We start from the raw sequence: 72,089 nt of genomic DNA, 5'->3' as shown, positions 1-72,089 counted from the left end.
CAGGTAAGGGTCTGTTTTTCGGTTTGCCTCCTTTTTTTAAATCGTTCATTTGTTTTGTTTTCAATTCCACATGTGAGTGAAATCATATGGTATTTGTCTTTCCCTGACTTATTTCAGCTGGCATTATATTCTCTAGATCCATCCATGTTGCTGCAAGTGGCAAGACTTCATTCCTTTTTATGGCTGAGTAACGTGTGTATATGTGCAGTGTATATGTGGACATATACCCACATCTTCTTTATCCATTCATCTCTTGGTAGACACTTGAGCTGCTTCCTTATTTTGGAGGAACGCATTTTACTTTCATACACACCTTCTGCAAGTACGATTTTATTTGACACCTGTATGTTTTGAGGTTACTGCATGGAATGAACCTGTTTTGGTTCCGAAACATATAGGAAATATGTAAGAAATCCTTGGTCCTACCCATCCTGTCTTTGCGAAATAGTAACATGTTGCTGATACGGTCTCGTGTTTCTTTTAAAAACACGGTCTTGAATTTCATGTTTATCCTTCTCAAAGTGGATTTTAAAATTTTACAACGTGTTATAAATCCTTAAGGAATACACAATTTTAGTTTGCATGTTGTAAGTTTTATATAAATGCTGTTATACGGTATACAGCACTCTGGAACTTTTATTTTTTGGGCTCAGCGTAGCATGTGGGATTTCTTCACGTTGGTATATGTAGCTCCATTTTCTTAACTTTGCACAGCTCCATGGCTCTCTATTCTAAGAATACTCTGGGAGGCCTGGGGGACTCAGTTGGTTGAGCATCCGACTTTAGCACAGGTCATGATCTCACGGCTCATGAGTTTGAGTCCCGCATCAGGCTCTATGCTGACAGCTGAGAGCCTAGAACTTGCTTCAGATTCTGTGTCTCCCTCTCTCTCTCTGCCCCTCCCTGACTCATGGTCTGTCTGTCTGTCTCTCTCTCAAAAATAAATAAACATTAAAAAATATTATAAGAACATTCTACAACTTAGGGCTGGCTCTCAGGATAGTATTAAAGCTCTATCTGCTGTTTGGGTAATACAACTTTGCAACAAGCATTTTTCTCTCTGTTTCTGTGGGCACAAGTGGGAGAGTCCCTCTTGTTCCCCTGCTGTGGTCCACACAGCAGCTGTATTAGTGTCATTTGGGAGCTTTTCTAGTACAAAAAAAAAAAAAAAAAAGCTTTTCTTTTTTTTTTAACGTTTATTTTTGAGACAGAGAGAGGCAGAGCATGAACGGGGGAGGGGCAGAGAGAGAGGGAGACACAGAATCCGAAGCAGGCTCCAGGCTCTGAGCCATCAACACAGAGCCCGATGCGGGGCTTGAACTCACAGACCACGAGATCATGACCTGAGCCGAAGCCGGACGCTTCACCGTCTGAGCCACCCAGGCACCCCAAAGCTTTTCATTTTTGATGACTTTTTTTTTCAAAAAGTTTTCGATGCTCTCATTTATTTTTGAGACAGAGAGAAAACACGAGCTGGGGAGGGGCAGAGAGAGAGGCAGTCAGGAACAGAAGCGGGCTCTGCACTGACACCAGAGAGCCCGAGGTGGGGCTCAAACTCACAAGCCGCGAGGTCGTGACCTGAGCCAAAGTCAGACGCTTAGCCGACTGAGCCACCCAGGCACCCCAACTTTTGATGTGACCATTTCCTTAGAACATACACAACATTTAATACGGTCTTAAAAGAATATTACCTTATAGAAAGATTATCGTACAATACACACAAAAATACTCGGAACAAATGAATGTGGGCAGTGGGATCACAGACCTAAATTTTTTTTCTAGACCTAAATTTGAAACCTAAAATTATAAAGCTTCTAGAAGGAACTGGAGGAAAACAAACAAACAAACAAAAGTAAATCTTTATGATCTTGGGTGAGCAGAGACTCTTTTAGGTAAGACATGGGAAGCACAATCTAGAAAGGAAAACATTGATCCATTTGACTTTATAAAAATTTAAACCTTGTTCTTCAGAAGATACTGTTGATAAAAAGGAAGGTGACCGATGAGAAAGTATTTGTCAAACGAATCTACTCGAGGACTTGTATCTGGGACACAGGTGGGCTAGGTACAACCCCCTGTTTGTGCGAGTCAAGTTTTATTCTGTGGCTTCTTTTAGGCTGAAACGTCAGAGAGAAGTAATTGCCATCCGGACCTGACGGTCCACAAGCATAAAGCATTTACTGTCCGGCCATCTAAGACAAAGCTCGCCAACGCCTGAGAGACAATATTTAAAGACAAACAATCCCATTTTATAAGTGCATGAAAGATTTGATGAGCCGCTCCACCAAAAAACAAAAAATAAAATGCGTTAAAAAACAAAAAACTGTCTTCATTAGAATAGCTGTATAACATGTTTCGATACCTCTTTTGGGCAAACGTTCCCACCTGGTCCTGGTTTCTCAGAACGGCCAGGCTCTCCTTGGCCCACACGCATTTGAGAATCACTTTGTCAACTTTCATTATAAACACCTTTATGATTATGATTTGGTTACACTGACTTTATGTACTCATTTGGGTGCACTGACATCTTCCAATGAGTTTTGCCACTCATGGACATGAGACACTTCAAGTTCGGTTTTCTTTGATGACTTTTAATTCACCATTTTATAGGGCTTTTTGTTCTGTTATGGTTCTTATGCATCCCTAGTTAGAGCTATTAACTAGAGTATTAACTTTCTAGTTTATGGAATCTTTAAAAATTATTATTATTGTTTGCACTGGGTTTTGGGCCTCTGTATAGGATGGTAATTGAGTTTTGAACATCGATCTTATATTCAGAAAGCTTATCAAGCCTGTATTACCGCTTATCGTGTGGACATTCTTTTATGAGTACCTCTTATCGATCTACTCACCTAGATTAGATTTTACCTTTATTAAAGTTACATATGCACGTGGTTTAAGAGGCAAAGAGTTTGGTATGTTCTACATATTAAAACCAGAATCTCCCTACCTTCCACTATTTTCCACCCGTCAGAAGCAACCATTTTCCACTCTTTTAATTGATTATCTTTAACTGATTATTCTAGATGTCATAGCCAGATCTCATATAGCATGCTTACACTGTCACTTCTAGACATCTCCCCCGTAGGCATTGTTCACTGACATCCCACTATGAATGATGGGGATACAATGCTCTGGTATTCCGGACCCCACACCCTGCGTGCATGTTTCTAGCCCATCATCTTAATATGTTAATTTTAGATAACGTCATAGTGGGTGTCCACCTTAGAATGACAACGACACTGTGTTTTATAGCTCAGTCTTGTAACATTCCCAGCTTTTGTTTGCGTCTTTCCGCTCGTGTGTATTTGATGTAAACACCACCACATTCAGGGTACAGAACAACTCCATGGCCGCAAAGTTTCCGTCGTGCTGGCTTTTCAGAGTGCCCACCCGCCCCACCACACCAAACCTCTGGCACATGCCCATCTGTTCTCTACAACTTCGACAATGTTGTGTAAGCGGATTCCCACAGTACGTGGCGTTTTGAGATTGATTTTGTTCACTCAACATAATGCCTTCGGAAACTTACAAGTTGTGCACATGTAAATAATTTATTCCTTCTTACTGCTGAGTAGTAGTTCCTGCTATGAATGCACTATCGTTCGTTCAAGCCTTCCCTTATTACTGGACGTTTGGGATGTTTCCAGCTTTTTGTCATTACAGAATGTTGTAAACATTCCCACATGGGTTTTTGTGAGGTCCTGGTTTTCATTTCACTCAGATAAATGCCTGGGAGTGTGATGATTTCTGGGACCTATAACCCACTGCCTCTCCTGAAAGAGGAGAGAAGATGATGTAAGCACATACAACTGCTTTTTTTTATTCTAAGATATTTTTTTTTAGGTAATCTGCACAGGTGTGGCCCAAACCCACAGTCCCCAAATCAAGAGTCACATGTTCTGCAGACTGCACCAGCCAGGTGCCCCAAGCACAGACAACTTCAGAGGTCCACACTGTACTATGCCTTTGGGTGAAATTTTACCAGTTGCAACATACAGGGTTGGAATGGGGAGTCATTTCTGGAATAGACCTCGTTCAATCACAAAGTTGGACAGGCTCTGGTGAACCACTTTTCTTCCTGCTGCGTAACTCCAAAGCATGGAGTTACTTCACTTCTAGACATCTCCCCTGTCGTTTGGCAGGCTGGTGGAGCCTGAGGCCACAAGCCAGCCACCCCTAAGTGTTCTGGGCTCAGGAGCTTGGGACACAGCCCCCAACTGCAGATCCACCTTGGTCTGGGGCTCCCAAGTGGGGAATCACCATGAAGACCTCAAGATGGGGGGAGGGCCCACTGGAGGGGGCAGAGACCCCATGCAGGCAGGAAGCATTATCTCTCCTGGGCCTCTCCACTCTCTGAAAAAGAGAAGAGGACCCCTCACCAAGTGAGGTCTTCTCTGCCTGACTTCTCTTTCACAATCTAGAAGCAGACTGTTGCCCCACAGCCATGTCACCCCATCATAGGCACTTCCCCTAATGACAGGAGAAGGAAGGCTTTTCCTCTGTACAGAACAGAGGCCCATTCTACCCAGCATACACATTTGCACAGAGCAGGGTCCCCAGGCCTCCGCAATGTTGGCCCCTGCCTCCGGGCCCCACCTGCCTCCTTACCTGCTGCTGGCTCTGCTGTTGGAACTCACAGGTAAGCACTGCCTTGGGGTACAATCCCCTCTTCCTGATCCCACAACACCTCCCATGTCCCTGGACATCAAGGGCTTCCAGGTAACCAGAGGTGTGCTACCCAGGGCTGCCACAGAAGACCAAGGACTGGGTGTCATCTGAGAGCAGGAAGTCGGGGATCTGAGCATTTCCTCTATGCATCCATCACCTACAGCTTGTTACCAGAGGCATCCAGACAGTGGAGGCTTCCATCTGTCACAAGGACAAGTTTGTAGGTATTAAATGATCTAATTCTCCCAACACCCCTGCCTGATAGCTAGGACTGTACTGCTGATCAGCAGATGGGGAAATTCAGGCAGAGAGAGTTAATGGCCCAATGTCAGCTACCTAAGTCAGTGCATCTGCCGGGATTCACGTCCAGGCCACCCAGCTCCACGGTTCATTCTTTCCACCGTGTTATGCTGCTCGGCTTCTCGGTGGAGGCTAACTAAACAAACATCAGAAAATACAGAGAGGGAAACAAAAGAAGAGGCATCACTTAGCACACTCCGAGGTCTCCAGAGTTCCAGTTCTGCTGTGTGTCCTCCCAAACTTTGGTTAACGATGTGTTGGGTGATTCCTATGCGCCGAATCTTTTACTCGGCTTTTAACATGTATGACAATTTCATGGAATCCTCAAAGTGATCTGTATGCTAGCATGCTGGGCCACACTTCATGTATACTCAGGAATGCATTTGTGTATGTGTGTGTGTACATGTTTGGGCATGAGGAAGGGTGCACATGTGGGTATGGGATATCTGAAAACGCTTTCTTATCGATTTCCTCACGCCACGTCCACTCTACGTGAAATGCACAGTGAACAGATGTTTGGTTCCCTGTCTCTCAGCTCCTCACCCACTTTTTCTACTTCTCTAAAGTACTGCTCACTATCCACCAAGCTCTTAAGACAAGCAAACTTCTCTCTGGGTAGAAGGAGTAGAACTTTGTGCGTTACTACCTTGGAGGTCCTCCATGCTGGACCGGAGTGGGGAGGAAAAAAGGGGGTACAAGATACCGAGGATCCTGCCTGTATGATCTGCACCTGTAATCATATCCTGATCCCAACCATCTAGTGTCAGCTGATGCCTCCAGGCCTCAGGAAATCTCATGTGTAATCACTTTCCAATTTCCTGAGCACTCACCATGTGCTACACCCACTTGGAAATGTATGTGTCTGTTATGTCCTGTGATCTTTGTACCCAAAGTAGACATTTCTGTCCCCCTACCTTACAGATAAGCAAAGAAGGCACAGAAAAGCCCAAGGTCACTCAGTGGTGAAGGCACAGCTAAGATTTGAACTCAGGCGGTTTGATTCTAGATCTCACGGGTCTAACCATTGCTCTTCTCGAACCCTATGGCCCCACATCCATCCCATGAGATTTCTGCAGATCTGCCAGTGGGTGGAGGGAAGGGTAGGGTAGGGGGGAAGAGCATTTGTGGTTTGTTTCTTTTGGGCTCTTCCGTTTTCTGAGTATATGCAAGTAGTTTTTTCCCCCACAGTCATCTTCATGGGAAATTCAGCTTCTCATTATATTTTCCTGAGAAATTCTCCACTGAGAATAGAGGGCAGGGTCTCAGACAGGGATCACACTGGGCAATTCACACATTACACCAATATTTACTGGGTAACTACTAGGTGCCAAGAACTGTTATGTGAGCTTTGGGCATACTGGTTATTAAAAGAGAAAAAGTAGATGCCCTCGTGGAAGTTATATCGTAGTGGAGAAAAGGAAAAGAAACAACAGACATACCAAATAAGGAAATAACATAGTATGTTAGAAAGTGATGAGTGTTATGTTTTCACTCTTAGGTGGATTCTAAGAAACTTAACAGAAACCCATGGGGGAGGGGAAGGAGAGAAAAAAAAAAGAGGTTAGAGTGGGAGAAAGCCAAAGCATAAGAGACTCTAAAAAACTGAGAACACGGGGCGCCTGGGTGGCGCAGTCGGTTAAGCGTCCGACTTCAGCCAGGTCACGATCTCGCGGTCCGTGAGTTCGAGCCCCGCGTCGGGCTCTGGGCTGATGGCTCAGAGCCTGGAGCCTGTTTCCGATTCTGTGTCTTTCTCTCTCTCTGCCCCTCGACCGTTCATGCTCTGTCTCTCTCTGTCCCAAAAATAAATAAATGTTGAAAAAAAAAATTTAAAAAAAAAAAAACTGAGAACAAACTGAGGGTTGATGGGGGGTGGGAGGGAGGGGAGGATGGGTGATGGGTATAGAGAAGGGCACCTTTTGGGATGAGCACTGGGTGTTGTATGGAAACCAATTTGACAATAAATTTCATATATTGAAAAAAAAATTTAGAAAGTGATGAGTGTTAAGGAAAAACATGACAGTACAGCTGGAGAAGACAATGAGAGACTCTTCAGGGTGGGATGTATTTAAAGAGGTAGCCTGGGTGGGCATCACTGAACAGGGAGATTAGAGCAAAGACTACAAGAAGTTGGGGTGTGAGCCATGTGATCTTCTGGGGAAAGAGCCTTCCCGAACAGCACGGGAACAGCAGGAGAGTAGAATCCTCCTGTTCTGTTCAAGGGTTTGGGCTATCACTCTGAGTAAAATGGTTGCCCTTGCAAGGTTCTGAAGACAGAAATGACATGATCCACCATGAGTTTTAACTTATGCTAGCATTTGGTTGAGATTAGACACCATAGGGCACAGACAGAAGCGACTAGAGCATTCAAGAGTTCGTCGTGTTGATGCAAACAAGGAAAAGCATTTTGCACCCAGACAGCAGCCAGGAGAGGAAGGGGAAAGAGGTCGGATTGTGGGTGCATACAGAAGGGGAGACAACAGGATCTCCTGATACATAGGATTTGGAGTGGAAAGAGAGGTTCCCAAGGGCTTGGACCTGAGCATCTCAGAGAATAAAGGTGCCTCATCTGAGATGTACAAGGATGTGGGGGAAACTGAGGAGTTCAGTTGGGGACAGTGTGAACAGTGAGAGGTTTGCTTCTATCTATGCAAATTGTTGAGTGGCTCATTGCACATACAACTCCAGAGTTCAGAGACGAGGCCTGGGCCAGAGATGGAAATCTATGAGGAATATAGATTCACAGATGGCAGAGTTTACACCTTTCCCTGGTTCTTGTTGTTTGTTTGTTTGAAGTATTTATTTTTGAGAGAGAGAGAGAGAGAGAGTGTAAGCAGGAGAGGGGCAGGGAGAAAGAGAGATGGAGACACAGAATCGGAAGCAGGCTCCAGGCTCTGAGCCATCAGCCCAGAGCCCAACGCACGGCTCAGACTCACAAACCGTGAGATCATGACCTGAGCTAAAGTCCGACGCTTAACCGACTGAGCCACCCAGGCGCCCCACCCTGGTTCCTCTTGATGCTCTGATCCCTCTTACCTCCTCCCTCTCCTGGTCCCTCCATGTCTTCCTCCGAAAATGCATTCCTGTTTCTTCCCATTTTTGTCTTAGCAGCTCAGTTTCCTCACCCCAGTCTCCTCGTCCAAACTCATAAACCAAACCACTTGATGTTCTTGGCACACCCAAGACCTGGCTGTGGTAACACGTGCCCTCCTGAGGAGACATGCTCGGTCGCAAATCGTGCTAAGTGCATGGGTTTTACCAGCTCACACTCTGCAAGAGTGAGCCACAAATTTTCTCCCCGAGGAGTAGCTGAGCAATAGAAAAGAACACAGGTGTGTGTGTGGTGCCAGAACAGCCCGTTTCTCTGATTTATATCCCTGCCTCGTTTTTAGGACACTTCCAGTAATAAGGAATAATTTTGTATTTCTCTGTGTCTTCAGAGACTGGCTAGTCACTGAGGCAGTGAAATCCACCTGCAAAGTCTGGCACACGCAGTTCAACGATTGCTCCAAAGGCGGCTCGCGTCTTTTCAATGCATAACTCAATGTTCAGCCATAGGCAACGTCCCACAACTCTTTGCAGAACATGAACAATTTTGTAGCCTACTATTTCCCCTGCTTAGACATTCCCATGGTTCTATCTCCCCCTTCGGGGGCAGATTTCTCAAATGCATGAGCCCCTGGAACGATACATTTTCTTTCTCCTTGAGCCATTTAGTCCAATTGAAAGGCTCTACATGGGGGGGGATCACCTTGTTTGAGTAGATATTTCTTATGTGCTAAAATATACATAACACGAAATCTACTATTTCAGCCATTTTTCAGGATACAATTCAGTGGCATTAAGTACGTTCACATAGTTGTGAAGCTGGTACCACCGCACATTTCAGGATTTTTTTCAACATCCTAAGCAGACACTGTACCCGTTAAGCAAGAATTCTCCATTCCTTCCACCCCCATAGCAACTACTTTTTAGTATCTATGAATCTGTCTTTGCTAGGTACTTCATATGCATGGAACCATATATCTGTCCTTTTGTATCTGGCATATGTCACCCTAGAATGATACTTTTGAGGTTCATCCAGATTACAGTACATATCAGATTATCACTGCTCTTGGTTGTTGTCGCTGCTGTTATTGTTGTTTGTTTATTTTTGAGAAAGAGAGTGTGAGCTGGGGAGGGACACAGAAAGAGAGGCGCAGAGGATCCGAGGCAGGTTCTTTGCTGACAACAGTGAGACCAATGCGGGGCTCGAACTCACAAACCGTGAGATCATGACTGAGCCAAAGTCAGACGCACAACCATCTGAGCCACCCAGGCACCCCAAGACTATCATTGCTTATTAATGCTTATTAAGGCCGAATAAAATTCCATATATATACATATATATGTGTGTGTGTGTGTGTGTGTGTGTGTGTGTATATATATATATACATATATATATCACATACATACCTACAGCAACATTTTGTTTATCCATTCATCTATGGATAGAAATGAATTTTTTCTGCTACCTTTCAGTTATCATGAATAATGCTGCTATGAACAAGGATGTACAAGTATTTGAGTACTTACCTGTAATTTGGGGGATATTTACCTAAGAGTGGAATTGTTGGATCATACGGCAAATTCTACATTTAAATTTTAATGATAACACAACTGTTTCCACAACGGCCACACCATTTTATATTTCTACCATCGACATACAAGAGTTTCAGTTTCTCCACAGCTTACTCAATCCTTATTTTCTGATTTTTAATTTTCTTGTATTTTGGTTTTGCTTTCTTTTGTTTTTGATAAAAGCCATTCTCAGGGATGAAAGCGTATCTCATTGTGGTTTTGATTTTCATTTTTCTAATGACTAGTGATGTTCAATATCTTGTGCTGACTCACCATTTGAGTATCTTCTTTGTAGACATGTCTATTCTAGTCTTTGGTCCATTTTTTAACAGGGCTATTTGACATTTTTTTGTTGAATTGTAGGAATTCTTTATATATGCCGGTTATTCTTTCTGAGACATATGCTTTGCAAATATTTTCTCCCATTCTGTGAGTTCTTTCACTTTTTTTTGTAAGTTTGTTTATTTTGAGAGAGACAGAGAGAGTGCAAGTGGAGGAGGGGCAGAGAGAGAGAGAGAGAGAGAGAGAGAGAGAGAGAATCCCAAGCAGGCTCCGCACTGTTAGCACAGAGCCCAACCTGGGGCTTGAACTCATGAACTGTGAGATCATGACCTGAGCTGAAATCAAGAGTTGGATGTCTAACCGACTGAGCGACCAAGGCGTCCCTCTTTCACTTTTAATATTGTCCCCTGCTATGCAAAAGTTTTTAATTTTGATGAAGTCCAATTTACATATATTTTAATTTTATTATGTGTTCCTTTGGTTTCTTATCCAAGAAATCATTGTCAAATCCAATATCATGAGTTTTGCCTATGGTTTTTTCTCTGAATTTTATACATTTAGCTCTTACATTTAGGTCCCTTCATCCAATGAGCTCATTTTTCTATATAGAGTAAAATGAGGGTTCAAATTCTTTTTTTGCATGTAGATATCCCGTTTTCCCAGCATCTCATGTTGAAAAGAGTACTCTTTCCCTCACTGAATGGTCTTGGCACTCTTGTTGAAAATCTTTTGACCATATATGTGAGGGTTTATTTCTAGGCTTTCTATTCAATTTCATTGCTCTATCCCTCTATTCTTTTCAGTACTATAGTACTCTAATTATTATACTATGTAGTAGGTTTTTAAATCAAGAAGTATGAGTTTCCCAACTATTTTCTTTTCTAGGATTGTTTGGTGATCTAGGTCCCTGGAAACTGCATATGAATTCTAGAATGGGCTTTTCCATTTCTGCAAAAAAAAAAAAAATGCCATGGGGGTTTTGATAACAATTGTATTGAATCTGTAGATCGCTTTAGGTAGTATTGACATCTTAACAATATGAAGTCTTCCAATGCACGAACAGAGGAAGTTTTTCCATTTATTTATGTCTGTTGGGATGAGCGCTGGGTGCTGTATGGAAACCAATTTGACAATAAATTATATTTAACAAAATAAATTCAAGTTAGTTAACATATAGTGTAGTATTGGTTTCAGGAATAGAATTTAATAATTCATTGCTTACATATAACACCCAGTGCTCATCACGACAATTCTGCTTCTTAATGCCCATCACTCAATTAGCCCATCCCCCCACCCACTTCCCCTCCAGAAACCCACAGTGTTCTCTATAGCTAAAAAGTCTCTTGTGGTTCGCTCCTTTTCTATTTCTATCCTATTTTACTTTTCCTTCCCCTCCCCTCTGTTCATCTGTTTTGTTTCTTAAACTCCGCCTATCACTGAAATCATTCAGTATCTTTTTTCCAACTGACCTATTTCCCTTCGCATAACACACTCTGGTTCCATTCACGTCATTGCTATTGGCAATATTGCATTCCTTTGGATGGCTGAGAAAACGTACAAACGACTGACAGATACATGAAGAAACATGGTCAATACCACTCATCGCCAGGGAAATACAAAACAAAACTACAATTAGATACCGCTCACACTTGTCAGAATGGCCAAAAGTAACGCCTTAGGAAACAACGGATGTTGGCCAGGATACGGACAGAGGGAAACCTTCTCAAACTGTTGGTGGGAATGTAACCTGGTGCAACCACTCTAGAAAGCAGTATGGAGGTTCCTCAGAAAGTTAGAGACAGAGCTACCCCATTAGCCAGCAATTGCACTACTGGGTATTTCTCCAAAGTATACAAAAACACAGATTAGAGGACACATGCACCCCAGTGTTTATAGCAGCACTATCAACAATAGTATGGAAAGAGCCCAAATGTCCATTATTGATGAATGGATAAAGAAAATGTGATATATGTATCACTGAATCTCTCTGTGTTTTCTTTTCCTCGTCTGTAACAGGGTCCCATGTCACAGGCTCATCGCGAGGGCTACATGCCATGTACATGCAGCGGGCTGGGCTCACGGTGTGCACTCAGTGAAAGCTGTTGTGGATAAACACTTGAGCGGACGGACAGGATCGCACAAGGATGCTAAATACCTGCTTTGTTCTCCCTCCAGGTGTGGCAGGTGAGGCGGAGCTGCAGGTGATCCAGCCTGAGAAGCTGGTGTCTGTCACAGCTGGAGAGACAGCCACTCTGCGCTGCACCCTGACCTCCCTGGTCCCCGTTGGGAAAATCAGGTGGTTCAGGGGGACAGGGCCAGACCGGGAGTTAATCTTCAGTTTCGGAGGAGGCCACTTTCCCCGCGTAACAAATGTTTCAGACGCCACAAGAAGAAACAACATGGACTTTTCCATCCGCATCAGTAACATCACCCCAGCAGACGCTGGAACCTACTACTGTGTGAAGTTCCAGAAAGGGGCCCATGAGGTGGAGTTTAAGTCTGGACCAGGCACCCAGGTCACCGTGAGCGGTGAGTATCGCTCCGTCCCCTGGTTGTGACAACAAGTCAATAAGAATGTCCTCCATCGCTTGAGCAACAGATAAGGATCAGGTGTTGTTATGGGTGCCCCTGAATCAGCCCCTTCCATGGATCAGGGACGTTGAGGCCTAGAGAGGTTGTGCTATTTGCTCAAGGCCCCATGGCTGGTAATTGGTGGAAAATCTGGAACCTCCGCCTGCAGGCTCCCAGCTCTTCCCTTTTCCAATCCTGACCAGCCCTCTGGTTCCAGTGATGAGGGACCGAAAGTCTGAGTGACTTTCCCAGTTACAAGGCCTCACCTCACCCCTGCCTCTGGAGAGACCTCTGCTTCATGTGGCCAGCACTCCCTTTACTCAGCACTTACTCAGCACCTGCTGGGTGCATTCTGGGCTCTGGGTGCTGTGGAAGTCGCAGGGAACAAAACAGGCAACGGCTTTTGTCTCATGAAGCTTATGTTCCCCTCCCTTCCGGTGAGGACAAGCGCACCCAGGGAAGGGATGCAGGACAACGTCTTTCTTTCACCTTCAGAAAAGTCACAGTGAGAAGCATCCCAGGCTCCCTGTTTCTACAGACAGTCCAGCTTGGAGGAGAGGCCAGAGGTTGGGTATTGGCTGTGGGTCTGTCCAGAAAACCCTCGTGCGATTCAGGCGCTAACTCACATAACAGCAACTGAGTCTTTGCACATCCCTTGGCCATAGGCAGGGAAGGTGGCTTTTCTGATGGTGCAGGTATTACGGAAGGTCCCAGGGGTACATCCTTTGTCTCAGCAGCACAGCTAGTACCTGGCTCCACCACCAGGAAGACCTGTGCCTCTAGCAGATTGCTTCTTCCTCTTCCCCAAGCTTCCCATTCAGGTGAGAACCGATGAAGGAGGACCCTGGGGGGCACCAGGCCAGATACTGTATCTTCATCATGAAAGCTACTCCGTATCACCAGAGCTACAGGGAGGGGCCTCGTCTTCCCTGTTCATAGATGGGGACACCGAGGCTCAGGGGATCTGACCCGAGCAGGAAAACAAGGAGCCAAGGTTAAATGCCAAGCAGCCTGAGGCACAGCCCTGCTCTCTCTGCACACTCACTGTCCTGGTCACAGCGGAAGAAAGCTCCAACCGTCTTCTTGATACTCTGGCACGGTTCTCTTAAAACGTCCCTGCCTCCCTGTTTCAGGTTCCTATGGCTGCAGTAGTAATTAGCACACTCTCAGTGGCTTAAAATGACACACATTCCTTTCTTCCATTTCCAGAGGCAGAAAGTCTGAAATGAGTTGTCAGGAAGCGTTCCTTCTGGCCGCCCCGGGGTAGTCGGTGTCCTTGCTGTTCCAGCGCCTACGGTCCCATTCCTGACCTATTTCTGCTGCGGTCAATATACCTCCTGCTCCCACTCTCCTGTCTCCCTCCTTCACTTGTAAAGGTCTTTGTGATTAAGTTGGCTCCACTCTGATAATCCAAGATAACGACCCACTCAAAACCCTACCTAATGACCACACAAGTCTCTCTTGCCATGGAAGGTACCCTATTCACAGACTCTGAGGGATCTTGGCCAAGTCAGGCATACTTTGAAACAGTTTCCTATAATCTATGTCCTGATGTGCGGGACGTATTTCAATATTTTCTAATTTAAGTTGGATTTAATATTGGCAGTGGGATTTCTAAATAACTTTCAGGCTCCTTGGCCCCTTCACCTGCCCTTTCCTTTGGCTGGTGAGGGTGGGAGGGCAGCAGTGTAAGTGACTGAGCTTTTGGATTTGGTGAATTTTCTCTTTTGTCTCCCAGAGATTTTGAAGGTTGGGCATTGTCTTCAAGGACTACTGAGAACCAGATTTCCATAGAATTTACTGTCCTTTTATTCTTTTTCCTTTGGGTTTAGAAGTTCTATTCGGAGATGAGTAACTAAGGTGCTGCCTTGTCCTCAGCAGACACAAGTGCCCTGAGGGCTTTGAATGCCCTGTCTCCAAAGTCCCTATCCCACATCTCAGTATCTGTCTCCCATCATTCCCCATCACAGCCCTGTTCTGGCAAAGCAGGTGCACTGAATCTGAGAATCCAGTCTTCTCTGTAGCGCCGATGTTCTTATGGTGATGGTGGACCCAATTATGTCCTTAGCTTTTTTCTTCCCTCCGGCTCTAGGAGGTGTGAGTCTGCAATGTTGCCCGGATGTCCTCTTTCACACTTGACCTTTCAGGTGTGATTCACTGGTCTTAGTTTGCATCGTCTTTCTCTGAAAGGCATCAGCCCAGCAACACCCATCCAATCCCATAGTTCCTGTAATTCCCAACTCATTTCCAGATTGCCAGGGTACTCCCATCCTCTCTGCTCACATCATCCCAGGTCACCACTGTGAGGTTTTAGCAGTGACAGTAGCAGGGACAGCTGGGCCCTACCCCTGCCCCGCCACCCACCAGGCTGGCGACCTCTTGGCCAGTCAGCTGACTGAGACCCGGGTCTGTCTCTGCACCTTAGAGCTGGGTTTCCAGACCCCTCCCAGACAAACTCCGCAGGTCACCTGCCTTGGGAAGCAGCCTCTAAGATATACGAGAAGGGGGATAGCTCACTGTGGAGTGCTGCCCGATTCACATGCATGTGAGACAGGGAAGGAGGCAAGACTGGCAAAGGGAGATAGTGAACACAAGGCAGCACAGAAGAGTCATACTTGGACGAGCCAGATGCTATTATTGACTTTTTAAAATGGAGCGAAGGGGTGAAACCTCTGTACCCGCTCTTCCTCCAGGCCTCTGCTGCAGGCTGCCCTCTAGAAGCAGGTGCAAACATGGGCAATGCACCTGTTTCAACTGAGTATAAGTGCAGAAGGCCACCTAGCTGGGACCCACCATCTGCCAACATGCCAGGGGTAAAAATGGGGTCTCTGCCTCTTCCTCAAAGATTATTCCGTATATTTCAAAAACTTACTGGGACTTCTTGATGTAAATCTAAGAGCAAAAAGCAATCATTATAAAATGGCAAAGAATCTGAAGCTATGCATCCAGAACAGTGATCTATGTGCAACAGAAAGATGTTCCCTGATGTTGGCACCAGGGTCTGTGTGGGCTGGATGGTGTTTGAAGCCCCATTTCTTACCTCTCTAGGGTGTTGTCCAGGCAGCAGGTCTTGTGAGGTCAGGTCACCCTGAGGGCTCCTTCAACACGTGAGAACACGGGGTCATCAAGGCCCATGCGTGGAAGAAAGCAGGACAGCCTTGCACCTCATTCACCATGACATTGTTCTCAATGTACTCGAGGCTGGGCTGATATTCATTGCTATGACCCTGAAAGGCTGGACATGTCCTCGTCCAAAGACAAGGTCACAGATTCACCCTACAGGACAGCAGTGAGTGATTTCCCACTTATCTTGTGACCCTCTGTAAACTATGAGCCTGTTCCCTCCTCAGAAGGAGAGTGTCAGACCTGCCCCATGGGGTGTGGGGAACAAGTCAGTAAAGCTCACTTGCATGTTGTTGAGTTCTCATTGTCCCCATGTCTTCCCTCAGGAAGGAGAGCTGGCAGCCTGAGAAAAGGTGAGTGAAAGGAAGTACTTCTTACCCTGAATTCTGCCTCGAGGCTCTCACAGGGGAAATTCATGAGCTTCAGACCATTGATGGGCCCAGGTTCCCTCGGTTGGGGTAAGTGGAGGCCCCTGGGAGTGGACTCCTGGATCCCTCTCTGATGCTGCCTCCTGTCCCTTCATTTTCAGACCTAGAACTCTCTCCTTCACTCTTGGTGGCTCTCTCCCTGGGCCCCAAGCTGCTGCTACTCGTCTTTGTCTCTGCCATCTATGGCCACAGGAAGCGATGGATTGACTGTGAGTCATGGACAAGGAGGACAGAGCCAGGTCAGTCCTAGAAGGAGCCAGGTCAGTGGAAGGGGCAGCCCACAGGTCATACAGGGTCAGCGCCCACCTGGAGTAAAGAGCAGGTGACGCATCTCCGTCCACACCCTCTGGAGCCTCAGGGATTGTTCCGAGAGGTTCCCAACTCCCAAGAAGACTGTGGGGGTCCTGCAGGAAGTAGGTGGGGTCAAGGGCTGTCAAAGGATGTGCACAGAGTCCTAGGGCTTCTTGGAAGGAAGTGGGTAGAGGGGCTGGATGGTGGGAAACCCCGTGGAGACCATCTCTAGATTATTTGGGCGCAAGGTGTCCACATTTAGAGGAATGTGACAGGTGTCCGCTGGCTGCTCTGAGGACGACTCCCGCTCTGACCCTCCATGGGACAGACTGGAGAGGATGGGGAAGGGCAATCAGGACCTAAGGAGGAAGGCTGAGGAGGCACATTCCATGTCAGGGACCGCCTGTCCTCTCACTACAGGTGACCCAGGAGGAAAATAGCACCGAGGACATAGGAGACACGTGGAGAACATTTCTGGAATGATGAGCAGATAATGAAATGTGAACATGGGTCCACGGCTCCTTCCTTCCTCCCCTGCTACATGCCATCCTCGGTCTCTGCTGCCTCCTTCCTTCCCTGAGGGGCCCAGCCTAAGACAAGGAACAACTAGAAGCTTCCACAACCCTGCTCCAGATGCCTGCTTCCCCAGAGACCCACCTGCCCACAGTTCCTGCTGCTCCTCTCCCAGTCCTTGCTGCCCCCAGAGCTGGTCTTCATACCTGGTCCTGAGCAGGGGCCATGGGAACGTGCTCTGGAAACTGACAGACGGGTATCTTCCTAGAATGTGAGAAACAAGTCACGTGTACGTGTACCAGGCTATCTCTCATCCATTTCCTGGGGACCGTGGCCATTAAGTACACACTCAAGGCCGTGCTCTCGTGGGCCATTCCTCCCAACCCCCGGACTCGCCAGCCTCAGTGAGGTTCTCCAATGCCTCCTGAATGCAAATGAATCCCATCCTGGGTGGAAGAAGAGAAATGATTCTCCTTCCTCTTTGCCTACATGTCCTTCTACTCAAAGTAGAGAGGTTTCCTTCCTCTCCCTGTGACGGGGACACCAGCTCCCCGTTCAGCTTCATCTTTCCTGATCCCCCCGCTCGTGTATAGGTGCTGGCAGTCCAGAAACCTGGACCCTTCCCTGATTTCCTTCTTTATACCCCGTGTTCAATTCTGCCTTCATAATGCTATGTCCAGTGGTGACATGGTAAATGTTCAACAATCCACTTCTCAGGAGGAAAAAGAAGCCCGATTTGTAGTGCTTGTCCACTTCTGCGGCGTCTACACTTCCAATGCGGCCAATTTCAAGCTGCCAACAGTGGAACAACTAGCTTGCAAAATTCCTGGAAAGCTCTCAGGAGCGAGGGCAAGCCTCCTCCCGCCCACCAGGGAGCTCCACCCAGTACCTGCACACTGCTCGCTCCCGGGCTGCCCCCTGGTCCCGGCCACCAGCATCCCTTCCTGGGCTATTGCCACGTGCCTAACAGACTCTCCGGGTTCCGCCACAGTGACCCTTTGGAAATGGAGGTCAAATTGTCTCCCTTCTGTGCTTCTTCCCCCTACAGATGTGCACGGCTTGGTCTCTCCCCCTTTCAAGCTCTGCTGACCAGTCACTTTATGAAAAGCACCTTCCTCAAACCACCCACATAAAATACCAATTCCTGTCTCTCACTGTGTGTTTTCACAGCTCAAATCCAAACTGAGTTGTTTCCCTAGAACTTAAGATCAGCTGACACGATAAATGGAGACAGTGGTCACTTTGCACAGTGACGCAGGACTTAGGCAATGACAGCGCCACTGAAAGCAAGCGAAGTGATCTCAATAATCAGAGGGGAAAAGTAACAATTTTTCTGTGACCTTTAAAAACTTCTTTCAACACATTAGAAGCCCTCCAACTATCAGTTAGGAATGTATAAGGACATGAAAAAAGAAAAGTAAAGCTGTTATTCATTTGGTATGGGTCATTGCAAACATTAGAAATGTTGAAAAGGGAAGTGTTTTATCTTTTGTAAAGACTTATCAAGAGTAGTTTGCAGAGGGCTTGCCTTCTTCTAACCACAGTGTCACTCCTTTCTCAGTTGGGATCAGTTTCTAACATTCCATCCCTTGCACTTCCAATGCTGCGATATCTTTACAATATTAATGTGAATATATGCTGGTGTCACTCCCTCCGGGACATTCCCTGTCCCCGCCCCCACCCCCAGCCCCACCTCCTCAGGTACGTGGTAAGTTTATCTTCACTCTGCTCCTCTGGGTGCATATCTAGACTCGGGCAATGGTATTCCCGGCAGCATTCCCATGAAGGCCGCCATGGCTTCATGAACCCCTCTCACATTCAGTTTGAACTTGACCTCTAACCTCATCTTTTCTCCTTTCTCCTGTGCACTTTCAGCTTTGTGCCCATTCCCTTTTGCCATTTCTTCACTTTTGTACAATGTCACGCAGGTTTATCGCGGGAAACCAGGAGACTACATAACCACCTGCTTTGCTATTGTGGCAAACACACATCCCAACCCAATGATCATGGCACCCTGATCTCAGACTTCCAGCCTCCTTAACAGTGGGAAAGAAGTTCCTGTTGTTCAAGGCATCTAGTTTACAGTGTTTTCTTCTAGTAGCCCAAGTCAAGTAAAATCTAGAAAAATTATGGACTTTGCTTAATAATAATGTACCAATATTGGTTCATTAAGTTATAACAGATATACCAGATTACTGTAAGACATTAATAAGAGGGGAAACTGTGTGCAGCTGTATACTGAAACTCTGAAGGATTGTTCCAAGTTTTTTCTAAATGTAAAACTGTTTCACAAAATTGAGTCCAATAAAAAAAACTTTAACATCTTGTCCTCAGTTCTCTATCTTCCTTTTGCACCCCGCTGGGGGACACTGCAAGGAAATGAGTGGTGGGGGGATTTTGTGTTTATATCCAGGTTTTATCTCCCTTCAGGTCTGAGGTTTCTTCTCCTCCTTCCTCTGTCCTCTGCCACAGCTCACTCCAGAGCCAGGCACTCAGAGATCCCAGAAGGAGCTACTTCTCAGTCCCCCATGACATTCATCCTAAACTTTTCCAAGTGGTAAAGCATAGATCGTCCAGGTGTGCTCAGAGACCTCTAGGCCCCTGGATGAGTGGGGTAGTTCTAAGGACCGCAATGTGGGGGGGAAGGGGGTTAATCCATGTGCTGAGGTCAAGGAACAGAGTTTTAAGGGGCTCTGCAGAGCAAGGTGGATGCTGTGATGCACCAGGTCTCAGGAGGTGGCCCTGGGTTGTGACCCTCTCTGAGATGGCCTCAGCTGAGGACAGCCACCTTGCCCCAGGTCATGCCAGGTAACCTGCCACATCCAGTGGCTCCTCAACATGGGGATATAGAGGCCCAGCCCGCTCACCCCAGCTCAGGACAACTCTGAAATCACATCCTAGCACCAGATCACATAGGAGATCGGCTGAATCTTCATTGGGACCTCACGGCAGCTCAACTTCTTTTACACATTCCTACTCCCTTCTCCTCCCTTCCACATGTTTGGTCCTGAAAGTACTCCCTGAAAAGACCCGCCTGTTAATATTCATCTTAATAACTGTTTCCCGTGTGGTCGTTGGTACCAGTAAAGGTGGGAAGCCTTTTGACTCTAGGGGCCAAGCCAGTCATGGAAGGATGGACCACATATCATATACCATACACTACAAGCCATAGTCCATATACCATATACCTCATGCCATATACAATATACCATTGTATATTGGACATGGCAATGATTTGTGCTTTAAAGGATGTATATTACCAATGTAATATATGTATATTGGTGTAATATACACCATTACCATTTACAAAATACCAAGCACTCTGACTTTACAAGAGCAATGAGAAACCACAAAACTCTTTATGCAGGAAAGGGGTATAATCAGATCTGTGTCGTAGAAGACCACCTTGGATGAAGGAGAAGGCAGAGCTGACACCAGGCAAAACAAGATGGGGGTGGCCATTTAGGAAGTAATAGTTTTCATTCGGGCAAGAGATGATCGTGATGGAGAAACAGATTCCACAGGTGTTTAGGAGGTAAAACCAGCAGGGCCTCGAGCAGGCAGACAAGAGTGGACAAGTGAGGGTGTAGAACATGGGTCCCTTCTTGGTTTGACCAAATGGGAAGAGGATGTGCCACATACTGAACATGGTGGAAGGGGAGAAGAGAATGTCTGAGAGCAGACTATGAACTCAGTTTGGAATGTTTGAGCCATACAAATGAAAATTTCAAAGTCAAAAGATGTATAGCTCAATCACCAAGAAGTGGATTCAGGATTGGGAGCTTGACTGCATCTGGCTGCAAAGCCAGTGCTCTTGACCATCAAGGCACTAAAAATCCCAGTCTCTGAAGAGTTTAGAGTCTGATGGAAGGTGTGAAGTCTCCTGGAGGTGGGGGGAAGGGAGAGATGCTGGTGACTGGGGGAAAGATTCTGTCCAACTCTCAGCAGGGGGCATGGATAGCTTCACAGCATGGAATTCGCCCTTCCAGAAAAATGTGATACAATGGTGACATCACTGGTGGAGGGGAGTCTTGGCATCTCCTATAGGCAGTTTGGGCCTGCCTGGCATTCGCCTCTTCCTCCACCACCCCTCCTGGCCTTAACATCCTGTATATCCCTAAGAGGAGGAAGGGTTCACAAGGAAGCAGTAGCAAAATAGCCCTAGCTGTCAGTGCATGACTATGGGCTCATGGACATTAAAGGGTCACCAGCTGAGTGTGGACTTAGAAGAGTCCCCAAACACAACCTTGGTGCTTGGGTATAGCTCATTCCAGAGATGAGAGAGACGGAGGCGAGCATGCTGGTTCCTTTCTCTTTCTGACAGCATTTCTTGAATCCCTCCACTCCCTTCCTTCCGAGCTGGCCCAGAACCCAGCACAGACAGCAAAGGCAGTCCTCACCTTCTTGGGTGTGTTTCTAGGTATGTTGCTTTCCCTCTTGGAGAGTGTTCCCTGAGCCCCACCTTCTTGCGGTCTCCTCCATCCTCTAAAGCACAAACCATTGCCATGTCCAAAACTCTAACCTCTTCCCCACACCATGTCTCCGAGGCCTCTAAAATCGGCAGGGTTGTGGGTTGGCGAGAACCTCAGATGGGACAAGGCTCGGAATGAGGCCAAGCCTGTGGGTGTCATGGTCTTAACTCTGGAAACCCCAAACATTTCCAGTAGCAATTGCTCAGCTTGTAACCACCTTGTCTGCTCAACTGATAATCTCAAAGAAAAAGTGTTACAGTCCCATGGTCTTTCCTCTCATCACAATCCCTTTCCTCTGACATCATGGAAGCAGGGAGTGTCTTCTCTTCTCGAAGCACAGAGTCCCAGGCCTCTCCAGGACAACACTCAGACAGAGAAGGCTCCAAGGTCCACCATGATGTCTGTCCCTTCTTCCCTATGCTGCCCTTCTCTGCCATCCCTGCTGCTGACTCTGCTGCAGGATTCACAGGTGAGTGGGGTCTCAGGTATGTTTGGTGGGGGTTCTTCCATGCCTCTTTACTGTTCTCCTTACCTGTTTCCCTAGAATTTCTTGGAGGAGGGTTTTCTCTTTCCCAGCCAGAAATTACAGAACTAAGTTGGAATGGTCCTCAGCTCACAAAATCTCCCAGTGTTCACGTCTGTTCCAGACCTTTTTGTTCATATAATGGACACACCTCCCATGGTTACAGGGCTCAACACAACACACCTGAGAGCTCTCATCCCTTAACCCCTAGGATACAATACCAAGAGTGAACCATATTGGAAGTGTAAAACCTGAGTTTTACACTTATTACCACTACACAGACGCCACCTCACAATGGAGAAAAACATGTTGGAAAACATGAAATTATGAAGCAAGGAAAGGATCCACAAATGCTTCATCCGAAGAGAATCACTGTTACAAACTGGCAGAGGTCTGTGTGCTCAGGGAACGTTAGCTGGAAGTGGTCACTAGGTCTCACCAGGTAAGTGACGGGAGCTGAACCCCGCAGGTTCCGCTTACTAAGCAAGCATGTGAAGTCTCTTCCCTAAGGCCATCGATCTATCTGGGCAGAGGACTTGAGTTCTGATAGAGCAGATGGCTGCAGGGGGTTAGATCAGATGAAAGAGGAAACCAAGACCATTATCTTAGTAGAAGGAAGGAGGAATAAAGTTTGGATGTTTTAGGAATGAGTAACATATCTGAGACACTCAGGCCCAGTTAGCAAACTTTTAAAAATGAATTAATACCAATTTTATACAGTCGTCTCCAGAAAACAGAGGAGGAAACATTTCTGTACTCATTTGATGAGGCCATTATTATTTCAATAGCAAAACCTCATAGACTGTACATAAAAAAAGAAAACTACCGACCAATATCTCTCATGAATCTAAATGCAAGAATTCTCAACCGAGTGTCAGCAAACAGAATTTCACAAAGCATAAAGTTATGTATACGTGACTAAGTAGGATTTATCCTGGGCATACAAAGCTGTTCCAACATTTGAAAATCAATCATTCTAACCCATCACAACAACAGGCTGAAGAAGAAAAATTGCATGATGATAACAATTGATGCAGACAAAGTATTTGACAAATCCAACACCCATTAGTGATGAAAACTCTCAGCAAACTAGAAATAGGAGGGCATTTCCTCAACTTGATTAAAAACATCTGCAAAAAACCCTACAGCTCTCAGAAGTGCCTAGGTGGCTCAGTTGGTTAAATTTTACACTCTTGATCTCAGATCTGGTCTTGACCTCAGGGTTGTGAGTTTAAGACTGAACTGGGCTCTGTGCTGGGGATGAAGCCAACATTAAAAACAAAACAAGGGGCGCCTGGGTGGCGCAGTCGGTTAAGCGTCCGACTTCAGCCAGGTCACGATCTCGCAGTCCGTGAGTTCGAGCCCCGCGTCAGGCTCTGGGCTGATGGCTCAGAGCCTGGAGCCTGTTTCCGATTCTGTGTCTCCCTCTCTCTCTGCCCCTCCCCTGTTCATGTTCTGTCTCTCTCTGTCCCAAAAATAAATAAACGTTGAAAAACAAAACAAAACAAAACAAAACACCTCACTCTAAGCAACCAAAAAAGAACTAAATAAGTAAAGACACATGCCATGTTCATGGATAGAAAGACCCATATTGTTAGAATGCAAGTTCTTCACGATTTCATCTATGAATTAACTGTAATCCAGATAAAAATACCAGAAAACTATCTTATGAGTATTGACAAACGGATTCTAAAGTTTATATGGAGGCATTAAACATCCGGAATAGCCACACAATGCTAGAGAAGAGCAAAGTCAGAAGACTGACACCACTTGATTACAAGACTTACTAGAAATCTCCAGTTATTGAAACACTGCATTGGTGAGATAATAGTCACACAGATCCATGTAATAGAATGGAAAGCCCAGAAATAACACCCACATAAATACAGCAAAAAGATCATTGGGAAAGGAGCAAAAGTAGCCTTTTCAACAGATGTTGCTGGGACAGTTGGACATCTGGACGTCCATATGCAAAAAAAACTGAATCTAGACACAGATGTAACAGCCTTTATAAATATAATGGAAAACACAAAATTATAAAATACTTAGAAGCTATCATAGAAGAAAATCTAGATTATCTTTGATATGGAAATGACTTTTACTTATAAATAGATACCATATTTTAAAGCAGTTTTAGGTTCACACCAGAATGGAGCAGAAGGTACAGCTGATTTCTCATACTGCTCCCTGACCCCACACATCACAGCCTCTCCTATTATCAATATCCTTCACCAGAGTGGTATATATATTACAAACAATGAACCTGCACTGATATTTCATTAACATCCAAAGTCCATAGTTTTCAATACGGTTCACTCTTGGTATTGTATAGTCTATAGGTTTGGACTAATGTATAGCGATATCCTCCTTTATATATTATACAGAGTATACAGTATTATACCTTAATGCCCTAGAAATCCTCTGTGTTCTATTTCTCTCTTCCCACCCTAACCCCTGACAATCACTGATGTATTTACTGTGTCCATAGTTTTGCCTTTTCCAAAATGTCATATACTTGGAATCACGTAGTGTGCAGGCTTTTCCTTTCAATTAATAATGAGCATTTAAGGTTCTTCCATATCTTTTCAGAGCTTGACAGCTCCTTTCTTCTAGCACTGGATAAGATTCCACTGTCTGAATGTACCACAATTTCCTTATCCATTCAACTACTGAAGGTCATCCTGGCTGCTTTCAAGCTTGGCAATTATAAATAAAGTTGCTACAAACTGTATTAAGGACAGTCTGTTCCAGGCCTCTTTCCTAGCCTCTCATAGCCTCAGATGGTCCTCAGACTTGTACATGCCATTCTCCCTGTGACTCACATCAACTTCCCTCTGTGCACGATAGAGCTGTGTCTGAAATCCTGGTTCACACGAACTATGAAATAGTATGTGTTTTCTTAGATCATTAAGCTTGTGGTCATTTGTTATTCGGCAAGTTCCCTTGTTTATTATAGTGTCTACCATGCTGCAGCCCATCCTCATATTACGATGCAGAAGAAAGGTACCCACCCCGTTCTGTACACTGGTCCTCTTCCCCTCATCCTGTATGGCAACCCAATTTGTAATTGTCATCCTTCTGTGCCAGTACATGTTGCTAAAAGAGTATGTAATGAGACCCCACCTTGACCTAGAACCAGTCCCTCAGAACATCTTGGACCAAGACAAAGAACATGAGAAACACTGCAAAGTTTCTTTCCAGGAAATTCAGGTAAAGAGTTCCAGATGAACCAGGCTGAAGAGCTCATTGTCAGTCAGAGCTGGAGACATCGTTACACTGGCCTGCAATGTGTCTGCTCACTCCCCAGCAGGGCCTGTCTTGTGGTCCAGGAAGAACGGGCCTACAGTTTCAATGGAAGTCACTTCCCCTAGTAAACCAAGTGGAAACACAGAGGTCAACCAAACAGACTATTCCATCTGCATCAGTGATTGTTGCCCAAGAATATGGGCACCTATTACTGTGTGAAGTTAATAAGAGAGCGTCCTTATGTGGGGTATGCGTCTAGTTCAGGCATCTATGTGTCTGTGAATGGGGAGTACAGTCTGACAACCTCCATCCCTTTGGTTTGTAAAACTACATTTTTCAAAATCTGAAACATGTACCGAATCATCATAACACACCGGATACTGTGCCCCTTCATCCACAAACAACCCTGTAGGCTGGGATTCTATACATGGCTCTTCCGTCAGTCTGGGCCCTGTACCCACTCTTGAATGAAGCCATGTGACAGACCATGCCCTTTGTGATGACCCAACTACCAACATGAACACAGGGCCAGAAAAACTCCAAACTCAAAAGATATTCAAGTAGGTTAAATGCAACTACATGTGTGCACGGAATGATCCAAAAAGTTGTTAAACTGAGCCTACAAGTCTGTCTGGCCTTTCTGAGGTTTAGGGACAAACCTGAACTCAAGAATATGCATTGTATCTATTTTGGCCCGCTTCCTGACTCCAAACATAAGCCATAGACACTCCATATAATCCTCTGGATTTGGATGGAATCTCACCACGGGGAACCTCTCCAAATCCTAGTTCCTTCCTATGTAAAATCTCAGTATCTTGGAGTCACAAAGATGTAGAGTCTGTGAATCTTAAAATGTTAGAATTATCAAGTCATGGAGTGAAGTCAACTGACTTGTAGGTTCTTAAATGGCATTTAATGTTCATCTTTGCATCTTTCATGGCCAAAGTGGAAAAAAAAGAGAGAGAGAGAGCAAGTTTTGGAGGCTTTCATCAAGCCCATTCATTCTTTCATCCATGCATTCCTCCATCCGACCATGCATCAAGCATGCATTCACTCAAAGCACACTCTCATTCAGCCATGCATTTACCTATGCAGGAATCTGTTCACAAGTACCTGGATCCTCCTCTGGGGCAGACCCTGGGCAGATGACCCATCGTCAAGGAATTCCCAGGCTCCCACAGTGGCCTTCCTATAGTAATTGTCTGCTTTCTCTGGGCTGTGTCAGTTCCCCCTACAGTGACAGTGTCCCAGTCTTCATGCTTCTCGGACTTGGTGGCTGTCACCTGCCGCGTGCAGAGATTCTATCCACAGAGTGTGCATCTCACCTGGACGGAGAACTGCCATACAGTCAAGGGAGCTGAGCAACTCACATCCAAGCAGAATAGCGATGGGACCTACACCCTGGAAAGCTTGCATTTGGTGAACTTGTCAGGGCCGGGGTCCGAACAGGTGCTCACCTGTAAGGTGCAGCACGAGACCCAACCTCCCATCCAGGCCAGCCTCATACTGTCTGCGGAAGCACACGGCACATACAAGCCCATCGGAAGCTCAGGTAAGCCCACCTCCACTGCTCTGAGCAACTAGGTCACCTTTGTCTCCTGAGTGGAGTGAGGTATTTAAACTCACAGTGTCCCCTTTGCTGTCTCCTTCTGCCCATTGGTACTTAGGTCCCGAGATGCCTGCCCTTATCTTTGTGACATTCCTTCTGGGCTTCAAGGTGCTGCTGGCGATGAGTTTCATAGTCACCTACATCTGCAGGTGGCGGAGCTGGTAACAGGTGAGTTGGGGGCAGGTCTTAGTACATAAGAAGAGAGGTCATGGTCACCATCATGGGCTGGCAAGAGGAGTCCAGGGTAAGTCCACTGTTTCACACTGTGCCTCCCAGGGGGATCTAGCCTTAAGAAAAGGCTGGAAATACTCTTGTTTTCTCCAAAGGTCTGTTGGAAATCTCAGAGGCTTCCAGATCTCACCCATCCAGCAGTGCCCTGGGTTTGGAGGCTTTTAAATGAAGTCCCTTGGAAACCTGGGTGAGGGTCTGAGGTGGGGAGTTGGGATTAAAGTCAAAGTTTTGAGCCCCAAACTCCAAAGAGTGCCCCCATATACTATTATATAGGTCAGTTTTCATGGGACTGATTTTTGGAATGAATAAAGAAAGTATTGCTAAAATCTACTAATGGAGCCCATCGAGGGACTGGGAGGCTCTAGCTACTGGCAAAGATGAATGTGGGTGGGGTGGAGTTCAGAACCTCAGACAGAGGAGGTGGAGTGTAAGAGCAGGCATCTCATTTCTGATGTGCACCATGAATGTAGGCCCATAGAGGGCCTGCCTCATAGAAGGTGCTCAATAAGTATTTGGGGAATTCATACAAGAATGAATAAATGAATGAATGAATGAATGAATATTTCCCTACAGCTCCTGCATGAACTGCAATACATTGCCTCCCGTCCTGTGCAAGAGGCTCACATAGGGGAGAACCTGCCCCCCACTCACCGCCTTCTATCCTGGACATGCCCCCTTCCCCACACCCTCCTGATGGTCCTTCTCTCTGAGCAGAGTCCTGATGTTCCGCTCTCTTCAGAGCAGAGTCAAGGATGGACCCTGGTCTCAGGGACCCAGAGACCCTGATGCACAGAGCTTCACACTGGCCCTGCCTCTGCCCCAAAGACAATCAAGAGGGTCAAGAAAAGAAGGTTCCCATTCTGTCTGTGATGAGGAATAGCCCTTCAATTTCAGAGCACATTTTACTTTTCTTTTTTAAATGTTAATTCCAGTATAGTTAATATACAGTGTTATTATAGTTTCAGGTGTACAAAAATAGTGTTCAGCAATTCTATACATTACTCAGTGTTCAAAATGTAAGTGTACTCCTAATCCCCTTGGTCTGCTTAACCCATCCCCCCACTTCCCCACTTATCTCCCCTCTGGTAACTATCAGTTTGTTCTCTATAGCTACGAGTTTGTTCTCTATAGCCCTTTTTTTTGTCTATGCTTCTTTGATTCCACATATGACTGAAAGAAAGCATGTGGTGTTTGTCTTTCTCTGACTGACATTTCTTCTAGTGACAGACTCCCTAACTCTAGCCGTGCTGTTGCATATGGCAAGATTTCACTCTTTTTAATGGCTGAATAATATTCTATTGTATATATTGACCACCTTTTCTTTATTCGCTCATCTGTTGATGGACATTTGCTCTGCTTCCAATAATTTGGACAAGCACATTTTACTTTTATGCAGTGCTTTCTGTAAGGATGATATGATTTTAACACCTATATATTTTGAAATCACTACATGGAATAAGCATATTTTGGTTCTGAAATTTATAAGAAATATGCAAGAAATCCTTGGTCCTACTACGTTATCTTTGCAAAAATTAACATTTCGCTGTTATGGCCTTCTGTTGCTTTTAAAAACACTTACCTGAATTTGGTGTTTATCATTCTCAAATTTACTTTTATAATTTTACAACATGTTATAAATCCTTAAGCGATATACAATGTAACTTTGCATATTTAAAATTCTATAAAGATGCTTTTGTACTATATACAGCACTCCGGAACTTTTCTTTTTTATGCTCAACACAGTGTGTGAGGTTTCTTCAAGAAGCTCCATTTTAGTAATTTTCCATGGCTCTATGGTTACGTATTACAGTAATATGCTACAACTTATGGATTCTTCTCAGGATTGTATCAAAGCTCTATCTGCTGTTTGGGTAATACAGCTTTGCAACAAGTGATTTTTTTCCCTCTATTTCCTTGGGCACACAATGGGGAAGTGCCTCTAGTTCCTCTGTTGTGGTCCACACAGCAGTAGTATTCTTATCACTTGCAAGCTTTAGTAATACAAAATAAAAGTTTTTAATTTTTGGTGAAGTTGTGCTCTTTCCATTTATACCTTTTATCCAACTTTACTTTTCTGAGCAATATGTGTGTGTGTCTGTGTGTGTTATGAATGAATGGTATGGATCTCATATGTTTTCTCTTTTTAGGATAAATAATAGAGAACTTAATCAGCACAGCCATTTTGCCACATAACAAACACTCCATAAAGGTGTGATTCTTTTTATGAGGTATTATTGCCATTGGGCTACATGTCTATCTCTACATGTCCCTGCATTATCAACAATAGCCAAGCTATGGAGAGAGCCCAAATGTCCACCAACTGGTGAGTGCATAAAGAAGATGTGGTATAAGCTTTCAACAAGTACAAAAAGATCGAGGTCATACCATGTATATTTCCAGACTACAATGCTTTGAAACTTGTGATCAAGTTCAAGAAAAAATTTGGAAAGACCACAAATACATGGAGGTTATACAACATCCTATTAAAGAATGAATGGGTTAACCAAGAAATTAAAGAGGAAGTTGAAAAGTACAAGGAAACCAAAGAAAATGAAAACAAGAGAGTTCAAGACCTTTGGGACGTAGCAAAGGTGGTCATAAGAGGAAAGCATATTGCAGTCCAGGCCATCCTAAAGAAGGAAGAAATGTCTCAAATACACAACCTAACCTTACACTCAAAATAGCTAGAAAAAGAACAGCAAATAACATCCAAAAACAGCAGAAAAGGGAAATAATAAAGATTAAAGCAGAAATCAATGATACTGAATTTTTTTAAAAAAAATGGTAGAACAGATCAACACAATGAGAAGCTGGTTCTTTGAAAGAATTAACTAAACTGATAAACTCCTAGCCAGACTTATCAAGAAGGAATAGGAAAGGACCCCAATAAATAAAATCATGAATGAAAGAGGAGAGATCACCACCAACACCACACAAATATAATTATAATAAAATATTATGAGAAATTATATGCCAACAAATTGGGTGATCTGAAAGAAATGGATAAATTCCTAGTAACATGTAAATGACCACAACTGAAACAGGAAGAAATAGAAAATTTGAACACACCCATAACCAGTAAAGAAATTGAATCAGTAATCAAAAACCTTTCAACAAACAAGAGAACTGGGACAGATGGTTTCCCACAGGAATTCTACCAGACATTTAAAAAAGATTTAATATCTATTCTTCTCAAACTGTTGTGAAAAAATAGAAATGGAAGAACTTCCACTCATTCTATGAGGTCAGCATTACCTTGATTCCACAACCAGACAAAGATCCCACTGAAAAGGAGAATTACATCCAATGTTCCTGATGAAGATAGATACAAAAATTCTCAACAAGATACCAGCAAATTGAATCCAACAATACACCAAAGAATTATTCCCCTGATCAAGTGGGAATTATTCCTGAAATGCAGGGCTGGTTTAATATCTGCAAATCAATCAACATGGTACAACACATTAATGAAAGAAAGGATAAGAACCACATGATCCTCTCAGTAGATGCAGAAAAAGCATTTGACAAAATACAGCATCCTTTCCTGATTAAAAAAAAAAAAAACCTCCGGAAAGTAGAGATAGAAGGAACATAACTCAACATCAATATGGTCATATATGAAAGACCTACAGCTAATGTCATCCCCAGCTGGGAAAACCTGAGAGCTTTCCCCCTAAGGTCAGGAACACGACAGGGATGTCCACTCTCACCACTGTGGTCAACACAATACTGGAAGTCCTAGCCTCACCAATCTGACAACAAAAAGAAATAAAAGGCAGATAAACTGGCAAGGAAGAAGTCAAACTTTCACTCTTCACAGATGCCATCATAATCTACATGGAAAACCAAAAACACACCACCCAAAATTTGCTAGAACTGATACATAAATTCAGCTAAGTCACAGGATATAAACTCAACATACAGAAATCAGTTGCATTTCTATACACCAAAAATGAAGCAGCAGAAAGAGAAATCAAGGAATCAATCCCATTTACAATTGCATCAAAAATCATAAGATACCAGGAAAAAGCTAACCAAAGAGGTAAAGGATCTATATGCTGAAAATTATAGAATACTTATGAAAGAAATTGAAGAAGACATAAAGAAATGGAAAAACATTCCATTCTCATGGATTGGAAAAACAAATATTGTTAAAATGACTATACTCCTCAAAGCAGTCTACACATCCAATATAGTCCCTATCAAATAACACCAGCATTCTTCTCAGAGCTAGACCAAACAATTCTTAAATCTGTATGGAACCAGAAAAGACGCTAAATAGACAAAGTAGTGTTGAAAAAGAAAACCAAAGCTGGAGGCAACACAATTCCAGACTTCAAGGTATTACAATGCTATAATCATCAAGACAGTATGGTACTGGCCCAAAACAGACACATAGATCAATGGAACAGAATAGAGAACCCAGAAATGGACCCACGAATATATAGCCAACTAATCTTTGACAAAGCAGAAAAGAATACTCAGTGGAAAAAAGACAGTCTCTTCAGCAAGTGGTGCTGGGAAAACTGGACAGCGACATGCAGAAGAATGAACCTGGACCACTTTCTTACACAATGCACAAAAATAAACTCAAAATGGATGAAAGACCTAAATGTAAGGCAGAAAACCATCAAACTCCTGTAGGAGAAAACATGCAGCAGTCTCTTTGGCCTTGGCCACAGCAACTTCTTACTTGACATGTCTCTGGGGGGCAAAGAAAACAAAAGCAAAAATGAACTATTGGGACCTTGTCAAGATAAAATGCTTCTGCACGGCAAAAAAAAAAAAAAAAAAAGTCAACCAAACTAAAAGGCAGCTGATGCAATAGGAATAGACATTTGCAAGTGACATATCAGATAAAGGGTTAGTATTCAAAATCTATAAAGAACTCACCAAACTCCACACCCAAAAAACAAATAATCCAGTGAAGAAATGGGAAGAAATATGAATAGACACTTTTCCAAAGAAGACATCCAGATGACTAACAGACACATGAAAAGATGCTCAACATCGCTCATCATCAGGGAAATACCAATCAAACCACAGTGAGACACCATCTCACATCTGTCAGAATGGCTAAAATTAACCAGTCAGGAAACAACAGATGTTGGCGAGGATGCAGAGAAAGAGGATCTCTGTTGTTTGCATTGTTGGTGGGAATGCAAGCTGGTGCAGCCACTCTGGAAAACAGTACGGAGTTTCCTCAAAAAGTTAAAAATAGGGGCGCCTGGGTGGCGCAGTCGGTTAAGCGTCCGACTTCAGCCAGGTCACGATCTCGCGATCCGTGAGTTCGAGCCCCGTGTCGGGCTCTGGGCTGATGGCTCAGAGCCTGGAGCCTGTTTCCAATACTGTGTCTCCCTCTCTCTCTGCCCCTCCCCCGTTCATGCTCTGTCTCTTTCTGTCCCAAAAATAAATAAACGTTGAAAAAAAATTAAAAAAAAAAGTTAAAATAGAACTACCCTGCGACCCAGAAATTGCACTACTAGGTATTTATCCAAAGGATATAAAAATGCTGATTTGAAGGGGCACATGCACCCCATTGTCTATAGCAGTGCTATCAGTAATAGCCAAATTATGGAAATAACCCAAATGTCCATCAACTTATGCATGGATAAAGAAGATGTGGCATATATATACGATGGAAAATTACTTGGAAGCCAATAGAAGGAAATCTTGCCATTTGCAACAATGTAGATGGAACTAGAGTGTATTATGCTAAGCAAAATAAGTCAGTCAGAGAAACATAGGTGGAATTTTAAAAACACAACATAACATAGGGGAAGGGAAGGAAAAATAAACTAAGTTGAAAACATAGAGGCAAACCATAAGAGATTCTTAAATATAGAGAACAAACTGAGGCTTGCTGGAGAGGACGTAGGTGGGGGGTGGGCTAAATGGGCAATGGGCATTAAGGAGGGCACTCACTGGGATGAGCAATGGCTGTTGCATATAAGTGATGAATCGCTGAATTCTACTCCTGAACCCGATACTGCACTATGTGTTAACTAACTTGAACTTGAGTTAAAACAAAGAAAAATGTTTAAATTTACAGTTTAGTTTAGCTGTTAGTTTCCTAGCTCACCACAAACAGAATCAGTAGATTTATAAATGTTATTCAACATGGTTCTGCACTGTGAGGTTAGGTAACTCTTCAGCACGGTCAGAGGCCTCCAATTCAAAAACTGATTTTTTTTTTGTTTGCTTTAAATAAGAATAAATACATTCCTACTCAGGTTACCATGTATTCCTATATAGTACGGGTCTAAGGACAATATATGAAAAGTTCCAAACTCGATGATAACTTTTCTTATGCTTCTCTGGTTTTAAGGTGCTTATAAAATAGTCGAATTTTTTTACAGAACAGTTTTAAATAAAATGAAACAAATACTAGTCAAACCTACCAGGAGTCAGATATGGAGCTAGTTACTATGATGTAAATAAACTTACGTGGTTCTTAGAGTTGTCTTTCTAGGTGGCTACATAAATTTCAGTGATCATTTAGTCCTGAGGGGACCACAGATAGGATTGAACAAGATTCTTAATTGTGATATACTGTGATTAAACACCAGGTTTTAATCACATTACTTAGGGAATAAATACAGAGAAAGGAACTTGCTGTCAGCACAATGATAACTATCTGATTTGAGCCAAACATGTGACTGAATCTATTTGTTTAGCTCTCTCAGATGTGTAAGTGCCACTTCTCCAGGGGTAATGTGGTTGCCTGCAACTGTCAAAGAGCCAATAGAGAAATATAGTAGTATAGCTTGGAAATTTCTAATCTGGCTGTGATTCTTTTGGAGAATAGAACTGTTCTTTGGTTCATCTCTGTATCTGTTAATCTAGCATACAGTCTAGGTATAGAAGGAGTTCAGTAACTGCTTTTGAGTAATAAACTATTCAAGAATATTTATAATAACTATACAAAATATGAAAAGAATGTCTCCTCTATTCCTTCAACCTCTATTATTTCTGGGATTGATAAACTGGTAAGGAGCCTCTATTTGTGTTAAATCCTTCAAAATTTTAACAGGAACCCATGGGGGAGGGGAAGGAAAGAAAAAAAAAAAAGAAAAGAAAGAGGTTAGAGCAGGAGAGAGCCAAAGCATAAGAGACTCTTAAAAACTGAGAACAAACTGAGGGCTGATGGGGGGTGGGAGGGTGGGGAGGGTGGGTGATGGGTATTGAGGAGGGCACCTGTTGGGATGAGCACTGGGTGTTGTATGGAAACCAATTTGACAATAAATTTCACATATTGAAAAAATAAAATAAATAAATAAATAAATAAATAAATAAATAAATCCTTCAAAATCAATTTCAAAATACTTGATATAATAAATGAAAAATACAAGCATAAAAGATGTGGCATATATATGCCATACATACATATATACATACATACATACATACATACATACACAAAGGAATATTACTCAGTCATCAAAAAGGATGAAATCTTGCCATTTACAATGACATGGCTGGAGCTAGGTATATTACGCTAGGCAAAAGAAGTCAGTTGGAGAAAGACAAATATCATATGATTTCACTCATATGTGAAATTTAAAAAACAAAACTGATGAACATATATGGGAGGAGAGAACAAAGAAAAAGAGAGAGGATGAAGCCATGAGAAACTCCTAATGACAGAGAACAAACTCAGAATTGATGAAGGAAGGTAGCTTGGGATGAGCTAGATGGGTTTTGGGTATTAAGAAAGACACTTGCTCTGATGAGCACTGGGAGTTAAATGTAATTGATGAATCACTGAATTCTACTCCTGAAACCAATCTTGCACTGTATGTTAACTAACAAAAATTTAAATAAAACTTTGGAAAAAAAAAAACTACCCTGCCCTATAAATCACAGGGGTGAACATATAGCACAGGGAAATACAGTCAACAGTATTGGGATAACATTGTATGGTGACAGATGGTGACCACATTTACCAAGGTGAGTGTTGCAAGATGCACAGAATTGTCAAATTAATTACTATGTTGTGCACCTAAAACTAATAGAGCACTGTATGTCACTTTAATAATAGTTTGTTTAAATATTAAAAAATAAAATTTTCCCTGGCATGAAAAACAAAAGAATTGGACCCATAAATAATACATATTTGGCCAAGTGAGTTTTGTCAAAAGTGCCAAAGCAATTCAATGTGGAAAGGATAGTCTTTTCAACAAATGGTGTTGAACAATATTCATGTTAAAAGAAGAGGAAGGAAAGAAGAGGAAGAAAAAGGAGGAGGAGGAGGAGGAGAAGGAGGGGGAGGAGGAGGGGGAGGGGGAGAAGGAGGGGGAGGAGGAGGGGGAGGAGGAGGGGGAGGAGGACAAGGACAAGGACGAGGATGAGGAGGATGAGGAGCACCAGGAAAAAAAATGAGAAGAAAGAGCAGGAGAAGAAGGGGAAGAAGACAGAAGAGGAGGTGGAGAAGGAGAATCAAGACCGTCTCCTTATAACATACACAAAATTTGGTATTATCTAAAAATATATTAACTTATACAAATATTACTGCAGAATATATACAAAAATACTAAGACAAATTAATATGATCGGGTGGATCATAGACATACATTTAAAGCCTAAGACTATAAAAATTCTATAAGAAACTGTAGGAAAAAACCCAAACCTAAATGTTAATGATCTTGGATTAGAACAAGCATTTTAAGGGGCGCCTGGGTGGCTCAGTCAGTTAAACATCCGACTTTGGCTCAGGTCGGGATCTCTGTAGTTCGCGAGTTTGAGCCCCGCGTCGGGCTCCGTGCTGACAGCTCAGAGCCTGAAGCCTGCTTCAGACTCTGTCTCCCTCTCTCGCTGCTCCTCCCCTGCTCCCACTCTATCTCTCTCTCTCTCAAAAATAAATAAACATAAATTTTTTTTTTTAAAGAGGCATTTTGGGGCGCCTGGGTGGCTCAGTCGGTTGAGCGTCCGACTTCAGCTCAGGTCATGATCTCACAGTCTGTGAGTTCGAGCCCCGCGTCAGGCTCTGTGCTGACAGCTCAGAGCCAGGAGCCCGCTTTGGATTCTGTGTCTCCCCCTCTCTCTGCTCCTCCCCCACTTGTGATCTGTCTCTGTCTCAAAAATAAAAACATTAAAAAAATTTTTTAAAAGAGGCATTTTAGAGTGGGAGACAGCCAAAGCATAAGAGACTCTTAAAAACTGAGAACAAACTGAGGGTTGATGGGGGGTGGGAGGGAGGGGAGAGTGGGTGATGGGTATTGAGGAGGGCACCTTTTGGGATGAGCACTGGGTGTTGTATGGAAACCAATTTGACAATAAATTTCATATATTAAAAAAAAGAAAAAGAAAAAGCACAAATGCTTGAAAGAGCATTTAGCTAATAATTGTCTAGTTAATTTGGAAACATAAATCTATTGCTCAAGAAATAAAATATTTCATATAAAAAAAGAGGCATTTTAAGATAAGATGTGAAAAGCACAATCTATAAAAGAAAACATTGATCCATTTGACTTCAGTAATCTTTACACCCAATTTGGGGCCTCAAGATGAGGGGAGGGCCCACTGGAGGGGGGGGGGCAGAGGCCCCATGCAGAAGGGAAGCATTATTTCTACTGGGCCTCTCCACTCTCTGAAAAAGAGAAGAGGACCCCTCACCAAGTGAGGCCTTTTCTGCCTGACTTCTATTTCACAATCTAGAAACAGATTGCTGCCTCACAGCCACGTCACCCCATCATAGGCACTTCCTCTTAATCATGGAAGGAGGCAGGGTTTCTTTTCTACAGAACAGAGGCCAATTCTCCCCAGCACACACATTTGCACAGTGCAGAGTCCCCAGGCCTCCACAATGTCGGACCCTGCCTCCCGGTCCCACTCTCCTCCTTACCTGCTGCTGGCTCTGCTGTTGGGAGTTATAGGTAAGCATTGCCTTGGGTACAATCCCTTTTCCCTACCCCTTCAACCTCACCCATGTCCCTGGACATGAAGGGAGGGCCTCCAGGTAAGCACAGGTGTGCTACCCAGGGCTGCCACAGAAGACCAAGGACTGGGTGTCATCTGAGAGCAGGAAGTCGGGGATCTGAGCATCCGTCACCTACAGCTTGTTACCAGAGGCATCCAGACAGTGGAGGCTTCCATCTGTCACAAGGACCAGTTTGAAGGTATTAAATGATCTAATTCTCACAACACCCCTGCCTGATAGCTAGGACTGTACTGCTGATCAGCAGATGGGGAAATTCAGGCAGAGAGAGTTAATGGCCCAATGTCAGCTACCTAAGTCAGTGCATCTGCCGGGATTCACGCCCAGGCCACCCAGCTGCACGGTTCATTCTTTCCACCGTGTTATGCTGCTCGGCTTCTCGGTGGAGGCTAACTAAACAAACATCAGAAAATACAGAGAGGGAAACAGAAGAAGAGGCATCACTTAGCACACTCCGAGGTCTCCAGAGTTCCAGTTCTGCTGTGTGTCCTCCCAAACTTTGGTTAACGATGTGTTGGGTGATTCCTATGCGCCAAATCTTTTACTCGGCTTTTAACATGTATGACAATTTCATGGAATCCTCAAAGTGATCTGTATGCTAGCATGCTGGGTCACACTTCATGTATACTCAGGAATGCATTTGTGTATGTGTGTGTGTACATGTTTGGGCATGAGGAAGGGTGCACACGTGGGTATGGGATATCTGAAAACGCTTTCTTATCGATTTCCTCACGCCACGTCCACTCTACGTGAAATGCACAGTGAACAGATGTTTGGTTCCCTGTCTCTCAGCTCCTCACCCACTTTTTCTACTTCTCTAAAGTACTGCTCACCATCCACCAAGCTCTTAAGACAAGCAAACTTCTCTCTGGGTAGAAGGAGTAGAACTTTGTGCGTTACTACCTTGGAGGTCCTCCATGCTGGACCGGAGTGGGGAGGAAAAAAGGGGGTACAAGATACCGAGGATCCTGCCTGTATGATCTGCACCTGTAATTATATCCTGATCCCAACCATCCTAGGCCTCCAGGCCTCAGGAAATCTCATGCGTAATCACTTTCCAATTTCCTGAGCACTCACCATGTTCCACACACACTTAGAAACACTTGTGTCTGTTATGTCCTGTGAACTTTGCACGCAAGGTAAACATTTTCGTCCCCCTGGCTTACAGATAAGAAAAAGGAAGCACAGAAAATCCAAGGTCACTCAGTAGTGAATGGTAGGGCTACAATTTTTTTTCTTTTTTAATTTTTAAATTTACATCCAAGTTAGTTAGCATATAGTGCAACAATGATTTCAGGAGTAGATTCCTTAATGTCCCCTTACCCATTTAGCCCATCCGCCATCCCACAATCCCTCCAGCACCCCTATGTTTGTTCTCTACATTTATGAGTCTCTTATGTTTTGTCCTCCGCCCTGTTTTTATATTGTTTTTGCTGCCCTTCCCTTATGTTCATCTGTTTTGTATCTTAAATTCCTCATATGAGTGAAGTCTTTCTCTGACTAACTAGTTTCGCTTAGCATTGTACTCTCTAGTTCCATCCACATTGCTGCATATGGCAAGATTTCATTCTTTTTGATTGCCGAGTAATACTCTATTGTATGTATGTATATGTAATATGATATCTTCTTTATCCATTCATCTGCCGATGGACATTTGGGCTCTTTCCATACTTTGGCTATTGTTGATAGTGCTGCTATAAAATCGGGGTGTGTGTGTCCCTTCGAAACAGCACACCTGTATCCCGTGTATAAATACCTACTAGTGCAATTGCTGTGTCACAGGGTAGTTCTATTTTTCGTTTTTTGAGGAACCTCCATACTGTTTTCCAGAGTGGCTGCACCAGCTTGCATTCCCACCAATAATGCAAAAGAGATCCTCTTTCTCCGCATCCTTGCCAACATCTGTTGTTGCCTGAGTTGTTAATGTTAGCCATTCTGACAGGTGTAAGGTGGTATCTCATTGTGGTTTTGATTTGTATTTCCCTGATGAGGAGTGATGTGGAGGATTTTTTCATGTGTCTGTTTGCCATCTGGATGTCTTCTTTGGAGAAGTGTCTATTCATGTCTTTTGCCCATTTCTTCACTGGATTATTTGTTTTTTGGGTGTTGAGTTTGATAAGTTCTTTATAGATTTTGGATACTAACCTTTCACTTGATATGTCATTTGCAAATATCTTCTCCCATTCCGTCGGTTTCCTTTTAGTTTTGCTGATTGTTTCCTTCACTGTACAGAAACTTTTTATTTTGATGAGGTTCCATAGTTCATTTTTGCTTTTGTTTCCCTTGCCTCTGGAGATGTATTGAGTAAGAAGTTGCTGTGGCCAAGGTCAAAGAGGTTTTTGCTTGTTTTCTCCTCTGGGATTTTGAGGGCTTCCTGTCTTACATTCAGGTCTTTCATCTACTTTGAGTTAATTTTTGTGAATGGTTGTAAGAAAGTGGCCCAGGTTCATTTTTCTGCATGTTGCTGTCCAGTTTTCCCAGCACCATTTGCTGAAGTGACTGTATTCCATTGAATATTCTTTCCTGCTTTATCAAATATTAGCTGGTCATACGTTTGTGGGTCCATTTCTGGGTTCTCTATTCTTTTCCATTGGTCTGTCTGTTTTTGTGCCAGTACCATACTGTCTTGATGATTACAGCTTTGTAATACATCGTGAAATCTGAGGTTGTGATGCCTCCAGCTTTGGTTTTCTTTTTCAGGATTGCTTTGGCTATTTGGGGTCATTCCTGGTTCCATCCAAATTTTAGGATTGTTTGTTCTAGCTCTGTGAAGACTGCTGGTGTTATTTTGATAGGGATTGCGGTAGGGCTATGGTTTGAAGTCAGGCAGTCTGATTCTAGATCTCGTGGGTCTAACCATTGCTCTTCTCAAACCCTATGGCCCCACATCAATCCCATGAGATTTCTGCAGATCTGCCAGTGGGTGTAGGGAAGGCGGGGCAGGGGGAGGCGGTGGGTTGCAGTGTAGGGAAGAGCGTTTGTAGTTTGCTTCTCTCAGGCTCTTCTTACTGGGCATATGCAAGTGACTGTTTCCCCCCACGTCATCTTCATTAGAAACTCAGTTTCTCATAATTTCCTGAGAAATTCTCCACTGAAAATGGACTTCATGTCTCAGACAGGGGTCGCACTGGGAAACTTGCACATTGAACAAATATTTACTGGACAACTACTTACTAGGTGTCAGAAGCTGCTATGAACTTAAGGCATACTGGTTATTAAAAGAGAAAAGTAGCTGCCCTCGACACAGTTATATCGTAGCGGAAGAAAGGACAGGAAACAATAGACATACCAAATAAGTAAATAACGGTATATTAGAAAGTGGTGAGTGTGAGGAAAAAAACATGATAGTACAGCTGGCTAAGACAATGAGAGACTCTTTAGGGTGGGATGTATTTAAAGAGGCAGCCTGGGTGGGCATCACTGAGAAGGGAGATTTGAGCAAGATTATAAGAAGGTGGGGGTGTGGGCCATGTGATCTTTTGGAAGAAAAGCCTTCCTGAACAGCATGGGAACAGCATGTGCACATGCCCTGACCCTCCCGCTCTGTTCAAGGATTTGGGCTTTTACTCTGAGTGAAACGGTTGCCATTGCAAAGTTTTGAAGACACAAGTGGCATGATGCGACATGAGTTTTAACTTATTCTAGGATTTGGTTGAGATTAGACTACCACAGGGCATACATAGAAGGAACTAGAGCATTCAAAGCTTCCTGCATTCGTGCAAACAAGGACATATGGTGTGCACCAAGACAGCAGCCAGGACAGAAAGGGGAAAGAGGTCAGATTGTGGGTGCATGCAGAAGGAGAGACCACAGGATTTCCTGATACACAGGATTTGGGGTGGAAAGAGAGGCTCCCGAGGGTTGGGACCTGAGCGTCTGGGAGAATAAAGGTGCCTCAGCTGAGATGTACAAGGACGTGTTGGAAACCGAGTTCAGTTTGGGACGAGTTAACTGTGAGAAGTTTACCTCTATCGAAGTAAAGTGGTGAGTGGCTGGTCAGACATACAAATCCAGAGTTCAAGGGCAAGGCCTGGGCCAGACATGGAAATATGAGGATTACAGATACACAGATGGCAGAGTTTACACCTCTCCCTGGCTCCTCTTGACCCTCTAATCCCTCTCACCTGCTCCCTCCCCTGTTCCCTCCATTTCCTTCCCCAAGATGCATGCCTATTTCTTCCCATTTGTCTTAGCAGTTCGGCTTCCTGACCCCAACTTTCCTCTCCAGACTTACAGATCAAACCACCTGATGCTCTTGGCACACCCAAGACTTGCCTGTGATAGCATGTACCCTCCTTAGGAGGCATGGTTGGTTTCAAATTGTGCTCAGTGCAGGGTTTTACCAGCTCACACTCTGTAAGAGCGAACCACACCTTTTCTCCCTGAGTAGCTAAGAAATAGAAAAGAACACAGGATGTATGTATGTGTGGTTTCCAGTAGCCCTCTCCTCTGATGTATATGCCTGCCTAGTTTTTAGGACACTTCAAAAGGAAGGAAATATTTTGTATTTCTCTATGTCTCGAGAGATTGGCTAGTCACTTAGGCAGTGAAATCCAACTGTAAAGTCTTGCACTTGCAGTGAAATGAATGCCCCCAAAATGACTGTGTCCCTTCAATGAATAATGTCCAGACATAGGCCACCTCCCACAACTCTTTTCAGAACACGGAAAAATTTGCAGACTACTATTTCCTTTGTTTAGCTGTTCCCATGGTGCTATGTCCTCCTTCAAGGACATGTTTCTCAAATCTACCAGTCCCTGGAACAATACATTTTCTTTGTCCTCGAGCCATTTAGTCCAACTCAAAGGCTCTACATGGGGCGATCACCTTCTTTGAAGCCATATTTCTAATTATGCTAAACTACACATCACATAAAATCTACCCTCTCACCATTTTTAAGGGTACAAGCCAGTGGCCTCACGTACATTCACAAAGTTGGGAAGTCAGCACCACTGTGCATTTCAGGAACTTTTTCAACAACCGAAGCAGACACTTTGCATCCATTAAACAAGAATTCTCCATTCCGTCTTCCCCCACAGCCACTGGTAACCTCTGTTCTACTTTTTTGTATCTATGAATCTGTCTCTTCTAGGTACTTCATGTAAGTGGCATCATATATGTGTCCTTTTGTATGTGGCATATATCACATAGAATGACATTTAAGTTCATCCATATCATAGTACATATCAGACTATTAAGACTGAATATAATTCCATTGTATATATCTATCAACATTTTGTGTATGCACTCATCTATGGATAGAAATGAGTTCTTTTTCTGGGGCACTAGAGTGGCTCAGTCAGTTAAGTGTCTGACTCTTGGTTTCGGCTCAGGTCATGATCTCACGGTTTTGTAGGTTCGAGGTCCATGACAGGCACTGTGCTGACAGTGTGGATTAGGATTCTGTCTTAGGATTCTGTGTGTGTCTCTCTCTCTGCCCCCCACCCCACTGGTGATTTCTCTGTCTTTCTCAAAATAAATAAACTTAAAAAAAAGAAGAAATGAGTTTTTCCTCCTTCCTTTCAGTTATTATGAATAATGCTATTATGAACATGGATGTACAAATGTCTGATTACATACCTGTAATTTGGTGGGTATTTACCCAAGATTGGAATATTTGGATCATATGGTAATTCTATATTTAAATTTTCATGAAAAAAACCACTGTTTCCACAGTGACTGCACCATTTTATATTCCTACCAACCATGTACAAGAGTTTCAATTTCTACAGCTTACTCAATCCTTATTTTCTGATTTTTTAATTTCCTTGTATTTTGGTTTTGCTTTGTTGTGTTTGATAAAAGCCATTCTCAGGGATGAAGGGGTATCTCATTGTGGTTCGGATTTTCATTTTTCTAATGACTAGTGATGTTCAACATCTTTTCATGTGCTTACTCACCATTTGAATATCTTCTTTGAAGAAATGCCTATTCTAGTCCTAAGTCCTTTTTTTAATTGGGCTGTTCATTATTTAGTTGTTGAATTATAGTTCTTCATATATGCTGGCTATTAATCCTTTCTGAGACACATGCTTTGCAAATATTTTCTCCCATTCTGAGTTCTCTTTCACTTTTGATATTGCCCTTTGCTGCACAAAAGTTTTGTTTTTTTTTTTTAAGTTTAAGTATTTATTTTAAGAGAGAGAGCATAGGAGCAGGGGAGGGACAGAGAGAGAGGGACAGAGAGACAATCTCAAGCAGGCTCCACATAGCCAGCATAGAGCCCTATGTGGGGCTTGAATTCATGAATCATGGGATCATTTCCTGAGTTAGAATCAGACACATAACTGATTAGCTACCCAAGAGCCCCCGCACAAAAGTTTTTAATTTTGACGAAGTCCAAGTCATATATATTTTTATTTTGTTTTATGCACTTTTGGTTTCTATCCAAGAAATCATTGCCATATTTGCCTACGTGGCTCAGTCTGTTAAGCATCTGACTTCAGCTCAGGTCATGACCTCGTGGTCTGTGGGTTCGAGCCCTGTCAGGTTCTGTGCTGACAGCTCAGAGCCTGGAGCCTGCTTCAGATTCTTGTCTCCCTCGCTCTCTGCCCCTCCCCTGCTCAGGCTCTGGCTCTCTCTCTCTCTCTCTCTCTCTTTCTCAAAAATAAATAAACATTAAAAAATTAAATTAAAAAATTAAAGAAATCATTTCCAAACCCAACATCATAAATTCTGCCTAGAGTTTTGTCTCTGAATTTTATTGATTTAGCTCTTACATTTAGGTCCCTTTCTCCAATTTGAGCTTGTTTACCTATATAGAGTAAGGTGAAGGTTCAACTCCTTTGTTTGCATGTGGATATCCAGTTTTCCCAGCGTCTCATGTTGGAAAGATTACTCTTTCCCCCATTGAATGGTCTTGGCACTCTTGTTGAAAATCTTTTGACAATATATGTGAGGGTTTATTTCTAGGCTTTCTATTCTATTTCATTGCACTATCCCTCTATTCTTTTCAGTACTATAGTACTTTAATTAATATACTATGTAGTAGGTTTTCAAATCAAGAAATGTGAGGTTTCCAACTACACTCTTTTCCAGGATTGTTTGGTGATCTTGGGTCCTTTGAGATTGCATATGAATTCTAGAATGGGCTTTTCCATTTCTGCAAAAAAAAAAAATGCCACGGGGGTTTTGATAACAATTGTATTGAATCTGTAGATCGCTTTAGGTAGTATTGACATCTTAACAATATGAAGTCTTCCAATGCACGAACAGAGGAAGTTTTCCCATTTTTTATGTCTTCTTTCATTTCTTTCAGCAAAAACATTTTACACGTTTTGGTGTACAAGTCTTTCATCCCCATGTGAGACTTTACTCCGAAGCATTTTATACTATTTGATGTTAGTGTAAGTGGAATTATTTGCTAATCCCTTTTGAATTGGTCACCACTCGCTTAAAGAAATGCACTTGATTTTTGAATGTTGATCTTTTTTTTTTTTTTCCAAGATTTTCTTTAAATTCAACTTAGTGAACATCTAGTGCAGTCTTGGCTTCAGGAGTAGAACTCAGGGATTCATCTCATATGACATATGACATTCATCTCATATGACACCCAGTGCTCATCCCAAAAAGTTACCTCCTTACTGTCCATCACTCATTGAGCCCATCTCCCCAACCACCTCCCCTACAGCCACCCTTGGTTTGTTCTCTGTATTTAAGAGTGTCTTGTGGTTTGCCTCCCTGTTTTTATCTCATTTTTCCTTTCCTTCCCCTATGTTCATCTGTTGAGTTTCTCAAATTCCACATATGAGTGCGCTCATTTGGTATCTGTCTTTGTCTGACTTATTCAGCTTGGCATTATATCCTCTAGTTCCATCCACGTTGTTCCAAATGGCAAGATTTCATGCTTTTTCTCGCTGCATAGTATTCCATTGTATATACATACTACATCTTCTTTATCCATTCCTCAGTTGATGGACATTTGGGCTCTTTCCATAATTTGGCTATTGTTGATAGCGCTGCTATAAACATTGGAGTTCATGTGCCCCTTCAAATCAGCATTTTTGTATCCTTTGGACAAATATATAGTAGTGCAACTGCTGGCTCATAGGGTAGTTCTATGTTTAATTTTTTTTTTATTTTTAATGTTTGTTTTCGAGAGACAGAGTGAGCTTGAGCCAGGGGAGGGGCAGAGAGAGGGAGACACAGAATCTGAAGCAGGCTCCAGGCTCCGAGCTGTCAGCACAGAACCCGACACGGGGCTCGAACTCACGAGCTGTGAGGTCATGACCTGAGCCGAAGTTGGACACTCAACCAACTGAGCCGCCCAGGCGCCCCTCTATGTTTAATTTTTTGAGGAACCTCCATACTGTTTGCCATGAGGGCTGCACCAGTTTGCATTCCCACAAACAGTCCAAGTGTTCCTCTGTGTTGTTTTCCTATTTGCATTTTATTTATCTCTACACTAGTGTTTTTTATTTCCTTCATTCTGCTACCTTCAGGTTTATTTTTCCTCTTCTTTTTCTGATTTCTCAAGGTCCATAGTTGTTAACTGAATTGTGATCTTTCCTCTCTTTAAATGTAGGCATTACAGCCATAAATTTCCCTCTAGAGCTGCTTTCACTGCAGATTGTAGGCTTTGGCAAGTTGTGTTTCCATTTTCATTCATCTCAAGGTGTTCTCTAAATTCCCTCGTGATTCCTTTTTGCTTAATTTTTGCTTTTTTTAAGAATGAGTTCTTTTATTGCTATAAATTTGAGAATATACTATTTCTTGTTCTGTTGTTGATTTCTAGTTTTATTTCACAAACTGTTTCACCAGTTCACTGCTTGAAAAGTCCTTCTTCCAGATTCCAGTAAATTGCCTGCTTCTCAGCCTGTGTAGCAATGGCTCATACAAAACTTTTTTTACAGTAACTGGTTTCTGTAATAGTCTGGGGATACATATGTGGTAGACAGAACAATGTCCCCCACAAAGAAGCCCGTTTTATAACGCCTAGACCTGTGAATAGTTTTCTCTTATATGCCAAAAAAGATTTTGCAGAAGTGATTAACTGGAGACTATTAAATGGGGAGATTATCCGAGATTATCAAAGTGGCCCAAATATATTCACAAGAGTCCTTATAAGAATGAGGTAGGGAAGTCAAAATTAAAGAAGGACAGGTGACAAGACAGGCAAGAATTTGGAGTGACTGGAAGATGTGAAACCGTGAGAAAAGGATTGTGGGCAGCTTCTAGAATTTGGAAAGACAAAAACCCTAACTCCAGAAGAAATGCAGCTCAGCTGACCCTTGATTTTCACTCAGCAACACCAGTTTTGGACTTCTGACCTCAAGAATTATAAGATAATAAACTTCTGTAGGTTTTGCCATTAAGTTTTAAATAATTCGTTATGGAGCACATTGGTGGTTCAGTAGGTTAAACATCCAACTTCGGCTCAGGTCATGATTTCACGGTTTGTGAGTTTGAGCCCCACGTTGGACTCTGCTGACAGCTCAGAGCCTGAAGCCTGCTTCAGATTCTGTGTCTCCCTCACTCTCTGCCCCTCCCCTGCTCGCGCTCTCTCTCTCTCAAAAATAGATAAACATTAAAAACCTAAAAAAATAATTTGTTGTAATAGCATTCAGAAACTAAAATAATATGATTATGATTCAGCAAAGTCACAGGGTACAAAATCAATGTACAGAAATTGGCTGCATTTTTACACACCAATAACGAAGCAACAGAAAGAGAAATACAGAAACTGATCCCATTTACAATTTCACCAAGAACCATAAAACACCTAGGAATAAACCTAACCAAAGATGTAAAAGATCTGTATGCTGAAAACTGTAGAAATCTTATGAAGGAAATTGAAGAAGACACAAAGTAATGGAAAAGCATTTTGTGCTCATGGATTGGAAGAATAAATATTGTTAAAATGTTAATACTACCCAAAGCAATCTACACATTCAATGCAATCCCAATCAAAATTGCACCAGCATTCTTCTTGAAACTAGAACAAGCAATCCTAAAATTTGTATCGAACTGCAAAAGACCCCAAATAGCAAAAGTAATATTGAAGAAGAAAACCAAAGTGGGAGGCAACACACTCCCAGACTTTAGCCTCTACTACAAAGCTGTAATCATCAAGACAGTACGGTATTGGCACAAAAACAGACACATAGACAAATGGAATAGAATAGAGAACCCAGAACTGGACCACAAATGTACGCCCAACTAATCTTTGACAAAGCAGGAAAGAGCATCCAATGAAAAAAGACAGTCTCTTTAACAAATGGTGCTGGGAGAACTGGACAGCAACATGCAGAAGAAGGAAACTAGACCACTTTGTTACACCATTCACAAAAATAAACTCAAAATGGATGAAAGCCCTGAATGTGAGACAGGAAACCATCAAAACCCTAGAGAAGAAAGCAGGCAACAACCTCTTTGACCTCAGCCGCAGCAATTTCTTATTCAACACATCTCCAAAGGCAAGGGAGTTTAAAGCAAAAATGAACTATTGGGACCTCATCAAGATAAAAAGCTTCTGCACTGCAAAGGAAACAATCATAAAACTAAAAGCAACCGACAGAATGGGAGAAGATATTTGCAAATGACATATTAGATAAAGGGCTAGTATCCAAAATGTATAAAGAACTCAACAAACTCCACACCCAAAAAACAAATAATCCAGTGAAGAAATGGGCAGAAGACATGAATAGACACTTTTCCAAAGAAGACATCCAGATGGCCAACAGATACATGAAAAGAAGCTCAACGTCACTCCTCATCAGGGATATACAAATCAAAGCCACACTGAGATACCACCCCACGCCGGTCAGAGTGGCTAAAATGAACAAATCAGGAAACTACAGATGCTGGCGAGGATGTGAAGAAACGGGAACCCTCTTGCTCTGTTGGTGGGAATGCAAACTGGTGCAGCCACTCTGGAAAACAGTATGAAGGTTCCTCAAAAAATCAAAAATAGAACTACCCTATGACCCAGCATACAGGGATTGTATTTACCCAAGGGATACAGGAGTACTGATGCATAGGGGCACATGTACCCCAATGTTTATAGCAGCATTTTCAACAATAGCCAAAGTATGGAAAGAGCCTAAATGTCCATCAACTGATGAATGGATAAAGAAGATGTGGCTTCTACATACAATGTAATACTATTTGGCAATGAGAAAATGAAATCTGGCCATTTACAGCAACGTGGGTAGAATTGGAAGGTATTATGCTGAGTGAAATAAGTCAGTCAGAGAAGGACAGATATCATATATTTTCACTCATATGTGGATCTTGAGAAACTTAACAGAAGACCATGGGGGAAGGGAGGGGGGAAAATAGTTACAAACAGAGAGGGAGGGAGACAACTCATAAGAGACTCTTAACTACAGAGAACAAATTGAGGGGGGATGGGGGGATGGGGGGATGGGGGAGAGGGGAAAGTGGGGGATGGGCATTGAGGAGGGCACGTGTTGGGACGAGCACTGGGTGTTGTATTAAGCCCAACTGGAATAAACTATATTTTAAAAAAATAAAATAATATGATTATGATATAAGAAAAAAACCCCACAGATTTTTGAAAGAATATTTTACTTCTCATTTAACTACATGTTTGTGTTTGTTGAAAGCTCTGCCCATCACTGCCACTCAATTATCCAGGCTGCTAGAACAGACCCCAGCATGTGCACGTGCTTGTGAAGGAGGGAAGTTGATCCATAGAGGTTCCAGAAGCTAAACACACAGCCCAGGAACTACATCCATCACTTCTGCTCACACACAATGGTCTAAAGAAAGCTCATGGCCCCACTGAATGCAAGAGACCAGAAAGTGTAACACCCCAAGGGGCCAGAACGTAGACAAGCAGGATCATTTGGCGAAGCACGACGCTTTCAGAGAGGGCTGGGGGCCATCCGCCTGCCGTGTGCCATGTCACCGAATCTCTCTGTGTTTTGCTTTCCTCGTCTGTAACAGGGTCCCGTGTGGCAGGCTCGTCGCGAGGGCTACATGCCGTGTACACGCAGCGGGCTGGGCTCACGGTGTGCACTCAGTGAAAGCTGTTGTGGATAAACACTTGAGCGGACGGACAGGATCGCACAAGGATGGTAAGTAGCTGTCGTGTTCTCCCTCCAGGTGTGTCAGATGAGATGGAACTGCAGGTGATCCAGCCCGAGAAGTCGGTGTCTGTGGCAGCCGGAGAGACAGCCACTCTGCACTGCACCCTGACCTCCCTGCTCCCCGTTGGGAAGGTCGAGTGGTTCAGGGGCACAGGGCCAGGCCGGGAGTTAATCTTTAGTTCTGTCGGATACCGCCACTCCCCCCGAGTAACAACTGTTACAGACATCACAAAGCGAAGCAACCTGAGCTTTTCCATCCGCATCAGTAACATCACCCCAGCAGACACGGGAACCTACTACTGTGTGAAGTTCAGGAAACGGGTTCTGGATGTGGAGTTTAAGTCTGGACGAGGCACCCAGGTCATCGTGAGCGGTGAGTATCGCTCCGTCCCCTGGTTGTGACAACAAGTCAATAAGAATGCCCTCCATCGCTTGAGCAACAGATAAGGATCAGGTGCTTTGGCGGGTGCCCCTGAATGAGCCCTTCCACGGATCAGGAAAGTTGAGGCCTGGAGAGGTTGTGCTATTTGCTGAAGGCCCCACGGCTGGTAAACAGTGGGAAAATCTGGAACCTCAGTCTGCAGGCTCCCAGCTCTTCCCTTTTCCAATCCTGACCAGCCTTCTGGTTCCAGCGATGAGGGACTGAAAGTCTGAGTGACTTTCCCCGTTACAAGGCCTCACTTCACCCCTGCCTCTGGAGAGACCTCCGCTTAATGTGGCCAGGGTTCTCCTTACTCAGCACTGACTAAGCACCTGCTGTGTGCATTCTGGGCTCTGGGTGCTGTGGACGTAGCAGACAACAGAACAGCCAAGGACTTTTCTCTCATGAAGCTTACGTTCCCCTCCCTTCCAATGCGGGTAAATGCACCGAGGGCAGAGAGGGGGGGAATGTGTTTCCTTATAACCGTTCAGAAATATCACAGGGAGAAGAGGCACAGCAGCACTGTTGACTCTGCTACCCCTGCTTGGAAGAGATGCCCGATGTAGGTCATTCGCTGGGGGTCTTTTCGAAAAATGCTCCCGTGATACAGGGACTGACTCTTAACGGTAGCAACTGAGTCTCCCTATACCCCCAGACATAGGGAGGAAACGGGGCTTTATCCTGATTGTGAGGGTGTCACGCAAGTTCCCAGTGGGTATGTCCCTTGCCTGGTCACCGCAGCCAGTACCAGTGCCTGGGCTCCCAACCAGGTCTGCCATCCTGGCTCTGGGACCTCTGAGGAGTCATCCCCACATTGGGCTCAGTGTCCTCGCATGTCTATGACAACACAGCCCCACAGTGCCGCTGCAGGGACTGAGTGAGCGAATGCATGTAAGTTGCTTATGACAGGACCTGGCATGCGGTGGCTGTCCCGTGAATGCTGGGGACATACCACGGACCCCATCACAAGGCAGGCACGGGCCTGAAGGAGCTGAGGGTCAGGGAGTCACCCTAGCATCAGGGGCCTGAGACACTCTCAATACAACCAATCACAGCGCTTTGTCCCTCTAGGGGTGTCAGGGCTGCTGGTGTTTTCATGACTTGACTTACTCATGTGACACCTCCTACCTATGTCCTCAGAATGTTTGCTGAGTTTTAGAAAGGAAGTTGAACATTCACAAATACACATATCTGCAATACGTGCCCTCTGATGACTGTTCTAGAAGGTGTTTGGTAATAAGGGACAATTTGGAGACCCCCTATAGGACCTTCTGAAATGCCCTCCCTCTCGAGTCACTGATGTGTGTGTTCCCAGGACACAAGAGGGCTTCTGCCTGCTCCGTAGGCCAGTGTCTCTGTCCTTGAAATTGATTCACGATTGAAAAATTAACCATCTTTGGCTTTCTCAGCACTCCGTGATCTTGGTTTTCAACCCAACACTGACCCAAGAGAAGAACGCAGATTCAGAAAAACAACCCCTCATTCCCTCCCTCTCAGATTCAGGGATTGGAGATGAGACCCTATGGAATATTTGTGGAAAGAGTGAAAACTAGAGTAAATTCACAAATACCTGAAGGGAGAGCTCCAGGTGTAAGTTAAGTTTGGGATAAAGACAGATCCAAGTTTGGTCCTGGAGAAGCATTTTCAGTGTTAAATTCAAAGCAAAACTGCCTGTATTTGCCTCACGTGCCCCTCACTCCCACCCGAGTAGGAGAAAGGCCTGCGGTCCCCTCTCACCGGGGGCGCTGGGCTTGGCCACGTCCAGGCCTACGGGAGGCTGGCCACCTGGTTCCAGCTCTCCTCAGGGCCCCCTCCACCCCTGCAGGGCTGGAAAATCATCTGTGAGTGTTCTGCACAGTGTCACATACCTGTCGTTGGTGAGGATGACCACAGTCATGCTTACTGCTTGTAAATGCTCCTCTTGTAGCCAAACCCTCTCCCCCCGTGGTGTCGGGTCCCACGGCCAGGGCCACACCTGAGCAGACTGTGAGCTTCACCTGCGAGTCCCACGGCTTCTCCCCCAGAAACGTCACCCTGAAATGGTTCAAAAACGGGAAGGAGCTGGCAGCCTCCCAGACCACCGTGGACCCAGAGGGAGACAGCGCTTCCTACAGCATCTTCAGCACAACCACGCTGCCGCTGGCCCCGGGGGACGTTCGCTCCCAGGTCACCTGCGAGGTGGCCCACGTGACCCTGCAGGGGGGCCCTCCTCTTCGTGGGACTGCCAACTTGTCCGAGACCCTCCGAGGTAGATGCCTGTCACCGCCGGCCCAAGCCCAGCTCCGGCCCCCAAGCCTCCCAGCCTGCCCCTCCCCCACTCCGTGCTCCCAGCCTTCCATCCCCTGGAACCTGCCTCCTGACAGACCCTCCCAACCACCGGGCACCCAGGGGTACCGTCACCTCCTCCTGTTTTCACGGCAGTTCCGGGTGAACACCTACCGTGCTAGGTAGTTCGATTTACTTTCCCATAGCCACTCCAATTATTGAGCACCTACTATAATCCAGCCACTGTGTGCTCGGTGATTTCATGGATTTTGCTAGTTATTCGATTCCAACTGCATGCCGGGGGCTGCATATCTCGATTTCACTCATCATTACCCTAATAGGAGCTACCAGTAGGTACCTTGAGCACCTACTGTGTACTGGGCACTGTGCTTAGGGATTTCACTCGCATGCAAAGCTTACCCTGAGTGTTTGAGCACCAGCTGTATGCCTAGCACTGATCTGGGTGATTCCCTTGCTGCGTGGGGGGACCTAAGTTCTCGAGCCCCTCCCCGGTGATGTGTCTGTTCCATGAGGTCAGAGCTTCTGCTCTGTGCTGTTTCAGTTCCACCCACCTTGGAGTTTGCCCAGCAACCCGTGACAGGGGACCAGGTGAAGGTCATTTGCCAAGTGAAGAAGTTCTACCCCCAGCGCCTACAGCTGACCTGGTTGGAGAATGGAAACGTGTCCCGAACAGAAACGGCCTCAACAGCCTCGAACCTCATAGAGAACAAGGATGGGACCTTTAACTGGACGAGCTGGCTCCTGGTGAATTTATCCGCCCACAGGGAAGATGTGGTTTTCACCTGCCAGGTGCAGCATGATGGGCAGCCCGCGGTCACCAAAAACCATACCCTTGTGGTCTCTGCCCACCAGAAGGACCAGGAAGCCCATACGACCCACGGTGAGTCCGAGATGCCAACTGACCTGGCACTTTAAATTCTATCTTTTCTTTTTTTATGTGAAAAGCAGTCATTCATGCCTATTATAGAATAATCTAGAGGTCTACGGACATAAAGCAGAATTTTGATATGAGCTTCCCTCCCCAAAGCTCATGCTCCAAGAGTGACCACTGTTAAGATTTTGGTACATAGCTTTTTAGATCTTTTGACAGAAACATGCATTAGAGAAGGAAACAACAGAGGGAGGGAGATGATCTTGTCGCTAGCATCCTGCCTCCTGCACCTTCACCTGACAGTAATTATGTCACCACGCCAGGCCAGCCACCTCCTCCTTCTGTTCGTTCTCACCTGGGCTTCATATCGATCCTTCTTACACCCTTCTATCCCCTTCTCAGCAAAGGTCTGCACTTGCCACTCTGAAATTCTGGAAGGGAACCCTGAGGACAGAGTGTTGAGTCTGGACCAGGCTCCCAGGTGACCATGGGTGCTCACAGCACAAACCACCTTTGTCCCCTGCTTTGGGACAACAGGCCAGCAATAATCATGATTACTCACTGCACATTTACTTGATGCCAATTCCAGTTCATTTCTGATCTGCTACAACCACCCTGGGAGCTTCGAAGTTTATAGACCAACTCAGGGAGCAATGGGGGACAGATGGAGAAGATGTCCTGCCCTTAGTCCAGGTGATGGGCTAAACCAATCAAGAGAAACCTGAGTCCCCGAGGACAGGGACCACCAGCCTATACGACAAACGTGTTAGAGAAAACAGCTGGGCATTGTCCCAAGGACCTACAGGTCCCCTTTCTATTACCAAATTATATCTTATCTCGCTCTTATAATATATGGAGGAGTTTGAGCCATGTTTCCAGGAGTCTTTGTTCCAGAAGACCTTTCAAAGGCCCATTTCCTTCTAACATACCCCATGACACTGTCCTGATTGCTGGGTCAACACTGGGTCACTGAGTGTCCGTGACCCTGCCACCTAGTAGAGTAGAGATAGGAAGAGGAGAACAAACAATTTCTCTTAAAACTAGAGGTATGCAGAATTTGCATAATTGTGTTCACTAGTGACTTAGTCATGGATGCACACTCAGTTGCAAATGGATGTCCATAATTGGAATGTCATGTGACTAATGACATTGGCTTTTCTACAAAACCAATACCATTACACACTTTGTAAAATTATCAGTAACTCCCTACAATCAGTTATAATGGAATGGATAGTTCTCAAAATTTCTTCTGAGACTTTATTTTGTGCACCAAACTTGGTTTTATTTCATCTCTAAATGCTTAGGAGAACTTTCTTGTGAACCACATGGGACTCCACAACCCTTTTATATATATATATATATATATATATATATATATATATATATATATATATATAAAGAGAATCTGGATAGCTTCATATATATATATGTGTGTATATATATATATATAGCTACATATATATGTGTATATATATATATATATATATATATATATATATGAAGAGAATCTGGATAGCTAGGACTACTCAAATTCTTCATTTCATATTGGATGCTTGTGGCAGGTTGTGCTTTGAGGAAGCTGGTCCATTTTCTTGAGTTGTCCAATTTCTACCCATAGAGTTCTCATCATATTACCTTATTATCATTTTGCTGTCTGTAGGCTCTGTAGTAATATCCTATTTCTTTCCTGATATTGGAAATATTTATTTTTCCCTTTTTTCATTGTCAGAATTACTAAGAAGTATTTCAATTTTACTAATCTTTTCCACAAACTCTCTTTTGTTTTAGTGATTTTTCTCTCTTGTGTATTTTCAATTTCATTAATTTTTCTCCTCTTTTTTTCCCTGTTCTGCTTGATTGGGGTTTATTTTGCTCCTCGTTTTTTGAAATGGGAGCTAGGATTGCTGACACTAGTCTTTCTTTGTTTGAATGCCACACCTGGGTCTCCTGTGCTTGGGGATTCAGTAGCATGGAGCCAGGATACCTGGTGCTGTGTTCTTCCAGACTGCCGGCATCTAGACCATCTGCCTTCGTCTTCCACCTTTCAGAGTCCTCCTATTCTTGGACTGTGTGATTTCCAGGGGTCAGTCTTGACCTGACTTTCCTGAACCAGGAAAGCAGGAAGAGACAAATCAACATCACCTCCTCTGGACTGGCTTGGGTTAGACTTTGGTCTTTGGCCTTGCATTGGGGCTCATACAAGGGCTGTTACTTCTGGTGCTTCCAGTGTGTCTGAACTAGCAAGCTTGCTTGTGTGCTAAGACTGGAAATGGGTATTAGGGTTGTCTGGGTTGGAAGGCTGGATGCCTATGTGGCTGACCCTGCTGCACCAAGATGCACAGCCTCCATCCCTTCCCTCAGGAAGGACCCCCGGTAGCCGGAGAAGGGGTGAGCGAGATGAGGTACTTCAACTCTGAATTCTGCCTTGAGCGTCTCACAGGGAGATTCATTAGCTTCAGAGCATTGATGGGTCCAGGTTCCCTCAGATGCAGTAAGTCGAGGTCCCTGGGAGTGGACTCCTGGATCCCTCTCTGATGCTGCCTCCTGTCCCTTCATTTCCAGATCTAGAACTGTCCACTCCACTCCTGGTGGCTCTCTACCTGGGTCCCAAGCTGCTACTGCTGCTCGTCACTGTCTCAGTCATCTATGTCCACAGGAAGTAATGGATTGGCTGTGAGTTATGGACAAGGAAGACAGGGCAAGGTCAGTCCAAGAAAGAGCCAGATCAGCAAGAGGGGCAGCCCACAGGTCATACAGGGTCACCGCCCACTTGGAGTAAAGAGCAGGTGAAATAACTCCTTCGATACCCTAAGGGGCCTCAGGAATCCCTCTGGGAGGTTCCAAACTCCCAGGAGGACTCTCAGGTCCTGTAGGAGGTGGGTGGGGTCAAAGGCTGGCAAAGGATGTGCACAGAGGCCTAGGGTTTCTGAGAAGTAAGTGGGCTGACTGAGCAACAGCTGGGTGGAAAACCCCGTGGAGACCATCTCTAGATTATTTGGGCACAAGGTGTCCACATTTAGAGGAATGCTGACAGGTGCCTGCTGGCTGCTCTGAGGACGGCTCCCGCTCTGACCCTCTGTGGGACAGACTGGAGAGGATGGGGAAGGGGGATCAGGACCTAGGGAGGAAGGTTGAGGAGGCACAGTCCATGTCAGGGACTTTCTGCCCTCTCACTACAGGTGTCCCAGGAGGAAAATAGCACCCAGGACAAAGGAGACACGTGGAGAACATTTCTGGAATGATGCGCAGATAATGAAATGTGAACATGGGTCCACGGCTCCTTCCTTCCTCCCCTGCTACATGCCATCCTTGGTCTCTGCTGCCTCCTTCCTTCCCTGAGGAGCCCAGCCTAAGACAAGGAACAAGTAGAAGCTTCCACAAATCTGCCCCAAATGTCGGCTTCCCCAGAGACCCACCTGCCCACAGTTCCTGCCGCTCCTCTCCCAGTCCTTGATGCCCCCAGAGCTGGTCTTCATACCTGGTCCTGAGCAGGCCAATAGAATGTCTCTGGAGACTGACACATGGATATCCTACTAGAATGTGAGAAACAAGTCACATGTACGCACACCAGGCTATCTCGTATCCTTCTCCTGGGGACCATGGTCATGAAGTACACACACTAAAGTCCATGTTCTCACAGGTTATTCCTGCCAACCCTCAGACTCCTAAGCCTTGGTGAGTTCTCCAATGTCTCTCGAATACAAATGAATCCCATCCTGGTTGGAAGAAGAGAAGGGATTCTCCTCCCTCTTTGCCTACATGTCCTTCTACTCAGACCCACAGAGGAATATCTCTTCCTCTCCCTGTGATGGAAACACTACCTCTTCTGTCACCTTCATCCTTCCCGACCTTGTTGCTCATGTACACGTGCTGGCAGTCCAGAAACCTGGACCCTTCCCTGATTTCCTTCTTCGTATCCCGTGTTCAATTCTGCCTTCATAAAGCTATGTGCAGTGGCAAGATGGTAAATGTTCAACAATCCACTTCTCTGGAGGAAAAAGAAGCCCGATTTGTAGTGTTTGTCCACTTCGGTGGTGTCTACACTCCCAATGCGGCCAATTTCAAGCTGCCAACAGTGGAACAACTAGCTTGCAAAATTCCTGGAAAGCTCTCAGGAGCGAGGGCAAGCCTCCTCCCACCCACCAGGGAGCTCCACCCAGCACCTGCACACTGCTCGCTCCCGGGCTGCCCCCTGGTCCCGGCCACCAGCATCCCTTCCTGGACCATTGCCGCATCCCTAACAGACTCTCTGGGTTCCGCCACAGTGATCCTATGGAAATGGAGGTCAAATTGTTTCCCTTCTGTGCTTCTTCCCCCTACAGATGTGCATGGCTCGGTCTCTCCCCCTTTCAAGCTCTGCTGATATGTCTCTTTATGAAAAGCACCTTCCAAAAACCACCCCATGTAAAATATCAATTCCACTCTCTCACTCTGCATTCTCACAGCTCATACCTGAATTGAACTACTTCCCTAGAACTTAAGATCAGCCAACTTGATAAATGGAAACAGTGCTCACTTTGCACAGTGATGCAGGACCAAAACAATGACGGTGCAGCTGAAACCATGAAAAGTGATGCCAGTAATCAGTGGGAAAAGTAATGATTTTTCTGTGACCTTTAGAAACCTTTTTCAACATCTCAGAAACCCTCCAACAGTCAGTTATGAATGTATCGGGACATAAAAAAACAGTAAAACTATTATTCACTTGGTATATGGGCTTTTGAAACATTAGAAACGTTGAAAAGGGAAGTTTTATTTGTTTGCAAAGACTTATCAAGAGTAGTTTGCAGAGGGCCTGCCTTCCTCTGATGGCACAGTTTACAATAGAGAGCAAGTGTCTGGATTATCTCCCTCCTTTCTCACTTGGGATCAGCTTCAACACTCCATCCTTGGCACTTCCGATGCTGTGAAATCTTTACAACATTAATGTGAATATTTGCTGACATCACTTCCTCCGGGACATTGTCACCCCACCCCACCCCCACTTTCCTCAGCGACGTGGTAAATTTATCCTCACTCTCCTCCTCTGGCTGCATATCTGGATGCTTGGGAACAGTATCCCGGGCCGCATTCCCATGAAGGTCTCTGTGCCTTCATGAACCCCACTCCCATTGAGTTTGAACTTTACCTCCAGCTTCTTCTCTTCTCGTTTCTCCTGTACCCCTTCAGCTTTATGCCCATTCCCTTCTGCCATTTTTTTCACCTTTGTACGTTATGCAGGTTCATCGGGCGGGGCGGGGGGGGGGTAGACCAGGAGACTACACAACCATCTGCTTTGCTATTGTGGGAAATGCATATCACAACCCTAATTATCCTTGCACCCTGATCTCAGATTTTCATGCCCAGAACTGTGAGAAATTAGTTCCTGTTGTACAAGGCATCCAGTTTATGGTGTTTTCTTATAGTAGCCCAAGCCAAGACAAAATCTAAATAAATTATGGACTTTGCTAAATAATAATGTACCAACATGGGTTCATTAAATTATAGTAGATGTACCATACTACTGTAAGACGTCAATAAGATGGGAAACTGTGTGCAGCTGTATATTGGAACTCTGTATGATTGTACCAAGTTTTTTCTAAATGTAAAACTGTTACACAAATTAAGGCCATTAAAAAAAAGTCAACATCTTGTCCTCAGCTGGATCTCTGCCTCTCGCATCCCCCTGGGGGACATTGCAAGGAAGTGAATAGTCGGGATATTTTGTTTCATAACCCAGGTTTTATCTCACTCCAGTTCTGAGGTTCCTTCTCCTCCTTCCTCTGTCCTCTGCCAGAGCTCACTCCAGAGCCAGGCACTCAGAGATCCCAGAAGGAGCTGCTTCTCTGTCCCCATGATAGTCATCCTAAATGTTTCCAAGTGGGAAAGCCCAGGTTAGTCCAGGTGTGCTCAGAGACCTCAAGCCCCCTGGGTGAGTGGGGTAGTTCTAAGGACCTCAATGGGGTGTGTGTGGGGGGGAGGCGGTTAATCCATGTGCTGAGGTCGAGGAACAGAGTTGGAAGGGGCTCTGCAGAGCAAGGTGGATGCTGTGATGCACCAGGTCTCAGGAGGTGGCCCTGGGCTGTGACCCTCTTTGAGATGGCCTCAGCTGAGGACAGCCACCTTGCCGCAGGTCATGCCAGGTAACCTGCCACACCCAGTGGCTCCCCAACATGGGGATATAGAGGCCCAGCCCGCTCACCCCAGCTCAGGACAACTCTGAAATCACATCCTAGCACCAGATCACATAGGAGATCGGCTGAATCTTCATTGGGACCTCACGGCAGCTCAACTTCTTTTACACATTCCTACACCCTTCTCCTCCCTTCCACAGGTTTGATCCTAAAAGTACTCCCTGAAAATGACCTGCTTGTTAATATTTATCTCAACACCTATTTCCCAGGGAACCCAATGTGGAATAAGAGACTGTGGTCAGTACCAGAAAAGGCAGGGATCCTTTTGTCTCTAGGGGCCAAGCCAGTCATGGAAGGGTGGATTGTGTACACTACCACATACCATATACCATATACCACAAACCACATTTCATATACCATATACCACATACCACATACCATATGCCATACACTATATTCTGCATACCATATACCACATACCATATACAATATACCATATACTACATACCATATGCCACATACCATATACAATATATCATATACTACATACCATATGCCACATACCATATACAATATACCATATACTACACACCACATACCACATACCATATACCACATACCACATACTACATACCATATACCATATACCACATACCACACGATATGCCATACACCATACTATATACCAAACACTCTGGGTTTGTAAGAGCAATGAGAAACCACAAAACTGTTTATGCAAGAAGGCGTATAATCAGATGTGTGTTGTAGAAGACCACCTTGGAAGAAGGAGAAGGTAGAGCTTACGCCAGACAGAACAAGATGGGGGTAGCCTATTAGGAAGTAATAGTTTTCATTTGGGCAAGAGATGATGGAGATGGAGAAACAGATTCCACAGGTGTGTAGGAGGTAAAACCAAAAGGGCTTCTAGCAGGCAGACAAGGGTGGACAAGTGAGGGTGTAGAACATGGGTCCCTTTTTGGTTTGCCCAAATGTGTACAGCATGTGCCACGTACGGAACAGGGTAGAAGGGTTAAGAGAATGTCTGAGTGCAGACTATGAACTCAGTTTGAATATTTGAGCTACACAAATGAAAATTTCAAAGTCAAAGTGTATATAGCCCAATCACCAAGAAGTGGATTCAGGATTGGAACCTTGACTGCATCTATTTGCAAATCCAGTGCTCCTGACTATCAAGGCATTACATATCCCAGTCTTTAAACTCTGAAGACTTTAGACTCTGATGGAAGGTGTGAAGTCTCCCGGAGGTTGGAGGAAGGGAGAGATGCTGGAGGCTGCAGGAAAGATGCTCAGTAGGGGCCATGGATGGCTTCCCAGCATGGAATTCGTCATTCCAGGACAATGTGAGAGGATGGTGACATCCCTGGGAGAGGGGAGTCTTGCCATTTCCTGTGGGCAGTTTGGGCCTGCTCTGCATGCTCCTCTTGCTCTAACATGCCCCCCCACCCTGGACTTAACATCCTGTAGATCCCTAAGAGGAGACAGGGCTCACAAGCAACCAGTTGCAAAATAGCTCTGGCAGCAAGTGCATGGCAATGGACTCGTGGACATGAAGGGTCATCAGTCTTGTGTGGGCTGAGAGTCTCCAGACACAAGCATTGTTCTTGAGTAGAGCCCATTCCGGTGTGACATAGAAGCCAACATGCTGGTTCCATCACTTTCTGAGAGCATTTCTAGAATCTCTCCACTCCCTTCCTCCAGAAGCCCATTCCCCCAAGTAAATCAAGTGGAAAACACAGAGGTCAACCAAACAGACTATTCCATCCACATCAGTGATGTGTCACCCAAGGATGGGGGCACCTATTACTGTGTGAAGTTAACAACAGGGCATCCTGATGTGGCGTAGGTATCTGGTTCAAGCCCCTTGTGTCTGTGAACAGTGAGTACAGCCTGAGAAACTCCATCCCCTAGGTTTGTAAAACTAAATTTTTCAAAATCTGAAGCATGTACCAAATCATCACTACACACTGGATACCGTGCCCCTTCACCCACAAGCAACCCTGTAGGCTGGGATTCTATACATGGCTCTTCTTTCAGTCTGGGCCCTGTGCCCACTCTTGAATGAAGCCATGTGACAGACCATGCCCTTTATGATGACCCAACTACCAAAACATGAACACAGGGCCAGAAAAACTCCAAAATCACAAGGTATTCAATAGGTTAAGCACAACTACATGTGTGCACCAGATGGTCCAAAAAGTTGTTAAACTGAGCCTACAACTCTGTCTGGCCTTTCTGAGGTTTAGGGACAAAGCTGAGCTCGAAAATATGCATTGTGTCTTTTTTGGCCTACTTCCTGACTCCAAACTTAAATCACAGACACTGTAGCCCCATATAATCCTCTGGATTTGGATGGAATCTCAACACGGGGAAAGGTAGCCCCCAAGCTTAGTATCTCCTGAGACAAAACAAAGGGATCCAAAGGCAGGCAGAACCTCTACAAGCCTGCACAATTCCACTCACTCATTTCTAACTGGAATGTCATCGGGGCCTGGTGACAGCTCCCTGAAGGGTCACCACAATGCAGTCAAGACATCGATCCCCACATAGGAAATCCACACGTGGCTGTGGTCTACTCCTATGGCTCTGGGGAGCCGAGGCACCAGCAGGAAGGTTCTTGTGTGTCACCCGCTCCCAGGTCTCGTTTGGATAAGTTGTCCCAGAGGGGTTGAGTCTCTCTCCTGGCACTTGATCTTTCCATGGTCTGCCCTGGTCTACCCTCAGCTCTGCTGTTCTCTGATTCTCTGAGGACAACCAGTGTTTCCTGCTGCTCAATTTGCATTAATTTCGTCAAATACAGTGTCATTAGGGTGTCCATCTGTTCTTCTGGGAAAACTAGCTTTCCTCAGTAATGTTCTCAAGTCCAATCACATTCCATGCCATCCACTGGCTATGGAACATTCACATCTTTCGCTCAAGCTGAAACATGTGGCTTCCCTGCCATTCCCCTGCATTGGGCTGTGGTGTCAGTGTAGGGACCACAACCCACTCTCCCTGCCTTTGGCTTAGTGTTAGCCTATGTCATACTGTGACTTCCTATGAATTCTACTGAAATATATAACATCTTATAGTATTTAACAATCGTGCCGTTTTTCCTCATTGTTTTTCCTCATTCTACTGCACAGCTGAAAACCCAGTTGCAAAGAGTTCTAGAAGTCGTTAGATCATGATTTCAGAAGCCAGGAATCATAAATGCATAGAGCCTGAAAGTTGGGGTGTCCGACTAGCATGACAGTAAAACACGCTGTGTCTGGTGTAACCCCAGCTTTGCCACTTGTGACCTTGGGCAGATTACTGAAACTCTCCAAATCCTAGTTCCTTCCAGTGTAAAATCTCAGTACCTTGGAGTCGTAAAGATGTAGAGTTCGTGAATCTTCAACTCATAGAATCATCAAGTCATGGAGTGGGTCACCTGCCTTGTAGGTTTTTAAATGGTATTTAATGTTCATCTTTGCATCTTACATGGCCAAAGCGGAAAAAAAAGAGCAAGATTCTGAGGCTTTTGTCAATCCCATTCATTCTTTTCTGCATGCATTCCTCGATCCACCATGCATCAAGCATGCATTCACTCAAAGCACACTCTCATTCAGCCATGCATTTACCTATGCAGGGATCTGTTAACAAGTACCTGAATCCTCCTCTGGGGCAGACCCTGGGCAGATGACCCATCGTCAAGGAATTCCCAGGGTTCTACAGTGGACTTCCTATAGTAATTGTCTGCTTTCCCTGGGCCGTGTCAGTTCCCCCTACAGTGACAGTGTCCCAGTCTTCACCCTCCTCAGATTTGGTGGCTGTTATCTGCCATGTGCAGAGATTCTATCCACGAATGTGCATGTCACCTGGATAGAGAACTATCATATGACCAAGGGAGTCAAGCAACTCATACCCAAGAAAAGCGATGAGAACTGCACAGGAAAGCTTGCATTTGGTGAGTGTGTTGGGGCAGAGGTCTGAGTGGGTGCTTACCTGTAAGGTGCAACATGAGACATAATCTCCCATCCAGGACAATTTCATACTGTATGCACAGCAAACAGCACTTATAAACCCACTGGAAGCTCAGATAAACCTAACTCTACTCTCTGAGCAACTGGGTTACCTTTGACTCCAGAGCAAGTGAGGTATTTAAACCAAGGGATGAATGAATAAAGATGCTGTAGTGTAAGCCCTCAACTGGTACAAAATGATCAAGATCATACCATGCATATTTCCAGACCACAAGGCTTTGAAACTTGTTATCTAGCTCAGAAAAAATTTGGAAAGACTACAAATGCACAGAGGTTAAAGAACATCCTACTAAGAATGAATGGGTTAACCAAGAAATTAAAGAGGAAACAAAAAGTACAAGGAAGCCAAGAAAAATGAAAACATGACAGTCCAAAACCTCTGACATGTAGCAAGGTGGTCATAAGAGGGAAGTATGTAGCATTCCAGGCCTTCTTAAAGAAGGAAGAAATGTCTCAAATACACAACCTGACCTTACACCTAAAGGACATGGAAAAAGGACAGCAAATAAAGCCCAAACCCAGCAGAAAAAGAGAAATAATAAAGATTAGAGCAGAAATCAATGTTATAAAAAAACAACAACAGAACAGATTCACAAAACTAGAAGCTGGTTCTTTGAAACAATTAACAAATTGATAGCCCTCAACCAGACTTATCAAAAAGAAATAAAGAAGGTCTCCAGGAAATAAAATCATGAATTAAAGAGGAGAGATCACAAACACCACCACAGAAATACAATTATAAAAGAATATTATGATCAATTATATTTCAATGAATTGGGCAATCCTGAAGAAATAGATAGATTCCTAGAAACATATAAACTACCACCATTGTGACAGAAGAAACTGAAAATTTGAACAGACCCATAACAGTAAAGAAATTCAATCAGTAATCAAAAGTCTCCCAACAAACAGGAGAACTGGGACAGATGACTTCCCAGGGGAATTCTACCAGACATTAAGAAGAGTTAATACATATTCTTCTCAAACTGTTCCAAAAAATAGAAAGGGAAGGAAAAATTCCAAACTCAAGTATGAGGCCAGCATTACCTTCATTTCAAAGCCAGACAGAGACCTGCTAAAAAGGAGAATTACATCCAATTCCCATGATGAACACGGACACAAAAATTCTCGACAAGATACTAGCATACCGAATCCAAAAGTACATTAAAAGAATTATTCACCAGAATCAAGCAGGATTTATTCCTGAATGGCAGGGCTGGTTCAATATGTGCAAATCACTCACCATGATACACCACGTTAATAACTGGAAGGATAAAACCACATGATCCTCTCAATAGATGCAGAAAAGGCACGTGACAAAATACAGCTTCCTTTCCTGATTAAAAAAACTCTCAAGAAAGTAGAGATAGACAAAACATACCTCAACATCATAAAGGCCATATATGGAAAACCCACAGCTAATATCATCCTCAATGGGGAAAGCCTGAGAGCTTTCCTACTAACATCAGGAACACAACAGGGTTGTCCACTCTCACTACTGTTTTTCAACAGAGTACTGGAATTCCTACCCTCAGCAATCACGCAAAAGAAAGAAATAAAAGGCAGAGTAATTGGTAAGAAAGAAGTCAAACTTTCACTCTTCTCAGAGTGACATGATACTCTACCTGGAAACCAAAAACACTATACCAAAAAATTGCTAGAACTGATGCACGAATTCAGTAAAGCCTCAGGATATAAAATCACCATACGGAAGTTGGTTGCATTTCTTATACACCAATCATGAAGCAGCAGAAAGAGATAGCAAGGAATCAATCCCATTTACAATGCACCAAAAGCCTTAAGAAACCTAGAGATAAACTTAACTGTGCGGAATAAGTTTAGGAATTCCCTGAGCTTGCACCCTATGGGTTAACAAGGCATAAAGAATTAGAAAGCCATGGGATGTACACGCCCAAGTTTGGGTAAACAAGATTAGGTTCATAAGATTAGGTAAATGGGGCAAAGGCCCCCAGTATAGGACAAAGGTGTAGGAATAGGGAAACTCAGGACGAAAACATCCAGGATGGGGTAAACAAGATTAGATATTCAGGGCAGAAATACCCCTCCACTTAGTACAACTGCAGAAAGCTGCTTTCACAGGAAGGAAGGACCAAATTAGGTAAACAGGTAAATAGGGTATAGACCTTTGCAGGGTGAAGTTCCCCAGAGCAGAGGTAATTAGCAAAAGAAAGGTGCCTTGTTGACCCTGAGGTAGCATGCTCTGTCTTTCCTGTCCCCTAGACCAGTTCAGGTAAAGGGAGGTGGTGCCTCAAGTCTGCCTTAAACAACCTTCCACCGGGCAACAGGATTCTGTTTTATATTAACCTAAACCCCTAACACCACATATCTTCTAAACCCCCTTTCCCTCATGCCCATGAGTTAATGTTCATGATTTTATTGTCTCTTTATGCACGTCCATTACCATGTTTGTAAGCCTTCTGATCCTAATAAAAACAGAGCAAGGACCCTTTCTCAGGGCTCTTGTCTCCTCTTGGACATTAGCCTCTCTCACATTTTTAATCCTGCATCCCATTTCTTGCTGGACAAGAGAAAATTCCAGACCCAGAGTCTACGACACTTAACCAAAGAGGTAAAAGATCTGTACGCTGAAAACTATGACAATTTTCACTTACGAAAGAACACTTATCAAAGAAATTGAAGACACAAAGAAATGGAAAACCATTCCACGCTCATGGATTGAAAGAATAAAGATTGTTAAAACGTCTATACTACCCCAAGCAATCTACACATTCAAGACAACCCCTATCAAAATAACACCAGCATTCTTCTCAGAGGTGCAGCAATTATAAAATTTGTATGGAACCAGAAAAGACCCCGAATAGACAAAGTAATGCTGAAAAAGAAAAGCAAAGCTGGAGGCCTCACAATTACAGACTTCAAGCTGTATTACAAACCTGTAGTCATCAAGGCAGTATGGTGCTGCCATAAAACAGACACTTATCATTGGAACAGAGTAGAAAACCAAGAAATGAACCCACAAATGTATGGCAAACTAATCTTCAAGAGATCAGGAAACAGTATCCAATGGAAAAAAGTTTATTTAGCAAATGATGCTAGGAAAACTGGACAACGACATGCAGAAGAATGAAATCGGGCCACTTTATTACAACATACACAAAAATAAATTCAAAATGGATGAAAGACCTAAATGTGAGATAGGAAACCATCAAAATCCTACAGGAGAAAATAGGTAGCAATATCTTTGACCTTGGGCACAGCAACTTGTGACTATACATGTCTCTGGAGTTAAAGGAAATAAAGGCAAAAAACAAACTATTGGGACCTCAACATCAAAACCCGCACAGTAAAGGAAACACTCAACAAAACTTAAAGGCCACTGATGGAATGAGAGAGGATATTTGCAAGTGACATATCAGATAAAGGGATAGTATCCAAAATCTATAGAGAACTTATCAAACTCAACCCCAAAAAACAAGTAATCCGGTGAGGAAGCGGGCAGAAGATATGAATAGACACTTTTCCAAACAAGACATTCAGATGACTAACAGACCCATGGATAGATGCTCAACATCACTCATCATCAGCGAAATACACATCAAAACCACAACGGGACACCACCTCACACCTGTAAGAATGGCTCAAATGAACAACTCAGGAAGCAACAGGGAATCACTTTTGCACTGTTGGTGGGAATGCAAACCGCTGCATTCACTCTGGAAAACAGTATGGAGGTATCTCAAAAAGTTAAAAATAGAATTCTCCTGTGATCTTGAAATTGCACGACTAGGTCTTTATCCAAAGGATACAAAAACACTGATTCGAAGGGACACATGCCCCCCAATGTTTATAGCAGTGCTATGAACAATAGCCATATTATGGAAAGAGCCCAAATGTCCATTGACTGATGAATTGATAAAGAATATTTGGTGTATGTGTATATATATATATATTAGACTAAATGGTTGACAGGCATTAAGGAAGGCACTTGTTGAGATGAGCACTGGGTGTTATATGTAAGTGAAGAATTCTACTCCTGATACCAATACTACACTACATAGTAACTAAATGGAATTTAAATTAAAACAAGAAAAATATTTAAATTTATCATTTAATTCAAGCTCTTAATTTCCCAGCTCACCACAAATAGAATCGGTACATTGGGGGCACGAATGTTATTCAACATGACTCTGCACTGTGAGGTTAGGTAACTCTTCAGTGTGGATAGAGGCCTCCAAGTCATGAACTGCTTTTGGGGGGGGGGTTCTTTAAATAGGAATTCTTACGTTCCACTACATTCATACTCCGGTTACCATTGATTCCTATATAATACAGGTCTACCGACAATATATGAGAAGCTCTAAACTCAACGAAGATAACACTTATTCGCACTTTTATGCTTTTAGGGTGCTTCTGAAATATTTAAACTTTTTACAAACAGTTTTTTTTTTCAACGTTTTTTATTTATTTTTGGGACAGAGAGAGACAGAGCATGAACGGGGGAGGGGCAGAAAGAGAGGGAGACACAGAATCGGAAACAGGCTCCAGGCTCCGAGCCATCAGCCCAGAGCCTGACGCGGGGCTCGAACCCACGGACCGCGAGATCGTGACCTGGCTGAAGTCGGACGCTTAACCGACTGCGCCACCCAGGCGCCCCACAAACAGTTTTAAATAAAGTGAAACAAATACTAGTCAAACCTACCAGGAGTCAAACATGGAGCTAGTTATGAAATAAATAGACTTACATGGTCTTAGAGTTTTGTTTCCAGTGGCTACACAAATTTCAGCGATCATTTATTGCTGAGGGTACCACAGATAGGATTATACACTTGCACAGAATTCTTCACTACGATATACTGTGTTGTCAGCAGGCACAGAGTTTTAATCCCATTACTCAGGGAACAAATACAGAGCAAGGAGTTTGCCATCAGCACGACGATAACTCTATCTGAATTGAACCAAACATACGACTGAATCTGTCAGACGTGTAAGTGCCACTTCTCCAGGGGTAGTGTGGTTGCTTGCAAAACTGTCAAAGAGCCAATGGAGAAATACAGTGGTGTATCTTAGAAATTTCTCATCAGGCTGTGATTCTTTTGGGGAAGAGAGCTATTATTCGGTTTCTCTCTGTGTATCTGTTAAACTAGTACATGGTCTAGGTATAGAAGGAGTTCAGTAATTGTTCTTGAGTAATGAACTATTCAAGAATATTTGTAATAACTACACAATATATGAAAAGAATTGCTCCACTACTCCTTCAACCCCTATCATTTCCTGGATTGATAAACTGGCAAGGAGCCTGTATTTGTGTTAAATCCTTCAAAATCAGTTCCTAAATGCTTAACACAATAAATTACAAATATAAGCAAAAAAGATATATATGTACAGCAGAATATTACTCAGCCATCAAAGAGAATGAAATCTTGCCGTTTGCAATGATGGGGATAGAGCTAGGTATATTGTGCTAAGCAAAAGAAGTCAGAGAAAGACAAATACCCATGATTTCACTCATATATGGAATTTAAGAAACAAAACAGACGAACATGTGGGAAGGGGAAAAAGGAAGAGAGATGGAATCAAACCATGAGAGACTCTTTATTTTATTTTATTTTATTTTATTTTATTTTATTTTATTTTTTTCTTCAATATATGAAATTTATTATCAAATTGGTTTCCATACAACACCCAGTGCTCATCCCAAAAGGTACCCTCCTCGATACCCATCACCCACCCTCTGCTCCCTCCCACCCCCCATCAACCTTCAGTTTGTTCTCAGTTTTTAAGAGTCTCTTATGCTTTGGCTCTCTCCCACTCTAACCTCTTTTTTTTTTTTTCCTTCCCCTCTTCCATGGGTTTCTGTTAAGTTTCTCAGGATCCACATAAGAGTGAAAACATATGGTATCTGTCTTTCTCTGTATGGCTTATTTCACTTAGCATCACACTCTCCAGTTCCATCCACGTTGCTACAAAGGGCCATATTTCGTTCTTTCTCATTGCCATGTAGTACTCCATTGTGTATATAAACCACAATTTCTTGATCTATTCATCAGTTGATGGACATTTCGGCTCTTTCCATAATTTGGCTATTGTTGAGAGTGCTGCTATAAACATTGGGGTACAAGTGCCCCTATGCATCAGTACTCCTGTATCCCTTGGGTAAATTCCCAGCAGTGCTATTGCTGGGTCATAGGGTAGGTCTATTTTTAATTTTCTGAGGAACCTCCACACTGCTTTCCAGAGCGGCTGCACCAATTTGCATTCCCACCAACAGTGCAAGAGGGTTCCCGTTTCTACACATCCTCTCCAGCATCTACGGTCTCCTGATTTGTTCATTTTGGCCACTCTGACTGGCGTGAGGTGATATCTGAGTGTGGTTTTGATTTGTATTTCCCTGATGAGGAGCGACATTGAGCATCTTTTCATGTGCCTGTTGGCCATCCGGATGTCTTCTTTAGAGAAGTGTCTATTCATGTTTTCTGCCCATTTCTTCACTGGATTATTTGTTTTTCGGGTGTGAAGTTTGGTGAGCTCTTTATAGATTTTGGATACTAGCCCTTTGTCCGATAGGTCATTTGCAAATATCTTTTCCCATTCCGTTGGTTGCCTTTTAGTTTTGTTGGTTGTTTCCTTTGCTGTGCAGAAGCTTTTTATCTTCATAAGGTCCCAGTAGTTCATTTTTGCTTTTAATTCCCTTGCCTTTGGGGATGTGTCGAGTAAGAGATTGCTACGGCTGAGGTCAGAGAGGTCTTTTCCTGCTTTCTCCTCTAGGGTTTTGATGGTTTCCTGTCTCACATTCAGGTCCTTTATCCATTTTGAGTTTATTTTTGTGAATGGTGTGAGAAAGTGGTCTAGTTTCAACCTTCTGCATGTTGCTGTCCAGTTCTCCCAGCACCATTTGTTAAAGAGACTGTCTTTTTTCCATTGGATGTTCTTTCCTGCTTTGTCAAAGATGAGTTGGCCATACGTTTGTGGGTCTAGTTCTGGGGTTTCTATTCTATTCCACTGGTCTATGTGTCTGTTTTTGTGCCAATATCATGCTGTCCTGATGATTACAGCTTTGTAGTGGAGGCTAAAGTCCGGGATTGTGATGCCTCCTGCTTTGGTCTTCTTCTTCAAAATTACTTTGGCTATTTGGGGCCTTTTGTGGTTCCATATGAATTTTAGGATTGCTTGTTCTAGTTTCAAGAAGAATGCTGGTGCAATTTTGATTGGGATTGCATTGAATGTGTAGATAGCTTTGGGTAGTATTGACATTTTGACAATATTTATTCTTCCAATCCATGAGCAGGGAATGTCTTTCCATTTCTTTATATCTTCTTCAATTTCCTTCCTAAGCTTTCTATAGTTTTCAGCATACAGATCTTTTACATCTTTGGTTAGATTTATTCCTAGGTATTTTATGCTTCTTGGTGCAATATGAATGGGATCAGTTTCTTTATTTGTCTTTCTGTTGCTTCATTGTTAGTGTATAAGAATGCAACTGATTTCTGTACATTGATTTTGTATCCTGCAACTTTGCTGAATTCATGTATCAGTTCTAGCAGACTTTTGGTGGAGTCTATCGGATTTTCCATGTATAATATCATGTCATCTGCAAAAAGCGAAAGCTTGACTTCATCTTTGCCAATTTTGATGCCTTTGATTTCCTTTTGTTGTCTGATTGCTGATGCTAGAACTTCCAACACTATGTTAAACAACAGCGGTGAGAGTGGGCATCCCTGTCGTGTTCCTGATATCAGGAAAAAAGCTCTCAGTTTTTCTCCATTGAGGATGATGTTAGCTGTGGGCTTTTCATAAATGGCTTTTATGATCTTTAAGTATGTTCCTTCTATCCCGACTTTCTCAAGGGTTTTTATTAAGAAAGGGTGCTGGATTTTGTCAAAGGCCTTTTCTGCATCGATTGACAGGATCATATGGTTCTTATGTTTTCTTTTATTAATGTGATGTGTCACGTTGATTGATTTGCAAATGTTGAACCAGCCCTGCATCCCAGGAATGAATCCCACTTGATCATGGTGAATAATTCTTTTTATATGCTGTTGAATTCGATTTGCTAGTATCTTGTTGAGAATTTTTGCATCCATATTCATCAGGGATATTGGCCTGTAGTTCTCTTTTTTTACTGGGTCTCTGTCTGGTTTAGGAATCAAAGTAATACTGGCTTCAAAGAATGAGTCTGGAAGTTTTCCTTCCCTTTCAATTTTTTGGAATCGCTTGAGAAGGATAGGTATTATCTCTGCTTTAAACGTCTGGTAGAACTCCCCTGGGAAGCCATCTGGTCCTGGACTCTTGTTGGGAGATTTTTGATAACCGATTCAATTTCTTCCCTGGTTATGGGTCTGTTCAAGCTTTCTATTTCCTCCTGACTGAGTTTTGGAAGAGTGTGAGTGTTTAGGAATTTGTCCATTTCTTCCAGGTTGTCCAGTTTGTTGGCATATAATTTTTCATGGTGTTCCCTGATAATTGTTTGTATCTCTGAGGGATTGGTTGTAATAATTCCATTTTCATTCATGATTTTATCTATTTGGGTCATCTCCCTTTTCTTTTTGAGAAGCCTGGCTAGAGGTTTGTCAATTTTGTTTATTTTTTCAAAAAAACAACTCTTGGTTTCGTTGCTCTGCTCTACAGTTCTTTTAGATTTTATATTGTTTATTTCTGCTCTGATCTTTATTATTTCTCTTCTTCTGCTGGGTTTAGGCTGCCTTTGCTGTTCTGCTTCTATTTCGTTTAGGTGTGCTGTTAGATTTTGTATTTGGGATTTTTCTTGTTTCTTGAGATAGGCCTGGATTGCGATGTATTTTCCTCTCAGGACTGCCTTCGCTGCATCGCAAAGCATTTGGATTGTTGTATTTTCATTTTCGTTTGTTTCCATATATTTTTTAATTTCTTCTCTAATTGCCTGGTTGACCCACTCATTCTTTAGTAGGGTGTTCTTTAACCTCCATGCTTTTGGAGGTTTTCCAGACTTTTTCTTGTGGTTGATTTCAAGCTTCATAGCATTGTGGTCTGAAAGTATGCATGGTATGATTTCAATTCTTGTATACTTATGAAGGGCTGTTTTGTGACCCAGTATGTGATCTATCTTGGAGAATGTTCCATGTGCACTCGAGAAGAAAGTATATTCTGTTGCTTTGGGATGCAGAGTTCTAAATATATCTGTCAAGTCCATCTGATCCAATGTATCATTCAGGGCCCTTGTTTCTTTATTGACCGTGTGTCTAGATGATCTATCCATTTCTGTAAGTGGAGTGTTAAAGTCCCCTGCAATTACCACATTCTTATCAATAAGATTGCTTATGTTTATGAGTAATTGTTTTATGTATTTGGGGGCTCCGGTATTCGGCGCATAGACATTTATAATTGTTAGCTCTTCCTGGTGGATAGACCCTGTGATTATTATATAATGCCCTTCTTCATCTCTTGTTACAGCCTTTAATTTAAAGTCTAGTTTGTCTGATATAAGTATGGCTACTCCAGCTTTCTTTTGACTTCCAGTAGCATGATAAATAGTTCTCCATCCCCTCACTCTC

The 72,089-nt window shown here is 43.7% G+C and overlaps 2 protein-coding genes across 8 annotated transcripts; both read left to right on the top strand.

Moving 5' to 3' along the window:
* Positions 1–4,487: 4,487 nt before the first annotated feature.
* LOC124503037 (signal-regulatory protein beta-1-like) lies at positions 4,488–19,125 on the top strand. 2 transcript variants are annotated; one of them, XM_047067770.1, is made up of 6 exons: positions 4,488–4,642; positions 12,046–12,399; positions 13,107–13,262; positions 15,891–15,917; positions 16,094–16,231; positions 16,704–19,125. In XM_047067770.1, the coding sequence occupies exons 1-6, from the start codon at positions 4,573–4,575 to the stop codon at positions 16,721–16,723; spliced, it is 765 nt and encodes a 254-aa protein (XP_046923726.1). In that variant the 5' UTR covers positions 4,488–4,572; the 3' UTR covers positions 16,724–19,125. The 2 variants fall into 2 exon arrangements, with proteins under 2 accessions (XP_046923726.1, XP_046923727.1); XM_047067771.1 differs by lacking the exon at positions 13,107–13,262 and having other exon boundaries at positions 4,493–4,642.
* A 17,487-nt stretch (positions 19,126–36,612) lies between these two features.
* LOC124503036 (signal-regulatory protein beta-1-like) lies at positions 36,613–58,084 on the top strand. 6 transcript variants are annotated; one of them, XM_047067768.1, is made up of 8 exons: positions 36,661–36,752; positions 36,859–36,995; positions 48,725–48,789; positions 48,884–49,240; positions 51,216–51,536; positions 52,116–52,454; positions 55,008–55,148; positions 55,625–58,084. In XM_047067768.1, exons 4-7 carry the CDS (start codon positions 48,898–48,900, stop codon positions 55,106–55,108), a joined length of 1,104 nt encoding a protein of 367 aa, XP_046923724.1. In that variant the 5' UTR covers positions 36,661–36,752; positions 36,859–36,995; positions 48,725–48,789; positions 48,884–48,897; the 3' UTR covers positions 55,109–55,148; positions 55,625–58,084. The 6 variants fall into 6 exon arrangements, with proteins under 6 accessions (XP_046923720.1, XP_046923719.1, XP_046923722.1 ...); XM_047067769.1 differs by lacking the exon at positions 48,725–48,789; XM_047067765.1 differs by having other exon boundaries at positions 48,725–49,240.
* Positions 58,085–72,089: the final 14,005 nt, after the last annotated feature.

This window comes from Lynx rufus, unplaced genomic scaffold, assembly GCF_022079265.1.
Source record: "Lynx rufus isolate CCGP_SWC_20201006 ecotype Redwood Valley unplaced genomic scaffold, mLynRuf1.p SCAF_8, whole genome shotgun sequence".
In the NCBI taxonomy this organism is placed as follows: Eukaryota; Metazoa; Chordata; class Mammalia; order Carnivora; family Felidae; genus Lynx; species Lynx rufus.
The sequence above is the reverse complement of the archived record's forward strand: the minus strand, read 5'-3'. Positions and strand labels throughout refer to the sequence as shown.

Bases quoted from the DNA above. Each gene is read 5' to 3' on its own strand.
- LOC124503036 (XM_047067764.1), top strand. From the start codon at position 36,683: ATGTCGGACCCTGCCTCCCGGTCCCACTCTCCTCCTTACCTGCTGCTG. The intron at 36,753-48,883 runs GTAAGCATTGCC...TTCTCCCTCCAG, and splicing joins TCTGCTGTTGGGAGTTATAG to GTGTGTCAGATGAGATGGAA. The intron at 49,241-51,215 runs GTGAGTATCGCT...CTCCTCTTGTAG, and splicing joins CACCCAGGTCATCGTGAGCG to CCAAACCCTCTCCCCCCGTG.
- LOC124503037 (XM_047067770.1), top strand. From the start codon at position 4,573: ATGTTGGCCCCTGCCTCCGGGCCCCACCTGCCTCCTTACCTGCTGCTG. The intron at 12,400-13,106 runs GTGAGTATCGCT...CCTTGGCCATAG, and splicing joins CACCCAGGTCACCGTGAGCG to GCAGGGAAGGTGGCTTTTCT. The intron at 13,263-15,890 runs GTGAGAACCGAT...GTCTTCCCTCAG, and splicing joins TCCCCAAGCTTCCCATTCAG to GAAGGAGAGCTGGCAGCCTG.